General features: G+C 41.3%; 4 protein-coding genes across 9 annotated transcripts; 3 read left to right on the forward strand and 1 right to left on the reverse strand.

Moving 5' to 3' along the window:
• Window positions 1–1,668: 1,668 nt before the first annotated feature.
• On the reverse strand, window positions 1,669–35,366 carry phactr4a (phosphatase and actin regulator 4a). 6 transcript variants are annotated; one of them, XM_078290374.1, is made up of 15 exons: window positions 35,116–35,366; window positions 30,801–30,913; window positions 27,960–28,004; window positions 16,670–16,840; window positions 16,463–16,543; window positions 15,135–16,331; window positions 12,658–13,020; window positions 8,657–9,233; window positions 7,288–7,520; window positions 6,736–6,898; window positions 6,230–6,285; window positions 5,413–5,474; window positions 4,103–4,240; window positions 3,392–3,468; window positions 1,669–3,163 (listed from the first exon to the last, which is right to left on the reverse strand). In XM_078290374.1, exons 3-15 carry the CDS (start codon window positions 27,970–27,972, stop codon window positions 3,148–3,150), a joined length of 3,147 nt encoding a protein of 1,048 aa, XP_078146500.1. In that variant the 5' UTR covers window positions 27,973–28,004; window positions 30,801–30,913; window positions 35,116–35,366; the 3' UTR covers window positions 1,669–3,147. The 6 variants fall into 6 exon arrangements, with proteins under 6 accessions (XP_078146500.1, XP_078146502.1, XP_078146501.1 ...); XM_078290376.1 differs by lacking the exon at window positions 35,116–35,366 and adding an exon at window positions 34,197–34,213; XM_078290375.1 differs by lacking the exon at window positions 35,116–35,366 and adding an exon at window positions 31,651–31,759.
• Window positions 35,367–36,727: 1,361 nt separating this feature from the next.
• On the forward strand, window positions 36,728–38,337 carry LOC139915037 (nuclear factor 7, ovary-like). The gene has a single exon (XM_071903511.2). The coding sequence runs from the start codon at window positions 36,864–36,866 to the stop codon at window positions 38,301–38,303; it is 1,440 nt and encodes a 479-aa protein (XP_071759612.2). The 5' UTR covers window positions 36,728–36,863; the 3' UTR covers window positions 38,304–38,337.
• Window positions 38,338–50,322: 11,985 nt separating this feature from the next.
• On the forward strand, window positions 50,323–51,923 carry LOC139915038 (nuclear factor 7, ovary-like). The gene has a single exon (XM_071903512.2). The coding sequence runs from the start codon at window positions 50,420–50,422 to the stop codon at window positions 51,857–51,859; it is 1,440 nt and encodes a 479-aa protein (XP_071759613.1). The 5' UTR covers window positions 50,323–50,419; the 3' UTR covers window positions 51,860–51,923.
• A 6,021-nt stretch (window positions 51,924–57,944) lies between these two features.
• LOC139915039 (nuclear factor 7, ovary-like) lies at window positions 57,945–59,330 on the forward strand. Its single transcript, XM_071903514.2, has one exon. It carries the CDS (start codon window positions 57,945–57,947, stop codon window positions 59,328–59,330), a length of 1,386 nt encoding a protein of 461 aa, XP_071759615.2.
• The last annotated feature ends 12,759 nt before the right edge of the window (window positions 59,331–72,089 follow it).

Below are 72,089 nucleotides of genomic sequence, written 5' to 3' on the forward strand. Positions count from 1 at the left end.
CAGAATCTCAGAATTCTGACTTTAAACTCAGAATTCTTTAAACTCAAATAAATTCTTCATGTGGCCCTAATCCTCTTCCGTAGGTTTGTTTACCAGCGTGTCACTGATAAGATAAGTGAAAAGTGGTTAAAGAAGTGTACACACAGAGAGAAAGCACGAGTAAAGCTTTCCTCTCCTTGTCTGCGGCGGTGTTTAGGATGCCGGCCAAGATGTCAGCAGCTCTAATTAGTTCTATGCATGTTCCGTTGTGCTTAACAGGAGCTGCAGGTAACACAAGGGGTTTGACAGTGTGATAACTAGCTAACCAATTTAGAGATGAAATCCTCCTGACAGCCTGTTGATAAGGACACACGTGCTCGGTCTTATACAAAGGTAATTATGGGATTTGTCTTTACCTGGCGTCATCAGGATCAGAGACACTGTGTCAAACCCCACAAGTTGCCTTGTTTAGAAAAATATAAGTCCAGGGTCTGTAGTAGATAGAAATGACAGCAGATGACAGTAGCTACTGAGAAATAAATGAATCAAATGGGACTTGATGGCTTTGTACTGTGATCCTGACTCCAGTAATATTCAATACATGTTGCAGGATTGTATGATTTGTTATCATTGTCAATACTTCTAACCTTTGCATTCATTTTGGTATTTTGTAAAAGTCAAGGTGCCAACAGCATGTAAAATGTTTAAAAAGAAGTAGTGTATGATTCTACCATGTAAGGTCAGTATTCTTCCAAAATGAAACTGAAAATAAAAAATACTACTCTTTCATTAACATTATTGAAAATGCTTTCTATATTTTCTGAAATATAAGTAATCATTTAATTTTTTGACAATGCGTTTGTTTCTAACTGACCTTCCAGGATTAAGGTAAAAACAAATTAATTCATCCATTAACAGCATTGCATAGGCTATCAAATATTCATGCATGTATGCATGTATGTAATCACATAATAGTTGAATAGGATCTATAATGGCTCATTGCTCAAAATCTGTGGAAAACAAAACAGTCCAATGAGCAAGATGATAATTTATCAGATGAAAGGTCTAGCCTATAACCGATTCATTTCGATAATCATTTTAATGCGCCACGGCCAATTAGTTTCAAAAGACTAAATGGAGGAGAGGGGGTGTTGACTGAATCCATATCTATTATGTTTCCTCCTAATTAGCATTTCACAGGCTGTGAAAGGGGCAAACAGCACCAGTTTCTGCTTGGCTTTGAGGAAATTCAGCTGCACCCGTCTGAAGCAAATGATTCTTCTATTAGAGACAACAAAGCATATTTTTCCACTCATTCTGAGAGAGAGAAAAAACATTAGGATTCTTTCAAGGGTTTTGTCGGGTTAGACTGTATAGTGGGATTTAGACATTGGGATGGTGGTGATGACAGTGTTGTGAATCGATTTGCACAGTTAATATAACACTGCCCTCATCTGGTCATTTTAAAAGGCCATATATCATTCATGCCAAATCAATGCCAATTACTAAAATCCCTCCACCGACAGATGGGGAGAATACAAAATATAGAGAAGAGTGGGGAGAGAAATGATTCTGAACTGCTAGAGGCCGTCTGGCGGACTGGCTGAAAGGCAAGTAAATGAGTCTGAGCAGAATTGCTGTTAAATACAGACATGGTTAAAAACGATTAGAGGCAGAATAATCACATCATACTTTCACATGAAAATCGTCAGTTCTTTTAATTTGAGTGAATTGTTCATTTATACAGTGGGCTGCAAAAAAGTCAGTTTTAAAGATCTCTGTATTGTAAAAAAAAAAAAAAAAAAAAACTATACATCAAAATAGAGAAAACTTTTCTGTACCATTATCTGGTAGAACTACTTAGAAAATAGCATTGTGAAATACTTTAATTACAATTAAAACATTTTTGTCAGCATTAGAAGATGTACAATATAAAGTCAATCAAATCTACATAATTCATCTATACAGTTGCGGCCAAACGCTGGCCTGCATATACAAAGTACCTTAAAATAGTCAGCGAAATAAAAATATGTGCATTTTCCTGCCGCAATATTTCAATCAGAAACACAGAATTGCAGAGCGACTTTTCTGTTGCGCTTTAAAGTCAGTTTCAGAACTTTCATATATAATTTTCTATACTCCCAATTAAGGAACGTAAGGTGCCTTATTACAGATTCATCTACTGATATGTGCTGCGAGAAAATCATTTAAATAATAGACAAAATACAGTAAAATGCACATTGGGATAATGCAAATCAACGCTCTGATGTTCTATGCACAGAGCTCCACAGCTGATTCAAAAGAGGCTACAACTGAGTTTTAGATAAGGTCAGAAACACACTGCTGTGTAGCAACACTGTTTCACATTTTGTCTGTCCCTCTCGGATATTGAGGCTAAACCTTAAATTACATGAAAAAAGGAAGTTAAGGCTGGCGCCGGCTGGCACCCTTAGGTACGCATTTGCGGTACCGTACACTCACATATAAAACAGCAAGTGATACAAAACCAAAGGTCGAAATCAGACGTCGGACTAGTAAGTACCGCCGATGGTGCAAATATGAACTGAAGAGCTACCGGATCCATTTCTGTGCGTAGTCTTCCTGACGTGGAGAGGAAACGAGTAAAAAAAAAAAAGGATTCTACTGAGAGTAAAAGGCAGGTGAAGGCCTCGTCGGGAGTGGTTTTACCCTGAGGGAGACGACACGCAGAGAGAACATACTGTATATGTGATCTCCTCTCTCTGTACTGTGCGTCCCCCCCTTTTTATGTCACAGCGGGAGCGTGGGAGCGCGGCCGCGGGGATCCCTCGGCGTTGGCACCGGGCACCTCCGATACGGACGAGGTGAACTACAAATGTTAGAAACCTCTCTTTTTTCCCCCCTCCCGGCCCGCGGTCCGGTATCGCGCAAACCGGAGTACTTCTGAGAACCCGGCAGTCGGTGAACCGATCGGTCGTCAGCAGGAGTCGCTCTCAGCTGGAGTAGGCCAGCGGGCGGTCAGTAGTTAGTAGACCGATGGGTCTACATCTCCAATCCATAGTGAGGAGAGGAATTGTCATATTGCAGAGATGGAGGGAGGAGGGAGGGGGGGGGCATTCCTCCTTACTGCGGACAAACTGTACGCTCTCAGTCCCCTGGTCTAAGTGCTTTTCTGCTCGGCGTGGACAGCTAAGGCCGGTGGAAGCTGCATGAAAGGGAAGGAAAAGGTCACGGTGTTAGTCAAGATCTTCGGGGCAGAAAGCAGAGCAAATGTTGACTTCTTTTGAAAAAAAATAAAAAACACAAAACAAAATCACTGCTAAAATATTCATGAAAGCGCTTGAATGAACTTGAGTGGACGTCGGAGCGCCGTCGAGCACAGAGGAGTCGAAAGAACGGGTGAATTATTGATGGCGCCGTATAGGAGACTGACCGGGTATAGATCCTGCTGTCTTCGTGAACCTCCATCTCTGAACTCTTGAACTCGTTGAGCTCCTTGCGGATGGCAGCCTGAGAACAGACATGAAAGAAGTAGCAGTTCAGCAGAAATGGCTTTATCCTTTTACGGCATTGCAGAAAGGAAGAAAGGGATTGTATGATCAAAGCTCAATGTGAATATTATTATTATTTCAGATTGTTAATGCTCCAGACGAACCCAGCAAGCTACGTTTTTACCTTATAGTGCAAGTTACACGCTCACTTACAATTGCGTAACTTGCAACCCTAGACACTGATATTATTTCTTGAAATGCATGGAGAAATAAGACCGTATTAAACTCAGAAAACAACAATATTTCTTTCTTGAGGGTATTTCTTTCCTAGATACGAGAACATACATGTGATTTCTGTTCCTAAATATTCTCTGAGCTTCACTGGACCAGGTAATTCACTGGGTAAGACTCAACACAGCCATTAGGCAGCATTCGTATTGCATTCCTGGGATTCTTCCTTGACACTGAATCTGCTTGGAATGCAAATCCTCTCCGAGTTGACCATAGCAAAAGACGGTGCTGTTAAAAAAGCACAAGGCTTTAGGCTCTCCCTTGGTAAGAAGGTGTGAGCCTCAGGAGCCCTGTTAGCGAAAAGGCAGATGTCTGCGTTTACGTGTGTGTGTGTGGGGGGGGGGGCATGTGGTCACTCTCACCTTGTCAGCGGGAGTGAGCTTGGTCCAGGGTTTGTCTGCACGGCGGTCGTAGTCGTGGGCGTGGGTGCACTCGACGTTCTCGTGGAAACGCAGGATCTTCCTGTCCAGGAGCTCGGCCACTGTGGGTCTCTGGGACAGCTGACAGAAGGAGGAACATGAGCATAAGTCAGGTCTGTCTGAGGGGTCATGTCCTAATTAAGGTTTGACCAATATGGGCTTTTGAAGCCTGGTACCAATCATTTTGGATTGAAGATGCTGATAGCTGCCAATAATTCGTGCCAATATTTGTATCTTTAAAGGGGGGGTATCCTAGGATGTGGCAATTCTTAGTATTTATGGTGATTTTGGTACTTGGAGGTGTGAAGTAATCACAGTAAAAAAACAGAATCATGTTACTATGCCATTTCCCCACAGTCACCAACTATAAAACACGCCCCTTTGTACAAGCCAGTCAGATTTTGCTCCAGTTTCTATGTAGACCCTAGACTGTCTGAAATCGACCAATCAGTGCTAAGAGGAGGGCAGGCCTTCCAGAATGGCCAGCCAATCAGAGCAGTAGCTCATTAGCAAAAGAAGCTGCTCATGTAAAACCTATTTTCTTGTAGGTGGGAAACCAACATTGGGAAGTGAATAGCTAAAGCTATAACTAAACGATTTTTACTGAAAAAAAACTTAATAGATGTATTTTATAGACACCAGGTAATTATATAAAATTGCTGAAAAAGCAAAAGATACCCCTCCTTTAAATTTGACCATTTTGAGGATCTAAAACATCCCCAAAAATTCAGTATTTCCCCCAGAATGTTATTCTTGTCTAGTGGAAAAGCCTCTGAAACAGCATATTTTTTTTATTTTTGTATATTTTGTCAGGGACCATGTACAAAAACATTAATCTCAGTTAATGAGAAGAGACGCTATGCACTGTTAATATGAAATCATGGGACACTAAAACTCTCCATTGAAAACCAGGATAATACTGCTACTACTGCTACTACTATTATTATGAATACTACTACTACATACTCACTAATACTTGTTTCATTAGAACCAATTCAAGTTAAGGTCTTCCCATAGACAACCAGTGTAGTATTGATCAATTTTACAATAAATATGTCATCAGTCAAACTGTATCATCCATCATATCAGATGTGGACGACACTGATTGGACCACATAAGATTTTTAATCAATGGCCAATATTGTCCAGTTGGATTTTTGCGTTTGTGCTCGACATATTGCTATTGGGTTTAATGCTTTGTGTGTGTGTGTGTGTGTGTGTGTGTGTGTGTGTGTGTGTGTGTCGCATCCTGACCTTTCTGGTGAGCCTCCGTTTGATCTCGCACCTCTCCAGCCGTCGATCCGTTTCGTTCTTGGCTAGGGGAGGAAAAATACATTCCATGAGAAAGAAAAACACTGCAGCCAGTCAGGTACACTTCACTTGAGCTTCTGCCGGCACGCTGGGGTAACAGGAGTCTTTTTAATCACTGCCTTTCCCTGCACAAGGCACCGCATTGTTTTAGCGCGACTTGCAACCATCGTCTTCGCCGAGTCGTTCGAGGACAAGCGAGACACAGTAGGGCGGTATGCATCCTGGATAAAAAAGGTGTTGATGGATTCTAAGGAGTATTATGTTGATACTTGGTTCTGGGATCCAACTTGGCGTCCCAATGATTCTGGACTAAAGTTCAACCACACCAGGGTGACTTTCACTATATTTCAGCCTACTGTAGATTCTGTTCATATTGAGATCAGTGTGTTTACATTCTTCTCCAAACAGACCACAAGGGGGCATTTACTTGGTACACCTGGAGTTGAAACATTATTCTAATCAGATACAATATCCATAGTAATGGACCATAGTGGCCCAACCACAAACAGAGCCCAAAACTGTTTGGGGTCTCCTGTGTGTTTTGTACCTATTAGTGTGCCTGAGGCAAGAAAAAAAAAATTAGCCAATGGACAGAGAAGTAAAATGAATGATGCACGCTATTGATTTTAGCAGGGATGAAAAAGATTAAAAGTGGGGGTTCTGACCTTGCTGTGCAGAGGGATCGAAGCGCAAATAAACACACCTGAATGAAGAAGCTGAAAAATGAGTGAGGGATAGAGGGAAGGAGGAAGAGTGTTACCTTGAAGGATGTTCCTCTGCTCCAGCTCCTCTGCCGTCGGTCTTTGGCTCAGCCGCCTGAAGACACGGAACGCTGTTCACTACCACGAGCAACAAATGCCTGCACACTTTGTGCAATCATTAGGTTACATACATGTTGGGGCTCGACTGATATGGGTTGTTGAAGCGTCAGTTTTCCCCCCAGAATTTAGAACATGGGATATGAAAAACCCATAATAATAACTATAATATATCTACGCATACTTGTGTGGAATCTGATCAAAATATCAGATTAGGATTAATTCAGGTTAAAGTAATCCTATAGACAACCAGTGTTATACAATAAATAAGTAATAAATCAAACTGCATCACATCCATCATATCAGAGGTGGATGTCAATGACTAGCCGATATCTGATTTTTAATGAAAGGCATATATTGGTCCCATATATCACCTAACACATATATACGTCTAACCTTAATACATAGTGGACATAACACAAAGGAAGGAGGTCCAGGTGTTGTTTACCGTGTCAGCGCCGTGCCGATCTTCATCCTCACTGCCAACCACTGTTCCTTGCTCTGCCAGCTCATGCCGTCTTGGTTCTCGTGGGCTTCCCTCTCCTCTCTCTCCTGTCTCTCCAGCCTCAGGGCCAACGTGTCCTTCCTCTTCACACGGCTGGCCAGCCCACCTGTCACACACACGTGTAAGTACTGTAGCATCTAGCCTCTGGACATAACGTATGAAAAGTGGGATATTGACACATCCAGACCTCCTGCAGCATGGGGGGGGCATGCTGTCAAGTTTTAACGAGCGGGGGAAAGTTTTCTTCAATCGACCTCTGTTCGTGTTTACTTCTATTCTGATCCAAGATGTAATCTTATAAAAACATTTTTTTATTTTGTTTGTTTTATTTGAAATAAAGGAATCAGAAATCATGGTCCATCACCAAACTCTGAGATCTCAAGTAGTATTTACCTGCTGAAAGCTGAGGTGAAGAGCATTTTCAAGCAGGGAGCTGGTATCTACCGCCCCTTTCATATGATGTGAATGCAGCATTATAACATGAGAGCAACTTACTTGGGGGGCCTTCCTCCTCCTCGTCATCATCGTCGTCTCTGTATAGGATGGGGCCATCGGAGTCGGTCTCTTCTTCGCTGTCCCCTGGTCCTCCGCCCTCGGGGATGACGCTGACTCTGGGGTCTCCGATCAGGGCCCTCCGGCTGCGGGGCTCCAGCCCAGGCTGTCGAGGAAGCCTCTGGGGGTGAAGCTTCCTCAGCTCCTCCTCCATGTCAAAGTCATCATCTTCTGGCCTGCAGAGAGATACAGCCATTAGAAAACTGCTCTCAGAGGCTCACTCAAAATTAAGTCATTTGCTGCTATGTCCGAGTCTGGGGACACACTACTTTTCTGCTGATTGTAGCCACAATTTGGCCATCATGACTTGTCAAAAATTGGACAATTTTTACGAATCAAATCTGGACAAGTCTTGATGTCCTCCTGTAGTGTGAGTGCGCCAAAAATCTGAACAGAGAAGGGCAATAGCCAATCAGAACTGAGCGTGAGAGAAGAAAAAAAATTCCAGCAAGTGTGGGAAGAAAAATGCTCTGTGTTGTAGCAGAAAATTTGGGGGTTGCATGGTGTTACAATTCAGGTAGTGTGTGTTTCCAAAATCCATATGGTCAAGTGTGTGCTTCCCAAAGTCAGTCATTGAGTGTGTGATGTCTGCTCAGTCGTGTAGTGTGTCCACAGCCTGAGCTGACTGATTTAAAACTTCATTTGAGGGGAAAAGTCAATTGTGTGTTCATTTTTACATTAAGGTTGCGCTCACACCAAGCATGTTTGGAGCGGTTTGTTCAAAATCTGGAGTGTTTACTCCTTTACTTAGGTTCGTTTGGGCAGTTAAGAACAATACCATTCAAACTTGGGTGGCAGCAAATTACACCAAAACACCTGAAAATGCGGGTCTCTGTCATCTTCTAAGACAACTGTGGTGCGGTTTGGTGGCAGTGAGAACATAGTCTGAACCAACAATAGTAAACAACCCCAGGACACGCTCATATTAAGCGATTCCTTCAGGTGTTCTTCACTCGTATGAACACCAGAGAAGGTAAATTACTGAAAGAGTGCAGACAAGTCCATCCTGCTTAGCTAAAATTACAGGACATGGAATTTATTGTGACTTCTCCCCACTGCCCCAAATCTCTGTCCAATCAGTGAGCCACTTGGGAGTCCATGTGACTTTTGTTTGCAAGCCCTGGTTCGTCTGGGCAGTGTGAACCTAACCAAACCGAATACAAAAATGCAACAAAGTTAACTTTTCCACTACGGTTCAGACCAAAGAAAACAAACCGTAGGTGGGATCACACCCTAAAAGGAAGATTCACAGTGAGGTTTCAAAGCAACAGTGTTTTGTAATGTATGCAGGCAATGTATATGGGACACTTACAGCCTGAGAGGTTCGATGGTGGTGGGGAGAGAGTATCGTGACCCTCCTCCTGCCTCGATGAGGAACTCTGGAGGAGACTCAAACAGTAGCGAATGTGCCCGCTGGGAACCGTCTGGGTTGGGCTGAGCTGGGCCCGGGCTGGCGAGGGCTCTCTGGATGAGGATATGTAGGGGGATGGTTGGAGGCTGGCTGGGGGGCTCAGTGGTGGGGCTGGGGGGATCAGTCTGTACGGCGGGCGCAGGGCCAGAGGAGGCGCTGGGCGGAGGGAGCGACTGAACCCTGGGAGGGGACGGGGGTATGTGGGACGGAGGTGAAGGCAGAGGCTCGCTGGAGGGTTGGTGGGCTGCTGCAGCCTTGTTGTCCTCGGTGCTATCTCCTGTGGGGACAGCAGAGGGCACCGGTGCGGGGAGCGAGGCCGGGTCAGAAATGGGAGACTCCGGGGCTTGGCTGGTTGGTTGAGGTGACTCGACAGAATGGCGCTTGGTGACGGGGGTCATCCTCTTGGGCGGGGTTGGTGGAGAGCGCTTGGCAGGTGCTGGCACTACAATTATGCCACTGCCGGGCTGAGAGAGCTCCGCTGCAAGTCAACCACAAAGTAATCCAACACTTGTCATATAAACTGACACTCACTACATGCAGTAATTAATCAAGTGACATCCAACATCCAAGCTTAACCTGCAATCAACACATCAATACACAGCGTTATGACTTTTTTAACTTGGTGAGATGAACATTCAATCTATGCAGGGATGGAAGTTAGGGTTAGAAAATGAACAAAATCAAGCTGACAAGCAAATATAATGAGAATAACCGTTTTAGTCAGGGAGAATGACAAATGTCCCTATGCCTCAGTGCTGGTTGCTAAGTCAGTAGAGTGTGACAGACAAGGATAATTAGGGAACTGATGTTTTTTTCTATTAGCAACTGCAAGTGGCATGACATGACACTACATCAGTCTCTGCTCACTCTGAGCCGTGCAACATTGGGGAATTTATCATTTCAAAGTAACACAAGAAGCATTTCTATTAATTTAGAAACAATATTTCACTTGGATGTCTCAGCAGTCTTTGGTGTAACATCTATTGAGGTCAACAAACTGCGGCAAACTGGATGTTAATTTCCATGCGGTGTTTTCTTGGGTAGCATTTAGAGTTAGTTGGCTGAGCTGAAACTTATACCATTGGCTGCATTATAGTCTTATGTCATGCAATGCAGTAGTGGGGGTAAAAATGGAGGTGAGGTATTTCGCGTGTTATGAAGGTGGTAAATCTGTACCACCAGGATGCAGGCTCTGTGCGAGACGGATTGAGATACGGTGCCCCGCCTGGTACCTGAGGTCTGGCCAGCCCTGTGGCGGAGGTAGACGGGGAGAGAGAGGTAGAGGCCTAGCTCGCCCTGGTGTCGCCAGCTGGTCCAGTAACCAGGCTGCCTGACCTTAGAGCCCCTGTTCAATGTGGAAGCTGGCAAAAATGAGTGGAGATGTCAGGGATGGTGCTGGGTTTATCCGTATGGCTGTAACGTACCAGGCAGGGGGGGGGGGAAATACCAGAGGGTATTGGGTGGGTTAGTTTCACAATTACTCGCTACATGTTTTTTTGTCTCGGAGATGACCTGGAGAGCTCTGTGCAGAGCATGGTTTACACCAATCTTTTGGTGAAAAACAACATTTCTGGGGCAATAACTCTTGCTGAGAAAGAGATACATTTTGCTGTTGGCTCTTCTTCTGGCTTACATAGCTATATGGACTACTATTGCATTGCAGTTGCAGCATTTGACATATGGTTCAGCTATGATGCACTTCTGACATTCCCACTCTAGTTTCCCTAACCATAGGGAAACTCCACTTTTCAAGTCCAGGCTCAAAACTCATCTCTAAAATGTATCCTTTTATTAACCTTGACAACCGCATTTGTCCAGGTGCTACTATTTTACTGTCAATGTTGCCACCTGGTTTGTTTGACTCATGTGTTATCTGGTCTTCATTCCACTTAAACTCTTTGCTTTGTTGAGTGTACTATGTAATACTTCTGTTAAATACACTTTAAACTGAAACAGCCTAGTCTTAAAACTTGAAATTGAAAAAAAGACTTAAAAAAGTAATAAAAACGGAGCTCTCTGACACTATGAGCTGAGAGAAATGAAGGGAAAACAGAAGCAGCTGTATGCTACAGGGCTTGCCTGCACTAGAAGTGTGTGTGTGCATGTGTGTGTGTGTGTCTGCGCAGTCCCAGGAGACCAATACACTGGAAAAACACAACCCTTAACATCCCGTGGCCCTTTCCACTGACACGGCTCACCACCGATGCAGTCTCGGTGAGCCAATAAGCCAAGCGACGGTACACCCACAAGGGGCTGCAGACTGTATCTATACAAGTGTGAATTGAATTGGAGTAACATATGCATGGGAACCGCGCCTAACAAATGGCGCTGGAATGTGTGACTGCCATAGAAACTGTGTGTGTGTGTGTTTCAATGAGACAGTACTGGGATGGGCTGTAAACAAGGGCAGCTGGGGCATGCTGGGACAAAGGACAAGAAACACTACAACAGCCAATCAGGGTCTATCATCTCTGGAGAGGAGTGCTGGCATTGCATAAACGCTGCAAAGACAAGCCAGAGCGTGCCCTATCTCCAGAGAGCGATGGCAGTACACACTAAAACTGCAGACGAAGACTATATAGGGAAACACATAACGATGAGCTGAGACGTAAAGGTGATTGAGCTCACAGCTAGGTCAGGGAGAGGACTCCTGGAATTAAAGTCAATACATAGAATGACTTATTAAAGCTACTGTGTGTATGCTTCATGAAATATATTAAATGATGGCAAGTAGCAGCGCCAATGGTTACTGCAATACTGTATTAGAGGTATACCATGGTGTGTTGGCGTATAGCCTACCATGCTTTCAACTATGTACCCTACAGTGAGTGGTGCATTACATGAACTAAAATAACAGCTTAATAATTGCAGAAGGTGAACTCAAATGATTTCTGCAGAAGGAAAACTCCCACTCTGACAAGGAGCCACTTGCACTTGCCTGCACTTCTGTCTGGATCAGTGTTAATTCCATCAAACAACATCAAGATGAAATATAACTCTCACCCTCTCTGACTCAAAGATGAAAGGGAATAACGGGCATTTAATTAGCTGAAGCTGTTCAACTCATGGTGCATTTGGGTGCATTTTTTGGGTTGTTGTTTTTTTTAAGACATGTTCGAGCGTCCCCACCCTATCTTGCTCTACCTCCTTCCATCTTTCTCACCTCTCTCGTTCGCACACTGATAACCACACCACCAGCTCCTCTGTCACGCACACACCGATTTTTAAATCTGTCTGGAAACAGTACAGGCAAAGAACTTTTCAAAAAGCAATATCAGCATTCCTGAAAATAGGTGTGGATACAAGCCCTGCACACCCAACATGCCATATAAATCCTGAGCTTAAATGATGCCTCACAGCAATCTTTCTGTTTGAATGCAAAAGCCTGTGGTCTTTACTTTTGATGCTAGCAAGCCTTGCTAATTAGTCTGTTTTGGCAATATGGACCAGTGGAAGGTGTTGGCTGGTGTAATTCAACTGAGAGAAAGGAGAAAGTAGCTAAACTGCTGTGGCAAACCAAAAATATCCATAGATTTTGCTGACACAAACTAAGAAGGATGATGACATTGCTTCCCCCACTACTTCCACAATTTCCACAACTTCCACTCACAGCAATACACTGGTCCAAGGCGCCAGGTTTTCCAAATGGAGGTGAGGGTTGGAATCCAACTTCTGACAAGCAGTTTTGATAGTCAGTGTGCAGTTTCCCTATAGTTTTGGCCTTTTTGGACACCCTGGAGTAACGAGTAAATCTTCTATGTGGTACATCTGAGCCCTATTTACACATCCTTATGTCCTACAAAGAAATTTTTTTTTGAAGGCTGCTTGTTCACAGACAGAGAAGCAAATAATTTGTTGAAAAAGTGCAATAACACTTTGGCAGCAGAGCCAAGCAAACTCACCAAGCAGTGCGGGATTGCTGTTGCGGTTGCTGGGTTTGGGTGGAGGGACGGGGGGCTGCTTTGCGTGGGGAGGGATAGGGGGCGGCGAGTCGGCTGAGGAAGGAGGAGCAGCAGGGGAGGGGCGCGGCGGCTCGTCGCTTATTAGGGAGACCGTCCTCGGCGGTTTGGCCACTGCTATAGCAGAGGATGAAGAGGAGGAGGAGGAGGAAGAGGAAGAGGAGGAGGGGGTGGACGTCCTGCCAGACTCAGTGGAAGGAGCTGTGAGCCATTTAGGGGGTAGCAGAGCCTGTTTGGCTGGGGGAGGTTCCCTCAAAGAGTCTCGTGCTGCGACAAGGTCAGGGGTGAAGCGAACACCGGCGGACTCTATAGCAGGGGGACACACACAAACACACACAGGCACGGAAGGAGAGGTCACAGCAAGGTTTCTACTGTTCCCTTTGGAGCAAAAAAGTACAAACATAAACACAAAAACTGTTCATCACATAAAACACTGAAGGCAAAGCTTAGCAGTTAGTCAACCTTGTAAAATAAGCAGCTTTTTAAGAGCTTAACCAAAGGGGAAATTCTGATCAAGGTTGCGCAATTCATAAGGGATGAGAAGTAAGGTGGATCAGACGATTTAAAGTCCACACACAGCAGACATGGAGAAAGATTAAAATAGCATACAGGCTTCCCAAAGGTTTGTCTTTTCTCTTCCCTTCATTTTATGTTCGCCCGTCTCCATACATAAAAGCCTGCTGTTTACCATTCAGTTGATTTATTTGTCAGTGCTTCCAGATTGGGTTTGCTTGCCTCACAGCTCCCACTGACTGTAATACAGTTCAAAAGTTCATCCATAATGCATCTAACACACCATCAGACTTTAGTTTGTACGTGTGCTGATATTTAATCATGGCAAATCTTTCACCTCTGGCTGTGTTTTTACAAAGGATGTGGTTTGTATGGGGAGAGATGTGATATCTTCATTTTGTGAGCATTTCAAGAAGTTTTGGGTTATATTGGGCAGCAGTATAGCATCATGGTTAGACTGGCCCATAACCTGTCCTGTCAATGTGTCCTTGAGTGAACAGCAACACATACCTGCTCACTCAATGTAAGTTGCTCTGTTTAGGAGTAGCAACTAGGCTAAATGACAGCGCAATTAGAGTTTTTGCTCATTTTCTATTTCCATCCCTTTAATGCTAATTGTGACAGTTTTTACATACATGCGCCACAGTTTTTATATTATATATTTTTAAAGCAGTTTTGCCATTCCTCTCGCTGTTATTCACTCCCATTCAGTTCTAAACAGCATAAAAAGCAACTCCTGAAAATTCAAATTTGGTTGATAAAGGTAAATCCATCATTGTAAATGAGAGGCCGCCAATTGCGTTTTGCAAAGTTGCATCAGAACGCCAATATCAGGCTAGAAAGTTTGACATTTTGAAAGAAGTTCCGTTCACCATTTCATGTTAATGGGTGCATTCAGGAACACAGCGAGAGCCCAAAAAAGACAGGAAGGGGCATCTTACTTCTGTTTTCTGCTTCTGTGATTTCTGCGTTTACCTCTCAACGTTCTTCTGTCAATCACAACATATTCAAGCCAACAGACAAACCCAAGCAAGATGCTTCTGCAGCTATAGTCCGTAAAATTCAACAGAAAATAAAGCTTGATTTTACACAATTACAGCTTAAAATGTGTGCCCTCTTTACTGGGAGTAGGCTTTATTTAGAAAGCGTTCAAATGACAGCGTTTATTTCAAAATATTTACTCTAAAAAACAACTTAGATGAGGGAGAAACGGCAAATATCTTATAACCTGATAAGCACTGGAAAAGGGAATGCAGGAAATGAGGAAAAAGTCCAATCACACTGGAATTGTCCTTTAAAGTCATATTTTGTTGTCTGGAATAATTTTCAACTTATCAATGATTAACTTCAACTTTTTCCACGACTTCCACTCCATAACTAAGTCGTAGCGTTTCCGTGACCAAAGAATTTCTTCCTGGTTTGTTAATGTTGCTTTTCAGCTCAGAAAAGTTCTAAAAGGGTGAACAGTCTTGTTTCCACTACAGTTGGGCATGCTGTTGAGTGGTGTCCAATCATGTGCCATGGACAGTCACAAGTCTGCAGGTTTTCCTTCCAACTAAAGACTACATTATGTGATTTCACTGATTAACACAACTTCAACCAGAGAAAGGAAGGTGAAGTCACTTGATGAACTCTTCTGTTGAAGAAAAACCTGTACACTCTCGGCCCTCCATGACACATGATTGGACACCACTGATCTAATGCAATGACTGTGTGAAACAAGTTGGACAATACATTCTGGTATATTCATTGAAAAGTGACCCATTTGTAAAATTCCCTGACTTCCCCAAAGAAATGATCAAATTCCCTGACTTTTCCTGTCTGGAATACACCTCTCAAAAGTTCAATGACCAGTTGGAAGTGGGAACTGTATGATCAGAGAAACAAGTACCAATTTTCAATCTTACCTGCCCGTCCTCTGAACTCCTCAGATGGGGTGTACCGGGGCAGGGTGCTCCTTCGGTCGGCCTCCGAAGCCGGCCGGACCTTCTTGTTGTCCTCTGAGGAGCTCTTCTGTAGACTCGGCCGCAAGTCCATCTCTGAGACGGGCCTGACGGGTCGCGGGTCGTCCGTAGGCCGCAGGAACTCCGGCTTTTCTCTCTTTTCTCTCTCTTCCCTCCTTTCACGGTCGTCTCGTCGCTCTCTTTCATTTCGCCTGACCCAGTCGTCCCGTCTCTCCCGGTCCTCTCTCCTCTCTCTGTCCTCCCGCCTGTCTCGGTCATCTCGTCTATCTCTATCTTCTCTCTTGTCGTCTCTCTCTCCTCGCCCGTCTCTGTCTCGGTCGTCTTTTCTGTCGTCTCTCTCGCCTCGGTTCTCTCTCCTCTCCCTGTCTTGCCTCCGATCCCTATCTTCTCTCCTCTCTCTGTCCTCCTTCTCTCTATCCTCTCTTCTGTCATCTTTCTCTCCTCGAGCATCTCTCCTCTCCCTGTCGTCCCTCCTTTCCCTATCGTCACGATCCCTCCTTTCTCTATCATCGCGATCCCTCCTTTCTCTATCGTCACGGTCTCTCCTATCCCTATCGTCTCTCTCCGTCCTTTCATCTCTCCTCTCTCGGTCATCTCTCCGTTCTCGCCTTTCCTTGACGTCTCGGTCATCCCTCCGGTCAACAACTCCTTCCCTCTCCCTCTCTCTGTCTTCTCGCCGGTCCCTTCTGTCCATGTCCTCCCTGTCGTCCCTCCTCCCTCTGTCCTCCCTGTCGTCCCTCCTCCCTCTGTCCTCCCGGTCGTCTCTCCTCCCTCTGTCCTCTCTGTCGTCTTTGCCGTCTCTCCTCTCATCCCTACGGTGTCTATCGTCTTGGGCAGGGCCTCTGGGTAAAGAACCTCCTCTCCTGTCCATATCTGACGGTAGGCGGCTCCGCCTGTCCACGTCCACAGGGAGCCGGGCGTGAGAGTCCACATCCAGAGGCGCCCGGTTGCTTCGGGAGGCGTCGGACGGTATCCTGCCCCGGCGTTCATCTCCCTGGGACAGCCAGGTGGGATTCACCCTGATGTCGGACTCCCCCCGCGACACCCGCACCCCCGATTCCGACACCCTATCCACGTCCATGGCCACCGGGTGCCCATTCTTCACCGGCGGAGCTTTTGAGTGGTTCACATCATTGCTTTCTGTCGCATGAAGAAACAAGCAGTGAGTTAGAGGTCGTCAGAGATGGAGCCTAATTGTAGCATATTTTATCTAACTAAAACATAAGTGATGATTATAACAAATTCTTTTGATGCTACTAAAATCTACCCACCATTCTCTGGGATTTCCTTCAGCACCCCTCTTTCAATCAGCTCTTGACGAGTTTTCCTAACAGAAATCTTTCTTTCCAAGGCTGAAAAAAACAAAGAAAACAAAACATATACATCTGGCCCCAGCATTTGAAAAAACCCAGAATAAAAATACTGCATAAAAAATATTCAAGTGTAAATCATAACGTGACACATTATGCCCAGCGTACCTATAGATGTTTCAGCGAACTTCTCACTTGGCTTCTTCTTTCTCCATTTCCAGGGCTTGAAGATCTTACCCAGGCTGGAGAACTTGCCTTTGCGCTTGGCTGGAGGCGTTCCCTCCCCAGAGTTTCCCTCCTCGCTCCCTGTCGAGCTGCGCTGCAGGTCAACCTCATCATCTGCAACACACAGACACAGGAAAAAGACAAGACTCATAAGGGTTGCTAAAGGCCAATACAATATTTTTTCTGATATTTAATATCTTTAAATTTGACCTTTTTCGTGCCAAAAAATTACAAGTATTTAGTGCTTCTCCCAGAATTTTAGTCTCGGCGGTGGGAAGCCTCTGAAACAGCATTTAGACCACAGGAGACTATAAAATATTCATGTATACTTATGTAGAATCTGATTAGAATCAGTTCAGGTTAAGGTCTTCCCATAGACAAGCAGTATAGTATTAAGTTTTACAATAAATATGTAATCAAAGAAACATATCATGCATCATATCCATCACACCACATCTGGTTCAAATATAAAAAGGACAATATCAACCCAGTAGATCAGCAAACCAATACTATATATAGGCCTAACCCTAATTTTGACAATACATTATGTAGGCTAAAAAACAATAGTCCATCCTGCCTGGCTGGAACCCCATCCCAGAGATAGGCCTCCTTCAATTACGTGGTTAAGTGCTGTTCAAGTGTTTCCCATACACAGGCTCATCTGTGGCACACCACCACAATATCAGCACGGCCACCACAAAATATACAGTCGGCTTCCCCTTGTGAAAACAAAAGTGAAACTTAAAATTCTACAATTTGCTCCAAATTCAGTTGTCAGTAACAAGATTTGTAAACAGTAACTTGATACTTTTTAATCTGAGATTCATAACGCTGCTCAACACAAAGATAGAAAGTTAACATGAGTGCTGTGCAGAGACCACTGGGCACACTGGATCATAGAAGTTTCTCTGTAATTATTCATTTTAAGTTAACTGAGTTACAAGGTTTTCACCCAACAGCCACCATTTGTAGGGTAGGGCTTAGGCTTCACGTTGGTGCCACATTTCTCTGTCATACTAGAGCGCAGAGCCTGTGAGCGAGGGTGAGGGCTGGTCCAAATTCCACTCTTACTGCCTGCAGAGCTGTTCCAGCTGTCAGAGAGAGCCTGAAACGTGGGCAGAGCTTCTTCCGGGCCTTAACCTTCATTAAAAACTAAATGGACAGGTTTGTGTTTCCCCGTTATTGTTGCTTATTCACAGGGGGTGTGAATTGTTGTGATTTTCGTCATGACAGTGATGGAGCATGGGTGCTTGCAACATGTTTCACTGGCTAAGATCAACTCTGTATTTTGTCAGATTCATCATCAATATCAAAACACAACAACAACGCTGCTAAAATCAAGTCACAAGGAGAACAAAAAAGAACAAGCTGACAGAAAACCTAGGTAAAAGAAAAACAAAACAAACAAATTATGGAAAGGAGTAGGCTCCTGTGACAGAAACCATGACTCACAAGAGACAAGAGACTCACTCTGTTCAAAACCGGAAGAGAGCATAAACAGGGTGTGAAACTCCCATTATAATTCTTAGGTGATGAGTCGCAAGGCAGCAGTTACACAATACCGTGCTGCATGGCAGCAAGCACAGATCCATGCATGGGGCCTGTGGTTTAAGTGCAGGGATGAGGAAAGCAGACTTAACCACTCTGTTTCACAATTAAATGTACATGGGGACAGGAGAGCTCATTATCTCATTAGAGCTCTTACACTGAGCGTTATGCAACACAGTGTGAATGTTCCATGCTTGATGGGGAGTTTGGACATCCAATTAGAATTTAAAAAAGAAATGTGTACAAGAGAGATGGCATGATCAGCAATTAGCATGTGTTATGTAGATCTCACCCAGTCTCATTACAGAGACAAAGACAGTGTCTGATGAGCCAAGCATTTGATTTAAGATAGAGCTGACAGAGTCCTGGCATTAATGTGCCCACACTAATACAGATCAATTAAGACTGTGTCTTGACAGGGCTCCAAGCCCAACTTAAGGAATGTAAATGTATACAACAAAGACTGAAATATGACTCCCTGGGCTGCTCTGGTGGCTCAGCATGCTAAGACACATACCATGCACTTGCATAATATCTAATTAAAATGTTAGAATAATAGATGTGATATGATTTCCCCAAAACAACCACAAACAACAGGTAACTTGAGAAGAAGAATTTTTGGTGCCAGGTTTCTGTTAGTGTTTGCTAGCAATGCGAGTGCAAATCAATAGGGAATGAATCCATTTCTTTCAACTAGGGATGCCCCGAGCCAATATCAAAGATCAGAATCAGACCAGATCACAGTGTATTTTGATTGATCTGTATCAGCTGCATGACACCCAATCAAACCCCAATCCATTTATTTATTTTCTCCCCCTCTGCTCCATTTACCCCAATTGTCGTAAAAAATGTATGTGCCATAAACAGGTGTTATCCACGACCAACACTTACGCCAGTCGGGCATATGGTATTGGAGGAGGCGAGTTGCACTATCATGTCTGCAGTGTGGAATTATTTTAAATTGCAGACAGAAAGCAGCCCAATAGCTAGATGTAATGCTTGAAATGCAAGTATTTTGAGCGGTGGTAGCAACAGGGCTGCTTTCAATGTTAGTGTAATGGAAAGGTACATATATTTATACTTTTGTTTTTGAACAATGACAAAGACTATTAAAGATAAAAGAAATGTAACCATGCTGTAGGCTATTTGTTCTTAATGACTCGGATTGGAGACAAAAAACATTGACTGGGACATCCCTACACTCAGCATTGCATATAAGTTCTTTCAAACTGTTCCATTTCTTGTGTTTATTACTCTAACCATAGAGATATATCTCTATGACTCTAACTTATAAAAAGGAATGCCTGGCATGTAATAAGGAATGACGATTATGACAAATATGAAATCATTTAAATAACTGTCATCTGAAAGTTCAAAATACACCAAAACAGTTATAGCTGGCTGTGGTTTCTTTCCAAATGAAGCCTCCCTGCTTACAACTGTTGTGGTAATAAGTACAAGAAATGGAAGAGTTTGAAAGAACTTGTAGACGCTGTTGAGAAATGGTCACTCTCCACTGACTTGGAGAGTATTGCTGACAAATGCTAACAGGAGGCTGGCGCCAATTTCTCAGGAACACAAACACCGTTTTGAAACCTTTCTCAAATATTCTCAGTGGGTGCTTGATTGCTTAATAGCACAGACGTATAAAAATTATGACCCTTTCCTTTAAAGCCTGCTATAAATTAGGTCTTAAAAGCGCATTAAATTCAACCATAGCTTGATACAAAATACCACGCAGATGTTATAGTCACAGAGAATGACAGAGCCAATTAGCAGCTAAGGATGTTTAATATTATCCATGTTCATTGTATTGGCATCTTCCATATAACATATATGCTATCCCATTCCCCAATAACTTATTTCAGCAGCAGCCTTTAAAGCAGTGTGACAGAGCAATGCACTCCTCAGCCTATATGCTGAAAAGACAAACTAAACCTCACACTCAAATTATAGATGAGACCTCATCAACACGCACACATAAAAATACAGCCTCGGGGTGCATCTACCCTCAGGATAGGCACGAGTATCCTCCTGTTCTCAGTCCAACTGTAAGCATTGTCATGAATTGTCACTACACTTTATAGTAGCCTACTGGGCTACTTACAGCACCAAATTGTGGCTTTTTGTGGATGAGATGGCCCTACTTATGCCTGAATATTATGGAATGCCAATTTCTCTGCTGATTATCTTTTAAACCCCATTTGGGTTCTCAGTGTAATTCTCTGATTCATAGTTAATGACATACTTAGCTTGCATCTTGCATAACGTGAATAGGCAGAATCCCCACTTAACACTACAAAGGCCAATGGATTTTAAGTGGGCTAAGAGAAGGCTAACAAGCCTTCAACTGAAGGGATAAATATAATTATAACTATTTTTTTTTTTTTTACACAATTTTGAAAATCTAAAAACTGGTTTGTACACAAAGTGGGCCAAGGAAAAGTCATGGAGGGACATTTTGAAAGCTGAGATATTTCAATGCTATATTCAAATTGGCAGTCAATTGAAAGCAACTTCATAAAATTAATGAAATAAATGAAATTATTAGAAATGTAAACAGATCAAAATAAGATACATAACTCATGTCTCATCTTCAAGCGGTCTGATGGCTCAATAAATCTCAGCTCAATATATCCAACTCTCTCCTGTGGACTACATCTCTGTAGTTATTCTGCTTTTTAAAGCTTGGCCCTAGCCTAATTTATCAAGGAAAATGATGGTTATTTACCCGGTAATACTTTCTAAAGATTTTGGTAGCCCAGATCACTTTTTTGTTGGAACACAAAAAGACGAGGAAGGAACATGCTGTGTGATCACGGAGCATTTGTGATCTGTAATGACTAGGCCTAGTTCAAAGAATAATCAATAAATAAATCCTGAGCGTAATGGGAGTGTTGACAGGTATTGTAGCCAGGATGGCACCTTTGTAGTTACGGCAGCACTGCCCTGGCTGAGAATGGAAGGGAAAACCCTCTAACATACTATGTAGTTGAAAGCCATATTTCAGCTTTGCTGGCCATGGTGCAATTGTTCATTGCTTTGGTGAAGCTGTTGCAGAGAAAATGTCAGCAGTATGGACTTTTTAAAAAGGCGCCACTAGATGATTTATTTTAAAATAAAAAGTAAAAAATAGAATAAAATGTTTAATATCAGCAATCAGCATTGGAGCAGACATCAGTCGAGACACCATATGACCGCATTACTGTTTGAATTGTCATCCTCCTCCTCCCACATTTTCACTCATTAATCACAGTGAGAAATCTAAGTTATGGTTAATGTTAGCCACTAGCTATGATTGTGATAGTTCCATTAGAAATGAATTCTCACATGGGCAACTTGACAGCTACGAGCATGTGTAAGAAAAAGGAACATAGTGTCTTTAAGCAAGGAACCTCCTCTTTGTCCTTTTGTCACACTTATCGGTACAAGTGCACAAAAGGATCCAAAGAAGGTGTACAAGTTATAAGCATGTACTTCACAGTGGCAAAGGGTGGCGAGCAAATCAATGATTTAATAAAAGTAAGGTTAAAACCAAAAGAGGCAGTGGAAGCAGAACAGGTTGGGAGACGCAAGAAATGGCGAATGGTGCGAGACGAGGCCAGGATTGTTGATATCCCCTTTGGCAAGCACCATGACTGCCTCATTTCTACTGAACACTATCTAACAGAAGAGGGACTAACCTGCCTCTGCAAAACACCAGATAGTCGACTCCCTAAAATCACATCAGATCCACAGTTTATTAAGCCAGGTTTAGCATTACGAAATATACAAAAGACTTGGAAGGATCAAGTTGTTGTAGTGTGCCAATTCTTTTAACACGATCTGACTGTTATTGTATCCTACAAGTTCGTTCGACAAACAGGCTACATTTGAGGGTTAAAGCGGACACATATTGCAACCTGCTACAATCACTGTAAGATGCATGTCTTGGGGACAATCCTTTCAAGGTCAGGGATAAATGTAGCCAGTGTTACGACTCAGAAAGCAAATCTCACACTCCATGGGGGAACAATCCAAGAGTTCTGTCTTGTATACGGAATAAAAGTCCATCATAGCACAATATTCGGAACAAAATTAACATAAGCAATATCCAAACTATGTTTCTACGGCTACACTTTGCCTCCTTTTTCAGTGGCCCTTGCTCTACACACATTCTTCCATTCATCTCTACGTGGTAAACAAGGCTGTTGGGCCTGTGTGTGAGATCCCATAGTGAAATGCAGCCATGCAGGGGGCAGTGAACTCTGTGTGAAGTGCACTGGCCCTCACGGCTATTCCTGACACTTGGCCCAGACACCAAAGGGTGTTAAACTGGGAGGAGTGGGCGGCAGTGAACAGGGGGAAAATGAATGCGACGGTGTGCTTGGCTGCAACAGCGGCACAGCGTGGCATGGTGACCTTGTGTTACAATAGAGCATGACAATCTGAGATGGCTAGTTTCACAGAACAGCCAGAGAATAAAAGGCACCGACCCCTGAAAGATGAAGTGAGAGATGGTAGAGACGCACAGGCTACAGCTCCACATTTAAACACTGACTCTTCGCAGGACAGCTTGCTTCAACAAAACCGAAGACAATATTATCAAGGTGGCCATTGCTTTCATTAAAGGGTACTGTACATTTTCAGCCATTTAAAATCAAAAGGACTAGTAAAAGCCTGAAAGCTGGTGTAACTAATGGCATTATGCAATACCCAGCAGTTCTATGGTCGTGCTGTCCATATGGCTCATGCCAATCGCATGACAGGCTGCCACCAACTACATGGAGTAGCACACCACAGGCAAAAATACATTTTGCATACAGAGCAAGCATGTAATGTAGAGGAACTCATATCACATGTTTAGAGCAGGCAATAGTGCTCACACTGTAACTGAAAATCTCCAGAGAAATATAAAGCAAATATTGGTCCATCAAATTTAACTTCACCAGCTATTATGTCTGTTAAACCAGCAGCAGGACAGCAGTCCAAGTCCATAACAAAACAATCCCAACAACTCAAAGTCCATGACATTATGCAGCAAACAGTGACAGTGTCATGTGACTTAGGATTTTTGTGGGGCAAATAAATCAACAGGGGACTGGGCTGAGTTGGATTGCAATAGCCAGACTGTGTTGCTTCCTAACCACAAAAGTGGAATTCTAGCTGTGTAAATACAACGTGTGAGAGGTTCCTCCTTTTGACAGCGAAAACAGGTTTTGAAAGTTTGTTCTGTCTATTAGTCTAACCAGAGAGACAGACAGGGGCTTCAGGGTGAACTGTACAGCTGAGGCCTACAATATGACTTCAGAAGTCAAGTCGTGCAAGTCAAGAAACAGATCCAGAGAGAGAGAAACGGTGTCAGTTGGTGCCTTGTACCCCCAAATCCGGTTCTCCATAAAAGCTTTCATAAGATGGAGGAGAGTCGAGTGCAGACAGGGGGAAGAGTTAGTGTGGTGTGTGTATATTTCACAATCACTACATTCCACCTGCATGCATTCTTCTACACCTGCCTGTGCCTGCCTCCTTCCACCAGTCTCTCACCTATTTAAAAACGCCTGCTCATATATCCACGTCCGCTTGCCGCCACTACACTAAACGCGAGCATGCCTGATATTTTCCCGTCAAAAGCAAGGTGTTCTCTCAAAACTAGTTCACTGCAGCCACCTGGTGCTAAGCCTCTGGCTTTGGACTCACCAGTGTAGTGTTGGGCTGGTTGCTGGGCCACTGTCTCAGTGCTGGCACTGTGTCCCATGCTACAGCTCCTGTCCCCGCTGGCCTGCCGGGCCCTGCCTCTCCTGAGGCCCACGGCGGGGAGGGAAAACTAAAGCCACCTCACTCCTCTCCAACCAGACTTCGAGCTCCTGTAACCCAAGACTGTCTTGCCTGCTCACTTGCGTCGTTTAGTCTCTCTCGTCTCTATAGTCTCGCCCTCCCCCTCCCTTCAGCCTGTGTGATTTGGTCTCTCCCTCTTTCTCTCTCTCTAAAACACAAACACACTCACACTCACTCAGTCGTTAGGTCCCTCCCTTCGTGGAGCTCTGACTTCATAAATAAGGTACGCCAATAAGGCAGTCCGGCAGTCTTAGATGCCTGTCATTCCTAAGAGCAGATTTTTCAGGGGCAAAGTTCACAGCGGGCAAGCTTTGAGGGTTGGCCGGCCCGGTCGTCAAGCCTTGAGGGATTTGCAACGCAGAGGGCCCCCCTCTTGCACCATTCCACAGGCTGATACAACACTACTCCCCGAAGGGCGAGGGGAGGGCCCTGCAGGGCAAGGTAACTGGAGATGTGGAAGGTGAGCCGGGCCGAGGTGGAGCTCACTGCCAGAGAAGAGGAAGTGACATCGCAGAGGTGTCCAATAACTCTCCAGGGATCGTCCATATAAACTATGTACATGCATGAGTAAACTGATAAGACTGATGATATTAGCATGGAGCTTGTTGTTAAACTCATTCGTACAGGTATAAAGCAACAACCAGTAGTTACGCTAGCATTCCTTGAGCCTATCTCTGACATAATGGAAGCATGTACTTTTTTGCAGTTTAATTTGCACTGCTTTTTAGAGTACAAATTAAGAATACATTTAATCATGTTAAAAAAAAACTTAGGCAAGCTCAGCAAAGAATTCTAAAAACTTTCAATAACAACGCAAAACACAAGCAGACAATATTTCAGAACACAGTTCTGCCTTCCCCATAACACCTGAGCATACATAAAGCCCGTGTTCCTCGAGAAGCCTACTGTATGCGCTTTCTGTCTTTATTTCATCTTGGAATTAACAGTCAGCAAGCAAACTGACGAAGAACAGAACATTTCATTGAATGTTTAATCTCACATAAATCCCAGAGACGGGGCAGCCAGGCAGCCTGTGTCTGAACATTTCCATCAGAGTGCTGTGTGGTTGTGTTATATGTAATCAGTGCGTGGGAGTTAAGGGGGGGCTCTTCCTGGTGTGGAAGAGATAAAGTGGGGAGAACGGAAAAGGATGTGGGCCATATTTTCTACTGCCAATCAGACAGAGGCTGGTTTATAGAGAGAGATCTAAGCCTGCTCAGAGGATTAGATAGTCCAGTGTAATAGATCAATATGAACAAGGCAGGGTGGAGTGAGAAGGATTCAACCCATCCTGCAAAAAATGGAAGATGATACACAAACCCATCAGGACACACGGTCCAAGTAGCGAGCCATACCTCTTACTTTAATCTTAGTATAGATTTGACAATCTCCAGAAAGGCTTTACCGCCTGATTATAGCTTGAACCTTTTTGGACAAGACTAGTTAGGCCTTATCTTCTGCTACATTTGTTTCTTCAGAGAACAGGAAAGTGTAATGTATGCATCTTCTTGGCCAGGTTTAACTGATTTGTTTAAGGTAGACCTAAACAGTAGAAAAGCCAAAAGGGCCACACATTGCCAAAACTACTCAGACACCTCTCTTATGTGTCCCCTCTTTGTTATCTATAGTAGATAGAATAGCAGAATGAGTCAGCATGCATGTTATCTGGCAGGAAATAAACTTTAGATAGCAAAGTACCAAACATACAGAGTTTAGTGAGCAGAGAAAAAAACAGTTGTGTGTTTTCAGGACATTAAAGACATCATAAAAAGACTAAAAACTGTTTATATTTGATGAGGAAGGCTGTAAGCTACTACACAACACTGTTGCTCCCTCTAGAGTCCAATTAGGGCTATGGCATGGGAGCACAACCCTAAAATGACAAGCAGGAATGTGTGGAATTCAAGGCTTGAGGTCAATCTTTTGGTATAGGGAAGATAATTAGGACTGCTATCCTGGGAAGCATTGATGAATTGACAGGGATAACAATTATCAATGATATCTGCTTCATTGTGAATCATTATGACACTGCCATATCAACAACATGAATGCCCATCTGAATAAAAATAGCCTTCTTGATGACTCATAAATACCATCTCACTGTGTGCTCATGACAATCCCAAGACATACAAGTACAAATATAATAAAATCCAACATGTTTGGATGGCCCAGTCAGACCAAAACGCAAGTAGACCCTAAAGCATTCCAGTGACTCAACAACCATGCCTTGGTGTCAGAAACACATCACTTTAAAGAATAAAGCCAAGGAGGAAGTCCAGTTTATTTTTACTGAGCTTGACCACAGGGCCAGGCAGGGATGAGAAGATCAAGCTTCCCTAATCTGTTCTAGCCATGGCCCTATTCCCTAGATTGTGTTCATGGAGCAGTGTTGTTCTGCCGTGGCCTGTCCTATCCTGGCATGTCACTAGACCAAGGCTATGAATTCAAGTCACTTTCAACACTGCCTCGATCACAATCTGACACAATTATTTCAGTCTGAGCATCAACAATGGATATTTTACCAGTCAAAGAAATGGACTGTATTTAAAAGCAATTACGATATCTTCAAAAGCTTCAGCATTAACATCCGACAACAGAGAGAAAGTAGGCATACTCACACCTATATTCAGATTGTACAGCCATTCCAGATATTTTTCCACGGATGTCACCAAACGACAAATTCACTAATCCACTTCCAAATAGCTCAAGAAGGAAGATCCACTGGGCCACGTGAGCGTATAACTGATACGTCCACTGTCTTCAGTGATCCGAGGTTTGTAGTGAAATGAGACAGAGGGCCACACATGGCAGTGGGAGAAACCAGCAGCTCTGCTAACCTACAGGTGTGTCCTCTGGGTGAAGGCCAATTAGATAGCTGCTGTGTCAACACCACAATGCGTCACAAGGCCAACCCCTCAATGGCCAGCTCCATAACTTAGCACTATGTTGACTCACCACTTTCTGTCTTCCTGATACTATGACTGATGTAAAGTCAGTCTCACTACAGCAACCATAAATACTCTGAAATAGGACCTGTATATCAGATGGTAAACAGAGTTTCAGACCTGGGTTAACCTGCTTGAAGAGACAAACAAGTGGTTTTAACTGCATCAGGGCAATTCAGGTATACCAAAATGTAAACTTGTTTTTGTTTTATTCTGTCTCCCTCTTTGGTGTTGAGCTCTCATTGCTGTGGTGTTTCTGCATTGTTCTTCCCACAGATCACCTGTCAATCAAGCAGTGTGTCCAGAACTGTGACATCTTTTCCCTTGGATTTTCTGTTGATGGGTTTCTGTAGGTGGCGCTCTTTTCTTTGTCTGTTCAGCCATGGTGGCTATCACTGCTCAACTACCCAGTTCTTCTTCTATTTATTACAAGCAAACCGGAAACGTAAAACACATCACTTCCTGTGTGCCAAAAGATTTTTCCCAGGAAAGACCAACCAGACACCGGGTGTTTAGAACAGCAAATGTAAAAGCTTTCATGAAATGGATATAGGTTGAATCACTATTGTGTTATAGAAATCAGCGATAGAGTAGCAAAACTAACATTTATATGAAAATGTCATAGATTATTATCTAAACTATATTGTCCTATGTGGCAAGCAGGGTAAATCAAATGCTAAGAATTATTTTTAAGTGCTATTTGACCAAGGTCTGCTGAGGTTTAACACAATGAGAGTTTTAAGTGAGGCAATTCTGCCTGAGAAATGACTGTAATGGCATGATTACAATGCTAGTAGGTTAAAAGTATACCAAATTGGCTTAATGTGTTCACAGTGTGAAGAGTGAAATCTAAAAAGTATGACAAAAGTATTACAAATGTTAAATCTTAAGTATTAATCTAAAAACAAATGGGGCATTTTTCTTACCAGGATTTTCCATCACAGTGTCCGAAGCACAGCAGTCAGCAGCTCCTGAATTAAATGAACAAATGGGATGATGAAATATACAAACAAATAATTGGCTTTCAATGAAAACAAAAAATGCAAGGCAATTATTTTCTTATAATGTGTGGGTTTGTCTAATTACAAGAGTCCATCAATATGAGAAACTACAAACACAGAATTTATTATTTCATTAATGGCGCTCACTTTCATTTTGAAAACCATGTAATTCCTAGCCTATTCATAGTATTCCCATGATGTCACATGCATTTCCTATCACTATGGTGCCTTACAATATAGACAGTTCATTGGCTGTGGCTGTCGTTTGGTCATAATCACCTGTTATTTTCCTAAGATGGCCATGTGATGATGTAACAGAATACTATGAATACAAACTAATTCAATGAGATCCTGTTGATATTTTTCTTTTCCCATTACCACAGTTTCCATGAGGAACACTATTTACAATCATCAATAATGAGAGTTGGGGTGGGTGGTGGGGGGTAATGACTATGGATTCCCAGAGCAGCTGATGTTGGAAGTTGAGAGCTCATTACATCCTATGAAAGCACAGGAGCTTAGAAAACGAAAAAGTTATACCAATGGGAAATATCACTTAGGACTCGAGTTTCACATTGTTATTTAGTTACTCAATGACTTTCTGGGCCACTCAATAGATTGGATCTACTCAGTAACTAATAGGGAGCAGATTGGAGCAGGAGAAAGACTTGCTTGTTTCAGCTACAACATAATGGTGCATTAATTAGCCTGCAAACCAACTGCAAAACAACTCTGGGTCCCACCTAGGGCAAAAAAGCTAGTCCAATTCAGAATTTATTTCAAGGAGCCAAGAAAACAATTGTCACAATTAAGAGGCTATCAACCAATTAGGCGATGCAGAGGAAGATTTCACAAGGCCGATATATAACAGACACAGGTAATACACCAGTGAGAACTATCTGCATGTTTAATGCCTCTTAGAGTAGTCAATGGCATTGCTAAGGGACAAAATGTATTGCTCTCCTTTATTCTGGACAACAGGACAGCAGTTGAAGAGCAACCCACTTTCTAGATTAAAGCTACACTAGGCAAGATACAGACTGAAACAGACTAGTGTGTCCCTCCCCCCTAGTTGAGACCCTGTAGATTTGCCCTTTTTGCCTAAGTGTAATACTAGTGTCGACACTTCTCAGTTACAGGAAGTGAAAAATCAAAAATACAAACTGTCCTGAACAGCAGTGAGCGAGCGCTCCATCCAGAGAAAGCTGGATCTTTTGCCTCTCTCGTCCCTTTGCGATTGCTGGTTGGAATTTTTATTTGCACCCACTGGTACACGATGACGTAACCACTAAAAATATACTGTTTTCCAGGAAGTAAAAGTAATGGGATTTTGATATAAAAATACATGAAAATAAAATGTTTGTCATTTTTTTGGGCATTTATTGTTAAATAGCTGTATATTATGGTATGGAAAATATGCAAACGGTGAAAAAGTCATATTTCATTGTGACTTAAAGCCAATGTGGCGGTTAGTTACTGGTTGGAACAAAAGTCCTATGGTTTTGGGTATGCTCATAGGTCTCCAGCAGCAATACAGCTATCAAGTGCTCATGTAATTGTGCAGGTTAAGATACAGTAGCTCTGTTAATTAACGGTTAGGGATGTTCTAGGGATGGGCAGTGGGAGTGATCGTGGAGTACTGACACTGATAAGCATAGACAATCCTGTGTGGCCGCTACAAGTGAGCTTAAATTCAAAAGATAGCTTTGCTTGTAATTGGTCATGTTCAGTAGGTGCGGTCAGATTGTGACGCTAAAAGGGGAGGGTCCTAACACCAGTATCAGGCTGTACTTTGGAATGTCAAAAGTCCCTTTATAAAAATAAACTGGCTAAACCCTGCCTGGGTGACTGAATAGCCTGTACAATGTGTACACTGCAGAATAAAAGGTAGAGTGCAACCTGGCAGTCAAGTATCAGACCACCACAGCATGGTATACACAAAATGTGATAGAACAAGGCATATTCTCTGTGAATGAGGCTTTCAAACCTAGTCATGATAAAAGGAGAGTATTGGTATTATGGCAATAGTAATTACTTAATTAATCCAGAAAATGCTGTCTCTTTATGCCTACTTACTAGGGCTGCACGATATATCGTTTCAGCATCGTCATCGCGATGTGCGCATGCTCAATAGTCAAATCGCAGGACGTGCGATGTCAAGTAAGGCAAATTAACTCAAACACGTCATGCTACAACTTTTTTGCTGCTTGATACAAAAGGAAAACTCGCGCGGTTCTCATTTTCCATGACTAATCTACAAGAGAAGTCTGTCTGATATAACATAATTTACTCCGATTTAAGGGTTTGTTATAAGAGTAGTGTATGTTACCTTCCAGCTTTCGGAAGCCTCTGGTGTTGTGCTAGCCTACTTTAGCTTAGCCTGGCTCGTAGCTGGTAACAAGCTTTTTACTAAGAGTCCGGACCAACTCTGCAGTGGAGAACTGGCACTTTATTTCAGTACAGCAGCGAACATAATGCACGGCCTCTCGGTGACATTCTAAGCTCTTTTCCTGCTAACTATGGTAACTTACCTCACTTCGCATCCTGCAACTCACTCTGGCTGCGGCTAAAAACACACTCACTTCCTACTACGTCACCCGTGCAGGTTACCCACAAGGCCACCTTCTTAAAGGGGCAAGGCTTGATAGAGCTATTCAAGTCATTTGGTGAAAATTCCTGTATTTTTTCATATCGCAATATATATTGCAGAAAAAAAAAATATTGCAATGTCAGTTTTTTCCAATATCGTGCAGCCCTACTACTTACATCTACTGAAGACCATTGAGCTTCAGTAAATCGTCTCCCCCAGCACTGCTGTCCTTACAGTGTAATTCCTGGTTCCGGCTGGACACCTCTAAAGCAAAGTGATTACAGCCCTCCTGTAAAACATACAGACAGACAAGTACACAAAACAGGATTAAACAAAGTCAACTTCCTTCTAAGTGCTGTGTACAATGCTGGCCATCTGAAAAACCGTTCCTGACGGCCTTCTGAAAAGCAGCCAACAGGTTAATTAAGCCATGGCTAAGTCATCAATAAAGTTTTAAGTTGCAGCAGTTCTCTTGGGTCGGAACACAGATCCTTTTCATTGACACAAGAGACAGGAAACAGTCAAGAACATTGACAAGAATACCACCAAGTTGTCAGACCCTTAAAATTAGGCCATAACCTAATATCCATAATAGTGAAATTACCTCTAACTGCCTTCACCTTTGGATCAGCTAGTTTTAGGTTGCTGTGCAAGAGCAGTACAGACCTATTGCTTGGTCAGCTTTGGCTCTGTCCAACTGGTTTGGCAAGTCCCAGGCTATAATATACACACACCACATGCTCAACAGCTGCAGGCAGCACTATAGGTCTGTACACCACTTAAACCAATCCACTTAAGCCACCCTAACAGGGCAGGCATACAAATCTGATGGAACTACAGATATAGTGCATGCCAAACATGCACTTACTGCAATCACTGTGTGATTGTGTGTGTTGATGATGATCAATGATCAATGTATTTGAATACACAGGAGATGTGTTAAATTTCAGCTAATCAAAAATGCTTTTTTGTGATTTCCAATTCATTTACTTTAAACAATTAAAAAGGTTGGATTCGATTACATACCTCTGTTTAATATTTTCAACCTGTCCATAAACAGAGAGAAGTTGATACGCAGCTGAGCTCACAAATAATTCACTAGACAAAGTTCAGCACCACTGCAACTCTATTCGGTTCTCAAATGTCCAGACACTGCATCGAGTCCAGGCTGCCTCCACTCTCAGCTCTGAAGGGCAACAACCCGCCGCTGTGGGCCGGCTGGAAAGCAAACAGAGAGGTGAGTTAATGTGCACCGCTTTGTGTGCATACATACAAGTGAGTAAACTAGAGCAGCTGAACCATGAGACCAAGTCCCCACAATGCAATGCTGAAGCCCTGAGGGCACCACGTGAACAAGCAAATTATGCACACACACGGGAACACACACCTAGTCCTGTCATCGTTTTACTGAAAATTCAAAGGGTTGAGGAGGTGACAGCCTTGTCCTCTGAGTTAGCTTTAGACCATGGTTTCACGTCAGTGCTTTCATGTTGGTCTTTGTGTATCCACCGCACATGGTCTCTCTAAACATAAGAAAACCAGAGCACAGCTTAAAGAATCCTAGGCTAAATGGCAGCCGGATTTTCAGGTTAGGTAAGAGGATCCAACAGCGGTATTTCAGTGATCTGAGTTCAAGTGCACACCTTTTTTTTGTAGTTTTCTATGTAGGTGAATTAGCCTAGGGCCTTCAGGCATTTTTAGACAGTAGGGTTGCAACTATCAGTAATTTTCATTTTGGAATAATCTATCAAAACTTACACTGAATATTCGATTCATCTATAATCATGGACATACTTTTTAAACAATTCAGTGCAACAATATTTAATAAACAATAAAATTTCACATTTTTGACCAATGCCCAAACGTTCCATACGTAACATGTCAAATAAATATGATCGCCCCAACAAACCAAAAGTATTACGCTTTTCAAAATGTAAAATAATAGTAATAACTGTATTAGGCCAAGTATTCCCAACTGCATTAATGTGCTATTGTGTTTAAGAAACTTTCTTTTCTAACCAGTACGGGACCTTTGTATTAAAATGAAGGCATGTGAGCATATTGACGTGATATGGACTTGGACTACAGATGCAGTGTCACCGGTGTTTGAGCTTTAAATGCTCCTTCATGCAAAAAAAAAAAATCCATTCTCTTTGGGCAAAGCTTTCTAAAATAAAGTGTAGGCTATTTCTACATTAGCACTCAAGAGCCATAGTATGACATCAAACAAAAGCAGTGGTAGCAGTCTCTCTGAGTGTCACTCAGAGAAATCAAAGCACACTCTGGCCACAGGGAGGTTTGCAAAACACCGTTGTCAAAAGGTATCAAGCTAATTGGCTAAGCTTGCTGCCATGCTTGCTGCTAGTCATCACAATGAAAATATACACTCTCTCAGACTGCACCAGCTCACCACAGGCTTTGAATTTACATGCGAGTCACAGTGATTATTCACGTCAATCTGTAACCGACACATTTGACACTTTTTAAATGTTTCCTTTGTAATAATATTTGCTATCCAAACGGTTTTACAGATCCCTCTAATGTACATATTGCTCTGTTCTAATGGAACTGAAGTGCTGTTTTGTGAAAACAGATTACATTTACCTCTTCAAAGCTATAATAAGACTTTCCCAGCATTGCTACATGATGAATGTTACACTGTGCGAAAGGTCATAAGCACTTCACTATGTAACTGACATGCTTAATGAACATGGTTCATTTGATAAAACAAGGTTTACAATCAACTGTACTATATTTGCATTGCACTGGTAGTTAATAAATTTTAGACAACCAATCCTGCTTATTCACCCCCCAAACAGCTCATTAAGAGCTCCCAACACATGAGATAGAGGGACAGAGTACAGCAGGGTTGAGAGGAGCACAATCAGCCATTGTGCCGAGTTCATTCTGCAGGCTTGGCAATCTCTAAACAAAGAACCAAGTTGGAGTTTGTTTGGGAATGAGCAGCGTGGATCTCAATGAGCCGCTGTCAACAGCCAGCCGATAATGGCACACTGACAGAAGCCTCTTCTGATTAAAAATCCCACACAGTCTGACAACATCTAACTGCTCACTATACAACTTCATCTGGATGCAGTAAAAAACTATTATGGAATTTAAACAAAAAGTACTGGAGCATCTCCATTTTCTACCTATTAAAATGTGTGTATCCATCTCTTCTCCACCAGTCACAGTGACTTATTTTACCAAAATTCACCAGCCACTTTCACTGTTAGACCCGCTGATTCCATTTTATAAATTGAAAATTACATCCAGACCATGGCTGGTTATCTGCCAAAGAAGCTACTAGAGTGAACAATCTTACAGTTAGGATTAGGGTCCAGCTATGGTTGGTGTGTATTTCCCACCATTAGTATCCATTTAATAAACTGTCAATCTGTCACCACATTCCCCATTAATCATTCCAAACTGTTGCCCACAGTAGCACAGTTCAATTGGGATCATATTTGCCTCATCAACACATATTCTGCTTGTTAAGAGATGTGTAATCTGTGTCAACGGCTGCAAGGATCCAAGACTATTTGTATACAAAGCACAATAAAATGACTGACCTGATTACAATGTTGCCTATATCTAGAACAAATACAGTAAAGCAGCAGCTCCTTTTGTCTTTCCTCTTCTGGTCGACACACACATCTGAGAGTCTGTGTTGTCCTACAGGGCGTATTACAACTTTCAGTCAGCACTAAATGCAATAAGTACTTGTTGGAACAAGTAGAAGGGCCTGCAACTGGAATGCACTGGAATGCTGGGGAGAGAGGCTATTTGCTTCCCTGACTGGGACACAAAAAGTAGTTTAAATCGTAGGCCTCCCTCTAGTCCCTACATTGTAATGCTACAGCTGCAATGCTAAACTTCTTTAAACGAGTTATAAACAGTACTGATGGTGACGTCTCATGCTTAAGTACTGGGGAAAAACAATCTGGGAAAAAAGAGCTGAAAGATTCTAGCGGTGGTCTAGTGTGCTGGGAACAACAAATGACCACCTAGTACCATAACCAAACAGCAAAAAGGTTATCCATTCCTTGAACAAATCCGTTTACAGGGCAAACCATCTACTACTTTTGATCTCCCTGCATTGGCCTAGCTACATGCAGTAACAAGCTAGGCAGGTAGCTACAGGTAGTGCTTAAAAGAGACTGAACGGGAGAGTGATATCGAATAGTTTACCGAGTTGAACATGATACACACTGGCCTTGATGTTGTCTCTGCGTCTCTGTGTCTCTGTCTCTACGTTTCTACTTTTCTAATTTGAACAACCGACAAGAGCTATTTGAGCTAAAGATAGTAAGCTTTACAAACGGTACTGTCACAATGCTAATCCTTGCTAATGTAGTTAATGCAGAGCCAGCAACAGGTGGCTATTCCTGTCCATGTAACGTTAGCGTTAGCTAACTTATAGTAGCTCATTTAGCTCATAGTTATACTTCAGAATGGTGTAACTATAAAGTGTGCACAAAGGGTACTCACCTTTATGTTAGCTGTTAGCTTTATTTAGAACGGTATCCACAAGGCTAGAGATGCGTTTGGCTTTATCTCGTTGACTCCGGGTTACTTTTGACACTTCACTTGTCGCCGCTGTCCATCACACAGAAAGCAAGGCGGAACTAGCTTTGCTAACCACCTTTTTGCCCCTGTCAGAAAAATAACTTTTAGAAGTGAGCGAGAATCCTTTGTGTACGAATGTCGCCTTAATTTTGCAACAAACCTCTAACAAAATGCTAAATATCGTAATTAAAACTTGTTTGTTAACATTTTGCTATCAAAAGGTGTAACATTAACTCGGCGTTAGGAAGATTAAACGCTGTTGCGCATGCGCACTTGTAAGCAAGCAGAACGTCTTCCTCACCTGAGCATTTTCACGATAACGCTGCAGTTTCAGACTTTACCACTAGAAATGCTAGAGAGCAGGGCGTACTGCCACTACAGCGTTACACACTATATTTATTCTAACCCCTTCTCCAGCAATTCACATTGCAACAGGGAAAAAAAAAAAAAAGGTTCCTCGAAGTGTACAAAGTCAGTATTTTTGGACTAGCACACACTATGTGCCTGTCTTACATAGCCTAACCAACACATACACACACACACACACACACACACACACACACACACACACACACACACACGCACTCACTCTCTCTTACATTCACACTTTACACTGCATTTCACTTCCTCCTTTGTTCAAGCAGATTCCACAGTAACTCATGATGTCATACTGTGAAAAAAGATTAATTAATTAAAGGGATGCAATAACTAACTTGTACAACGACCTGCATGAGAAACTCAAGCAGGATGCATCTCTTTAAATCTCTAATGAAGACTAATTTCTATAGACTTGCTATTATGTAATATCTCTCTATCTCTATCTATCTTTTATTCTTTTTATTCATTCTTATCTCTATATTTCTTGTGGTCATGGGCTTTTATTTCAACATCAACTCTATTTTTAGATCAGTTCTATATGACTAAAATAATAAATTACCGATATGTATTGGCTGTGGCAAAAAAAACTTTCAAGCAGCTCCAAATGAAAATGAAAGACTTTTTTGTTCATTTTGTGTTTTAGGATATATATTTATTGTTCCACTCATTAGTTTTTTATGTATTTATTTTTTTCATTGAACATTTTTGTGTATCATGAAGGTGTAAAGATTCAGTGTTGTATTTTATTCTTAGTCTTTCTTTATTTGTTTGCTTGCTTCTTTGTTTCTTTTGAAGATAAATCTTTTCTTAAGTGTTTTGGAGGTTTTATTGTCATTTCACCTACACAACCTGGATTTTTTCTCTTTCTGTGGTTTATCATTTTTATATGCACAAATAAACTTCATGTTTATTTTCTCTGTCATTGGGAGAATGCATTGAATGCATTTCAAACACTTGAGATGTAAAACACATAAACAAATAGATGACATTTCCCTAGTTAGAGTAAAATGTTAAACTCTGTAAGGAACCACAGAAACAGCACCATCCACTGGTCACAAAATCAGATTTACACTGATTCACAAAAGCAGCATTATTCACCATTAATAGTTAACTCATAACAGAGCTAAGTGAAATTGAAAGTAGATTTTGACATTGTTGAACAGAGTGGAGACGCCATTACAGGGTGTGAGATCTCTGCTGAAAAACACATTTGGAGGATTGTAAGCAGCAAGTTGGAGTGAATGTGATCTGGTGAGTCTTGCCATTGAAAGATCATTCAGATACCGAAGCAAATGGCTGAGAAAACTGCTGTTTTTGAAAGTTACTTGAATTGCCATGTGTGTTCAGAGACTTTCAGAGATCCTGTGTCTCTGAGCTGCCACCACAGCTTCTGTTCCAGCTGCCTGCAAAAATTCTGGGAACAAGCTAAAAACAAGAACTGTCCCATTTGTAAAAGAAAATCCTCAAAGGCTGAACTAGATGTGAACTTTGCACTGAAGGAACTACCTGACTCCTATGTTGGGAGACAGAAAGCTGGGTCATCTGAGATGGATAAAGGAGAGGACGAAGTGCAGGTGGTGTGTAGTAAACATCCAGAAGTGCCTAAATGGTTCTGTAAGGAGGAACAGAAAGCTGTGTGTCCTGTCTGTGAGTTCCCTGACCATCACGGTCACAAAGTGGTTCCTCTAGAAGAAGCAGTCAGTGACCTGAAGGAGCAGCTGAAATCTGACCTAAAGTCTCTACAGGACAAGAGGAACAAATACGAGGAGGTTGAAAGGAAATACAACGAAGTGAATCAACACTCCAAGAAGCAGCTGGTGGCCACAGAGAGGCAGATCACAGCAGAGTTCCACAAGCTCCACCAGTTCCTGAAAGAGGAAGAGGAGGCCAGACTGGCGGCTCTGAGGGAGGAAGAGGAGCAGAGGGGGAAGACTGTCGCCAGAGAGATGAAGATCATTCAGGAGAAGATGTCCTCTCTCTCAGACAGTATCTCTGCTGCTGAAGAAGACCTGCAGAAACACAATGTTCCGTTCCTCACCAGTTATAAACCCACTCAGACCAGCGCCAGAGCCCAGTGCTCACTGCCGGATCCACAACTGGATCCACAACTTGTGTCAGGAGCGCTGGTAGATGTGGCCAAACACCTTGGCAACCTGTCCTTCAGAGTCTGGGAGAAGATGAAGGGGAAGGTCAAGTTCAGTCCAGTCATTCTGGACCCAAACACTGCAAGCCCCTGGCTCTCTCTGTCTGATGACCTGACCAGTGTGAGACGTGGAGACACAGAGCAGCAGCTCCCTGACAACCCAGAGAGAAACACTAAGCATCCTATTGTTGTGGGATCTGAAGGCTTCAGCTCAGGGAAACACAGCTGGGAGGTGGAGGTGGGAGATCATCCTAGCTGGACTGTGGGTTTGGCTAAAGAGGCAGTTGACAGGAAGGGGGAGAGAAATGCCTCACCAGAATATGGATTATGGTGTTTAAAGCATCGCAGTGGAAAATACACTAATGGACTTGGTGAGACCTTCACAGTGAAGCAGAGTCTCCAGAGGATCAGAGTCCAGCTGGACTATGACAGGGGGAAGCTGTCCTTCTACGACTCTGATGACAAGACTCGCATCTACACTCACAGAGACACTTTCACTGAGAAACTCTACCCATATTTCAATGTTGGAAAGGCTGGTGATGCCAAGACCACTGATATCAAAGTCTGTCAAGCTGAGGCTTCTCTGTGATGTTAAGGGATGTTAGCGAGGTGTGTGTGTGTGTGTGTGTAAGATGCCCCCCCCCCCTTGTATATAGGCAACCACACACAAAACTAATCATGTGATCACAGATTTGGAAATAATGATTTGTTTTCATCTCATTTTGTTTTGTCATATGAAGTGATCACATATTGGTAAACCTGCCTTGATTCTTGTATCTAAATGGAACTAAATACATTTGAGGCTTTACAAGGTAGGAGGTCATAAACTTAAAACTTTGGGCCTGATTAGCTATGTGAAGCAGTTTTGCCACAATCATGGTTGTGGGGCAAAATGTGTCACTAGCCCTGGGGTGAGTTGATCCAAAAGACCAACTTTTTGTGTCACCCTTCTAAAGCTGTATTAGCTACAGAACCTTAAATATATGTTGCAATTATTGTTACACATTTATTTTAAACCATAATAGCACAAAAAGTTGCTCATTTTACCCTGTTCTCCCTCATTGTAGAACATTTGCTCAGCTGAAATTTTAATTATTCAAGTCTTAAAAATCATAGGTTAAAGTTGAACTTCCTGAAAACGTGTGTTTATATTAAGTGCACTGAGTTTTTAATTTAGATATTTTGTAAGTAACATGCCATGTTTTACTATGCAGGATGTAGCAGACATGGCATGTTGGTGTCATGATTGATCACCTATCTGCGTACCACTATGAGGTTTATCACTGACTGTAAATCTCTTACTCATCAGTGTGTGACTGCTGCCTTTGAGTGCTCATACAGTGAATTTTGACATTGCACAATTCATTCAGTGCAAGTGTATATTTTCTCATGCACTTACCTATGTCATTTTTTTATTTTGTCATTTTTTTTGTAACTTATGACTGCCATGATGCTGATTTCTTTCTCTTGAAAGATCAATTTTGATTCTTGATGGGACTACATGGTGCAATAAAGGTGAAATGATGATGATGCTAAATGATGAAACATCATTAAATCATCAGGTGATAGACTGTTCTTTAGATTATAGCCTGGAAAGCAACATTTTGTTTTCTAATTAGACAACAATATAGTATACATTAACTGTACAGAAAAAATTACTTGTTTTCATATTTGTACGTTTTTTTTTTTTTCTTCCATCATCAGTCATCAGTTTTAGTGTGTAATATTCCTGGATCTTCTGGTGAGGTTTTTCAGTTTGTGGGTCTGTTGTTTTACGCTGTGGAACCAAGTGATCTGATATGTTTTCTGATTCAGTCGTTCATTGTGCAACAACAAACAACCACCAATAAAGTCAGAAATCAGTTGTGTTTTTTTTCTCTTAATAGACTTCATTTTCATACAATTTACATCAGATTGATGCTACTTACTATGATGTACGGTTAAAATACTAGGGATTTATATCATAGATTGTCTGCCTAAAAAGATAAAACATCTATTCCAGAAATAAAAAGGTGAGTAAACTGAGTTTAGGTGGTTTTACCCCGACTACTGTACATTCCTGCCTTTATGACTATGAATATATATTGTGAAAATGACATTTCATTTACTGCAGAATCCGCCTTATATACTTACATACAGTATATCCTTTTATTTAATGTTGGTACTTTTTAATCAAAAAAACATTACAAAAAATTTGTCAATAAGGCTTTTATTTTGAAAGTTGTGACCAAAAGTATTGCGTTTTTATTTTACCTTTCAAGGTTTTACTTTGAAAGCCAAACCCGGAAGTCACACTTTTTAGTAATTCTGGCTGATTTCACACTAACATAGTTTTTTCAACAATAAATCTATATTCACAATGACACTCATATATTATAAGACTGAAAAAATCCAATACAACATTTAAGTGCAGTGATAAAAATTTTATCACAAGAGAGACATACAGAACATAGAACATATAGAACATACAGAAAAATAAAATTGCATCATGACAAATGACACTAGCATAGTAGGAAGACGGTGTATTTTGTAACAGCGTGAAGCTAAAGATGTTCTACTTTATTATCATGCATGTTTGTTGTCACTTGACACAAAGGCGAATAAAAAATGATTCACCTCATCAGCAGTGAAATCTTTTATGGACAGTCTCATTGAAGAAGGGGAAATGGAGACAATGATAAGAACAAGTGCGATACAGAGCAAAGCCCGCTGCTTCCAGTGATGTCCAAAAGTAATGTGTTAATATTTTGCATTATCCACTGTTTTTTTAAATACTGTAAAAACTCAATGCATTACTACAGTTTACCCAGAGTGAGTTATAATGAATGCAACAACTGAAGTGAAAACTCAAACAAAAATAAAAACCACGCTGATAACTAAAACAAAAGCAACAACTACAATAAAACCTAAAAAAAAATCTCAACTGAGGTAAAATTTAAATATCGTTAAGAAAATCTGCCAGTATTAGCAGGTATCTAAAACATTTCCAGAAATAAAGGCTCAGGCCTACTTTATATTCAATTTTCAATTGAACAAATTATTATTATCATCATCCTGGTCTCAGTGGAGAGTCCAATGATGATCTAAATGTTTCAGAGGCTTTTCCACTCTGACAAGAAGAATTCTGTAGGAAACACTGAATATTTACATGTTTTTTTGATTTTTTGACATGAGAATGGTCAAATTTAAAGAACAGTGGGACAAAATATCTGCTTCTGTTTGGAGGACGTCAGGGTGTGTGTGTGTGTGTGTGTGTGTGTGTGTGTGTGCTGCCGTGGTATCGGCTTCGTCCGAGACACCAAGTCACCACATATCAAACATTATGAATGAGGATTTTTAACCATTCATGTACCAATGAAGCAGAAATGGCTGAGAGGCAGTGAGGTGTTGTCCAGTTGGTGAGATGAGATGAAACTTTATTGATCTCTGAGGAGCAAAATGGTCATTAAAGCTGCAAAGAATAGAGACTTTTATCACCAATCTGCTGCCGACCAGGTGAGGCTCCATATTTGCAGCCTGCTGGCAGTCAGTGTATTTTCACAAAGATGCTGCAGTTTCAGACTTTACCACTAGAGGTGGTAGAGAGCAAGGCGTACTGCCACTACAGAGATGACACGTCTTTATCGAACCATGATAAAACGCCTTTTACACACTCCTTGTTTCGTCTGTTTTTTTTAAATTCTAGTTTTCGAGGTTTTACTTTGAAAGCCAAACCCAGAAGTCATTTTAGAAGACTTAAGTAAAGTAAGTAACTGTCTGACTTCACACAAGCATAATTTTTTTTTTTCAACAATAAATCTTTATTCACAATGACACTCATACATTAACATTGAAAAATTCCAATACAGTGCAGTGATAAAGACAAAGTCACAAGTGGACATATAGAAAAATAAAATGGCATTATGACAAATGGCACTAGCATAGTAGGAAGACGGTGTGTTTTGTAACAGCGTGAAGCTAAAGATGTGCTACTTTTTTATCATGGATGTTTGTTGTCACTTGGTGTAAAGGCGAATAAAAAATGATTCACCTCATCAGCAGTGAAATCTTTTATGGACAGTCTCATGGAATAAGGGGAAATGGAGACGTTGATAAGAACAGTGTGATATTGAGCAAAGCCCGCTGCTTCCAGTGATGTCCAAAAGTAACGTGTCTAATATTTTGCATTATCCACTGTTTTTTTTAAATACTGTAAAGACTCAATGCATTACTACAGTTTACCCCGAGTGAGTTATAATGAATGCAACAACCTAAGTGAAAACTCAAATAAAAATAAAATGATGTCTTTATCAAACCATGATAAAACGTGGTGTGCCTAACATAACCAACACACACACACACACAAACACACAGACACACACACACACACACACACACACACACAAACACACACACACACACACACGTCTTTAATTGTTTGCTTGATTGTGTCTTTGTTTCTTTGAGGAGAAATCTTTATTAAGCGTCTTGGAGGTTTTTTTTTTATCTCACCTAAAAAACATGGAATTTTTTCTGTTTCTGTGGTTTATAATTTTTATATGCACAAATAAAGTTCATGTTCATTTTCACTGTCTTTGGAGAATGCAATGAATGCATTTCAAACACTTGAGATGTAAAACAAACAAACAAACAAATAGATGACTTTCTCCTGTTAAAACATCCCAAGAAACTTATGGCAGTCTTGTCTTAGGCCTAGGTATTTCCTAGGTATTTCTGTGCGAGGTGGAAAAGGTGGTAAGGCATGCAAGGGCTTCATCAGCCCCAGGGCCTAATGGTGTCCCTTACCGAGTATGCAAAAGTGCACCAGATGTATTGAGATATCTATGGAAATTAATGAAGCTAGCATGGAAAAAGCAGTGTATTCCTAGATCATGGCGTAGAGCAGGAGGGATTCTAATTCCCAAAGTGAAAAACTCTACAGATATAAGTCAGTTGCGGCCTATTTGCCTCCTTAATGTAGAAGGGGAAATTTTCTTTAGTGTAATGGCACAGAGGCTGGCAGTTTACTTGGAAAGGAATAGGTTAATTGACACAAGCATGCAAAAAGCCGCAATACCAGGTTTTTCCGGGTGCTTAGAGCACACAAGCATGATTTGGCACCAAATTCAGTCAGCTAAGCAAGAGAAGAGAGATCTTCACGCAGTATTTTTGGACCTTGCTAATGCATTTGGATCTGTACCACATAACCTATTGTGGGAGGCGTTTGATTTCTTTAGGGTCCCAGATAGCATTAAGAATCTAGTGAAAGCAAACTTTCAAGATATTCAGATGTGCTTCACAACAACAGAGTTTACTGCAGCCTGGCAGCATCTTCAGACAGAAATCATGGCAGGGTGCACCATTTCCCCCTTAGCTTTCACCATGGCAATGGAGGTAAGTTTTAGGGCATCTCCCACCCATTACGCCATATATGGATGATATGACTACAGTAACGATTACAGCTCCTTGTACAAAAAGGTTGCTGAATAAATTGAATGATAACCTGAATTGGGCTAGGATGAAGGTTAAACCGAGTAAGTCAAGGAGCATATCCATTGTTAAGGGGAAGCTAGCAGGCAAAAGGTTTTACATAGATGAGGAAGTTATAGTTCTAGAGAAGCCTGTCAAAAGCCTAGGAAGGTGGTATGATACAAATCTGAGTGTTAGGGAGCAGGCTCAGGAGATACAGCAGCTGGAGGTATTCAGGACATAGAGAGATCAAGGTTACCAGGCAAGCTAAAGTTGTGGTGTTTGCAGTTTGGCCTATTGCCTCGGCTAATGTGGCTGCTGACAGTATATGAGATACCACTGTCAAGGGTAGAGAAGTTGGAGAGGCTGGTCAGTTCATACGTCAGGAAATGGCTAGGAGTTCCACGCTGTCTTAGTAGTGTATCTTTGTATGGAAAAGGAATTCTGGAACTACCTATATCTAGCCTAGCAGAGGAGTTTAAATGTGCAAAGGTAAGATTGCAGTTGACAGAATCTAAGGATTTAATAGTCAGGAGTGCAGCACCTCCCGTGTTAGCAGGGCGGAAATGGAACCCAAGAGAGGCAGTGCAACAGGCACGGTCAGCTCTAAGACATAGGGATATTGTAGGGCAGGTGTAACAAGGGCGAGGGGGCTTAGGCCTGGGAATAGGGCAACCGTTATGGAGTAAGGCAACTTCATCAGACAAGAGAAAGATGGTTGTAGATCAAATACATCAACAGGAGTCATCAAGGTGTGCAAAGGCAGTGTCTCAGGCAAACTGCATCAAATTAATCATAGGTGCTACTTATGATGTGTTACCCTCTCCCCAAAATCTCAGCCAATGGGTAGGTGAGGATCCTGCCCGCCCACTATGTTCAGGCAGAGCTACACTTAGGCATACTATCAGGTTGTAAAACAAGTTTGCCTCAGGGAAAATACACCCGGAGACATAATCAAGTGCTTAGATGCCTACCAGCAGCAATTGCGAGTAAGCAATCAGCAGGGAAGCGGCAGGCAGGTCACAGGGCAGCTAGGGGCGGGGCTAGAGGCAGGGAGAGATTGGCAAATGGCAGTGGATTTAGGGAAACAGCTTGTGATGCTCAGAGAGATAGGCTGCGGTCGAATAGTCAAAAAAATACGTCCTAACTCCTATTCCTAACCACTTTTCCTTGACCTCGTTGGAAAACGTCATGAGGTCAAGGAAAGATGTGAAGGAGAATTCATAAGGACTTAGGAAAAGACAACCGCGGTGCTAAGAGAATCCGACTGCACTTACACTAGGCTACGTAATTATGCGACGGCGGATGTTAATGACGTGGGTCTGCCGTGTGAAACTACAATGTTCCGGAGATGGACTACTAAAAGCGCATCTTAGATACTTCGCCCCGTGCGTTCTTACCGTGTTGTTTCATGCAGGCTATATAAACGTGGACAACCCGGTGAAAAATATTGCTTCATCACCAAGGTTGTAATTGAAATAAAAAAGGAATATAGGCTACCAGTCACAAAAGTGAAACGAAATGGTTGTCACATTGAGAATGGTTGCTCACCCTCCTGTCCACTCATATTTATCGACATGAATCCCAATTAGTATGATTGTATGAAAATTATTGTTAAATTCATGCAAGATAGGCATAACTTGTTTACTTGTTTGGCCTACAAATCTACTACTGTGCATATCATCATTCTTAAGTTTCAAACATGTTGAATTAAAAACATCATCTGGCTAAAAACGTCTCATATCCCTTTTTCTTGAAAGACAGACTTCTGTGTTATGGTTAATATGCTGATTATGATCTGATTATAAGCCTATGCATATAATAGCTTAAGAACCACCACACAACTCAGTAAACACCTTGAAATGTTAACTTGATTGTGCTTTGAAGTTGTTATGGCTGATACAGGCCTTTATTAAGGCAAGGGTTTCAGCATCTGTGACTAGAGTAAAATTAATTAATGATATTGCTAAAGGCCGGCAATACAACAACGCTCAGAATGAAGAAATAACTCATGCAAACCGAGCATAGGTTACGCTACAACGTTAACTTCACTTTGATCATTTTACGACAGCAGCGTAACGTTCATAGTTCGCCTCTATGGGTTTAACATATTGTTGAAAGTTCAAAACATATAAGCATATTAGCAAGTTATGGCATAAGATGGAAAATGCTTAATAAGCAACGGTAACTTGCTTGATGATCTGCGTCCCTTGTCGGTCATGATCGTTTGTTTTCGTGAACGGCCGAATGGTGCGTCGTTGCTGCCGCAAAGAATTGTGGGATGGCATTATCTCCTTTCCTTTCGTAAAGGATGGTCCGGTGTATCCTATGCTAAAGGAGCTAAGTAAGGAAGCATTGAAGCACCTTTCCTTAGCATGTAGAGAATTCGAACAGCTCTTATCATGGCTGCCACTTAGGTACTTCCGGGTCATTTCACTCAGTTAGGAACCTTCCTAAGCAAAAAAGACAATTCGACCGCAGCCATAGTCAGCTCAAACTTAAGACCTGACTTGGTGTTGTGGTCAGAGTCGCATCGGATTGTGTATTTTGTGGAACAGTGCCATGGGAAGATGCAGTAGATGAAGCTTATGAAAGGAAGATGCTCAGGTGCAGCGAGTTTGGAATGTACGATTGAAGCCTGTTGAGGTGGGTTGCAGAGGATTTGTAGGCAGATCAATGTTAGCACTTCTTGGTGAATTAGGCATCCATGGACAGAGTTTAAAGCAGGCAGTTGAGACTATGTCAGAAGCAGCCATGGGTTCCAGTGAGTGGCCGTGTATGAGGAGGAAACATGCTAACTGGGGCACAAGTAGCCTAGGTAGATAGCTTACCTGAGCTAGCCCTGTGCTAGTATTAGCTTGATAGCATGCTTGAGATAGTCTTGTGTTAGCAATAGCTCGGTAGCATGCTTGTGTGGGCCTTGTGTTAGCATTGGCTTGGTAGCATGTTTGGGTTAGCCTTGTGTTAGCAATAGCTTGGTGGCATGCTTGTGTAGGCCTATGTGTTAGCATTAGCTTGGTACAATGCTTGTGTCAGTCTTGTGTTACCACTAGCTTGGTAGCATTCTTGCATTAGCCAGGTGCTAGCGTCAGATTGCTAGAATGTTTGGGTCAGCCTTGTGTTAGCATTAGCTTGGCAGCATGACTAAACATAATGAGTCAGAAGTCAGACAAGCCAGCAGGGCCAGTCAGACTTTGCTTAAGACTTCAGCTTTGCCTAAGCAGATACAGTGTGGATATGCGGACTGCTGAGTTGGTCGGGTATCTGCTCTCTGCTTGGGCAAGTGTAGGATGTAAACACAGTATGTGTGACTTGGTTTAGATGTAGCGTGTAACTTAATGTGCTGAATAGAAAGAGATATTGATGGTAGTGTGTGATGTAAACTAGTGTTGCTGATAACTAGGTTCAGGTGACAGCGACAGTAGTGTTGTGGACTTGGGTCTGCTGAGTCTGGGCAAAGAGGGGGGTGTTTCTGGGACGCTGGAATACACTGGTGACCCTTCTTGAGGCGTTGTGGGCCTAATCCAACAAAACATCGGTGAAGGAGGGTGCCCACTTGATAACCCCAATGATTTGCCTACACTCACCCTGAAACTAGAGTAGGTAGCTGGTGAATGTTGCTGTTAACATGTATTTCCCCTCTACTCTGTTCTTTACGGTAAAATATGGTTTCCCTTGATCGTGGAGACGCATGCGTGTGGGAGGCACTTTTGTGCAGGTGCAGTGATGGCGGTTACTTGAGTGTTATGACTGTGAACCAAATAAAGTCTGTGAAGTAAATAAACGTTGTGTTTATTAGGACTAACATTGGTAGCAGAGGATGGTTGCTAGTTATAAAGTTCTGCCGAAGTTTGATGAAGCCAGGCCATACAAATGTTGGAAAAATGAAGTCAATATCTGGACACAGGTTACAGAACTCGACAAAAAGAAACAGGCCCTTGCTGTTGCTTTGGGGCTTGAAGGAAAAGCCAGGGAAACAGCCATGGAAATACCTGCAGAAGAATTGGACAGTGATAACAGTATGGCAACATTGTTAGCGAAATTGGACGGCGTGTTCCTGAAGGAGGAAAAAGATTGCGCATACGAAGCGTATTCTCATTTTGATGGCATTACAAAAGACAGTTCTGTTTCTATGGCGGACTATATTATCGACTTTGAACAGCGATACAACCGGATGAAAAAGTATAACATGACACTTCCTGATGCTGTGTTAGCCTTTAAGCTGTTAGACACGGCTTGTCTAGATGAAAAAAACAGGCAACTAGCATTGACAGCGTGCACGGAATTAACGTTCTCCTCTATGAAATCAGCACTGAAAAGAATTTTCGGAGGAAAAACGCCAGGCTCATCAAACGGAATACAAGTGAACCAAGACGTAGCGTTCTTCACAGAACAAAGTCCGCAAGGAAGAGGTAAACGGAATGTAACGTTACAGAGTGGACAACAAAGGCAACCATTACCGGGTACTAATCCATTAGATAAATTCGGTAAGAGGTCAAGATGCGCCATTTGTCAGAGCACATTTCATTGGGCCATTTCACACGTTTCAGCGCAGGAAACATTGTGAAAACAAAGAAGTCCTCTGAAATAGTCAACTCCTTCATTCACACATGGATAAGTGTCCATGGTCCTCCCCAGAGACTATATAGTGACAATGGTGGTGAATTTAATAATGAAGAGATCAGAGACATGGCAGAAAACTTTAACATAGAGACAAGAACAACAGCGGGATACAGTCCCTGGAGCAACGGGCTACTGGAAAGACACAATCAAACACCCACCGAGATCATCCAGAAGGTGAAACGAGAAAATGGATGTGACTGGCACACTGCTCTAGACTGGGCCCTTATGGCTAAGAACAGTATGCTCAATGTTCATGGCTACAGTCCACATCAACTAGTATTCGGACAGAATCCTAACCTCCCCTCTGTATTAGTTGATAAGCTATCTGCTCTAGAGGGTACTACTGTAAGTACTAGGGTAGGAGAAGGGTTCCTGCTTCTAGGAAAGCATTCACTCAAGCCGAATGTTCAGAGAGGATAAGGAGGGCACTGCATAAGCAGCTCAGAAATATGAGACAGGAGACAAAATATATTACAAACGAGCAGACTGTACAGAGTGGAAGGGACCAGGGGTAGTTATTGGTCAGGATGGAGCTGTTGTATTTGTAAGACATGGTGGAATTCTTGTTAGAGTGCATCACTCTAGGCTTTGTAAGGTGAACACACAGGATCAGGATAAGCAAACTGTACAAGATGATGCAAACAGAGAGACAGAAAGTGAGAAAGGCATCGTAAACAATGCAGCAGATAGCCTAACTCAGATAGTGAACAGAATACAGACAATGAACAGGTACATCAGCACAGTTACATTGAAAATCTACAACCTCTTCACATGCAAGCAGCACGTGCTATACAGAGGGATGCCCCCCTTAATGAAACTGAAAAAGAGAAGCTTAGGTCAAAAATAGGACAGATCCTATGGGTTGCAAAGCAGACCAGACCTGATGTTATGTTTGATTCTTGTAGTTTGGCATCCAATACAGAAAATGCTACAGTGCAGTCTATTCATGAAGCAAATAAAGTCATCCATAAGCTCAAGTCTGAAAAAGTGACCCTTAGGTTTCAGCATTTGGGAAACAATGATGCTCTGAACTTGATTGTTTTCAGTGACGCTTCTCTTGGAAATCTTCCAGATGGAGGTACACAGGGGGGAACTTTGATTGTTCTCATGGGAGAAAGAGGGAAGTTTTCTCCCCTCTGTTGGCAATCAAAGAGAATTAGACATGTGGTGCGGAGCACTCTTGCAGGGGAAACCCTTGCTATGTCAGATGGAATAGACAATGCCATTTTTCTAGCCATTCTCTTTTCTGAGCTCACTACTAGGAATGCTGAACTGAATGCTCCTTCGTTGGTCTGTGTGACTGACAATCACTCTCTGTTCGATGCCCTTAAGTCGACAACACAGGTCACAGAGAAAAGACTGTGGTTGAAAATAAGCAGCATTAAGGAGCTCATACAAAGCAAGAAAATCAAGAAGGTGCTCTGGTCAGACACAAAAGCCCAACTCGCTGACTGTCTAACCAAAAAGGGAGCATCGGCTCTGGTGCTTTTGAAAGCACTCCATGAAGGACTATTGAAAGCACTGAAAACTTTGTTTGCATAGTTAATATGTTCAGCTTTTGTCAAACTCATTCTGAATACTCACGGGATGTAACTCAAGAACGGTTTTGTTTACGGTCACTGTATGCCTTTGTTTTGGAAGATTTTAAAATGTTAAAAGGTAAGAATTTTTATTATTTTTACTAAAAAAGTATAGGGAGATTGTTAACATGTATTTCCCACACCGAGTAGAGCGCGTACCATATAAGGCTCAGACCTTCCCGCAGCGACCCGAGTTCGAATCCAGCGGCCATTTGCTGCATGTCCTCCCCTCTCTCTCTCCTATACCTTCCTGTCTCTCTCTCACACTATCTCTGTCAATAAAGCCTAAAATAAATCTGCAAAAAAAACATGTATTTCCCCTCTACTCTGTTCTTTACGGTAAAATATGGTTTCCCTTGATCGTGGAGATGCATGCGTGTGGGAGGCGCTTTTGTGCAGGTGCAGTGATGGCAGTTACTTGAGTGTTATGGCTGTGAACCAAATAAAGTCTGTGAAGTAAATAAATGTCATGTTTATTAGGACTAACAGTTGCTGCCTGTCTTATGGTGCTGTAGATTTATGACGGTGTAGCCTGATGTGTTCTATGGTACTCATTGGTATGGTAGTATATCATTCTGTTGAACTCTGAATTGGGCCTCTATATGAATGCTCACCTTGGATTATGGCACAAGGGATATTAACATCATATCCTGTGTATTGATAAAATAGCATTGTCTAATAATGGAATTCTATTTGTGTCTTTTATTATTCTGTTTTTGTCTTCAAAGAAAGGGGTGAAACTGTTCATATACATAAACAAGGTAAATGGATAGAACATAGAGTAAAATGTTAAACTCTGTAAGGAACCACAGAAACAGCACTATCCACTGGTCACAATGTCAGATGGCAGCATTTCCCACCATTAATAGTTAACTCATGACAGAGGTAAGTTAAATTGAAAGTAGATTTTGACATTGTTGAACAGAGCGGAGACGCCATTACAGGGTGTGAGATCTCTGCTGAAAAACACATTTGGAGTATTGTAAGTAGCAAGTTGGAGTGAATGTGATCTGGTGAGTCTTGCTATTGAAAGATCATTCAGATACCAAAGCAAATGGCTGAGAAAACTGCTGTTGTTGAAATCTTCCTGAATTGCCATGTGTGTACAGAGACTTTCAGAGATCCTGTGTCTCTGAGCTGCCTCCACAGCTTCTGTTCCAGCTGCCTGCAAAAATTCTGGGAACAAGCTAAAAACAAGAACTGTCCCATTTGTAAAAGAAAATCATCGAAGAATCAGCTAGCAGTGAACTTTGCACTGAAGGAACTAGCTGACTCCTATGTTGGGAGACAGAAAGCTGGGTCATCTGAGACGGATAAAGGAGGGGAGGAAGTGGAAGTGGTGTGTAGTAAACATCCAGAAGTGCCTAAATGGTTCTGTAAGGAGGAACAGAAAGCTGTGTGTCCTGTCTGTGAGTTCGCTCTCCACCACGGTCACAAGGTGGTTCCTCTAGAAGAAGCAGTCAGTGACCTGAAGGAGCAGCTGAAATCTGACCTAAAGTCTCTACAGGACAAGAGGAACAAATACAAAGAGTTTGAGAAGAAATACAACGAAGTGAATCAACACTCCAAGAAGCAGCTGGTGGCCACAGAGAGGCAGATCACAGCAGAGTTCCACAAGCTCCACCAGTTCCTGAAAGAGGAAGAGGAGGCCAGACTGGCGGCTCTGAGGGAGGAAGAGGAGCAGAGGGGGAAGACTGTCGCCAGAGAGATGAAGATCATTCAGGAGAAGATGTCCTCTCTCTCAGACAGTATCTCTGCTGCTGAAGAAGACCTGCAGAAACACAATGTTCCGTTCCTCACCAGTTATAAACCCACTCAGACCAGCGCCAGAGCCCAGTGCTCACTGCCGGATCCACAACTGGATCCACAACTTGTGTCAGGAGCGCTGGTAGATGTGGCCAAACACCTGGGCAACCTGTCCTTCAGAGTCTGGGAGAAGATGAAGGGGAAGGTCAAGTTCAGTCCAGTCATTCTGGACCCAAACACTGCAAGCCCCTGGCTCTCTCTGTCTGATGACCTGACCAGTGTGAGACATGGAGACACAGAGCAGCAGCTCCCTGACAACCCAGAGAGAAACACTAAGCATCCTATTGTTCTGGGATCTGAAGGCTTCAGCTCAGGGAAACACAGCTGGGAGGTGGAGGTGGGAGATCATCCTAACTGGATTGTGGGTTTGGCTAAAGAGACAGTTGACAGGAAGGGGGAGAGGTATATTTCACCAGAATATGGAATCTGGTGTTTATGGCATCGCAGTGGAAAATACACTAATGTACTTTGTGAGACCATCACAGTGAAGCAGAGTCTCCAGAGGATCAGAGTCCAGCTGGACTATGACAGGGGGAAGCTGTCCTTCTACGACTCTGAGGACAAGACTCACATCTACACTCATAGAGACATTTTCACTGAGAAACTCTACCCATATTTTTCTATTGGAAAGGCTGGTGATGCCAAGACCACTGATATCAAAGTCTGTCAAGGGGAGCCTTCTTTGTGATGTTAAGGGATGTTAGTGAGGTGTGTGTGTGTGTGTGTGTGTGTGTGTGTGTGTGTGCGTGTGTGTGCGTGTGTGCGCGTGACTGTGTTATTAGGGGGGTTGTTTTGAGTTAAGAGTGACATTATGGTTAGTTGTGTGTGGGGGAGAGTGGGGTAAGTTCAGCCTGTGGGTAAGATGAGCATATTTATTTTAAACCATAATAGCACAAAAAGTGGCTCATCTTTCTCTGTTCTCCCTTGCTCTAGAACATTTGCTCAGTTGAAATTTTAATTGTTAAGAGTCTTAAAAATCATCGGAAAAAAAAAATCAAAAATCAAAATGTGGGTTTACATTTAATGCACTGAGCTTTTAAGTTTTACTGATATTTTTTCAGTAACATGACATGTTTTACTATGCAGGATGGACCAGACATAGCTTGTCAGTGTAATGATTTACTGAATGAGTTTCTGTGTACCACTGTCATGAAGCATTGAGGTTTATCACTGACTGTAAATCTCTAAAACTCATCATTGTACCTTGTATGATTGGTTTTCATTGGCCTGCCCTTTATACTCAAGGTCTTACTGGTACACTGTAACCAACAAGGCCATTCTGGGTCTGCTTCCTTATTATTTGTGCTTTTATATCTTCAGAAAGCCTGGTGGAAATTACCGTTTAGGGTCACAGAAATTATTTTTGCTAACTGTCCATAAGGTCCGAATTATATTCGGCAAAATGGCTTTCATGTACTTTTCTTCCTTTTCTTGGAATTCATTGTAAAAATATTCAAAACTAAATAACTGTTTTCACTTGATCAGTTTTAAGAGATTTTTGAAGGATTGTCATGCTTTGTTTAGCTAAGATTTATTAGAAGTGGTGACTACTGCCTTTGATCATACAGTGAATCTTGACATTGGACTTGCCAATTAATTGAGTGCAATTTCTCATGCACTTTGTTGTTTCTCATGTCATTTTGTTGAAATTTTGAAATTTGATGAAATTTTCCTTGAAAAAATTCTCAATGGGACTACGTGGTGAAAACATCATTAAATCATTAGGTGATAGACTGTTCTTTAGATTATAGCTTATTAGCCTGCCCAGCAACATTTTGGTTTCTAATTAAACAACAATAAAGTACACATCAAACATACAGAAAAAATTGCTTGTTTTCATATTTGGGATTTTTTGTTTTTCTTCCATCATCAGTCATCAGTTTTAGTGTGTAATATTCCTGGATCTTCTGGTGAGGTTTTTCAGTTTGTGGGTCTGTTGTTTTACCCTGTGGAACCAAGTGATCTGATATGTTTTCTGATTCAGTCGTTCATTGTGTAACAACAAACAACCACCAATAAAGTCAGAAATCAATTGTGCTTTTTTTCTCTTAATAGACTTCATTTTCATACAATATACAAAATACTAGGGATTTATATCATAGATTGTCGGGCTAAAAAGATAAAACATCTATTCCACAAATAAAAAGGTGAGTAAACTGAGGTTAGGTGATTTTACCCCGACTAGCCTATACTGTACATTCCTGCCTTTATGACTATGAATATATATTGTGAAAATGACATTTGGGGAAAAAAACAATTGCATTTTAATTTAGTTCAGAATCCACCTTACATACAGTATATCTTTCAATTTCATATTGGTATTTTTTTAATCAAAAAAAGTTGCAACACTTTCATTATTAAGGCTTTTATTTTGAAAGTTGTGACCAAAGTCTTGCTTTTTTAATTCCAGCTTTCAAGGTTTTACTTTGAAAGCCAAACCCGGAAGTCACACTTTTTAGTAATTCTGGCTGACTTCACACTAACATAGTTTTTTTTTTCAACAATAAATCTTTATCACAATGACGCTTATACATTATAAGACTGAAAAATTTCAATAAAATGTTTAAGTGCAGTGATGAAGACGAAATCACCAGAGAGACATATAGAACATGGAAAAATAAAATGGCACTACTGACACTGACAAATGACACTAGCATAGTAGGAAGACAAGCAAAAGATGTGCTACTTTATTATCATGGAAGTTTGTTGTTACTTGGTGTAAAGGTGAATAAAAAATGATTCACCTCATCAGCAGTGAAATCTTTTATGGACAGTCTCATGCAGTGTTGGGCAGTAACGTATTACTGAGTAACACGTTACTGTGATTACTTTTTTCAGTAACGAGTAGTGTAAGGGATTACAATTTCAAATTACTAATCCCAGTAACGCTCCGTTACTGCGTTACTTAAACCTGAACCCCCGTCAACCTTTTCTTTTCTCTCCTTTCATTATTTTAGAAGGTTTTTTTTTTTTTCAAATACCTGTTTGTGTTTTTTTCCTCACATGTATCTTAAGGACATTCGCGGGCCGGTTTACGTCAGCTACTAGCTAAAAAAGCAAAACAAAAGATGAAGGGTGAGGGAGAGACGCAGACTTTTAGCAGCTGGAAGTTTTCCCATTACTTTGAATTGATCTCAGTCAAGGATGCAAAGAACATTATCGTCCTTTGTAAACTTTGCGTGGCAGCAAAACGCTTTCCACAGCGAAAAACACAACATCCAATTTATCAAAGCATCTAATATGACAACACAGCAATGCAAAACTCAGGGAAAAACAACCCGACAAGGAGGCATCTACTGCCAACGACTAACGCACTTCAACTAAACAGAAGCTGGATTTCAGAGCAGGACACGCTGGTGGACAGCTACTCGGCAGAAATAGAAGTGATGGATTATTTGAGGTCAGGAGGATATGGGATTGAGACCCTCAACCAGTTCTCGAACATCAAATACATTTACATGAAGTACAATACCCCAACCCCATCTAGCACCTGTGGAGTGGCTATTCAGTTTAGGAAGTTTGCTGCTCACCTTCAGAAGGAACAGACTGTCTGACAAGTTAGAGAAGCTTCTCCTTCTGAGATACAATCGTTTCACTTCTGAACAGCAGGCCTAGCTGTGGTCTGGAGCTCTCAGTGTTCCAATAAAGGGGATCCGTTTTAAAAAGATTTTAGATTTTCTATTGGGAGGAGGGGAGGGGGGGGGGGGGGGTAATGGAAAGTAATGGAAAGTAACTAATTACTGTTTCTGTAGAGTAATACGTAAAGTAATGTGATTACCTTTTAAAGATGTAATAAGTAAAGAGTAATACATTACATTTTCCAAGTAACTTGCTTAACACTGGTCTCATGGAAGAAGGGGAAATGGAGACGATGATAAGATTTTGACCTAATAATCTGATGTCGTTGTGAGGTTCCAGTTCCATGGTTCCGGTTGCAAGCCACAGAAAAAATATACCTCCATCTTCTCTTCCTCTAACAAATCAAAGACCGCAGCCTAGCAAACCCCAACTCATGTCACCGTACTCCTCCCACAGCCCTTATGAAGCAATATCCCCCCTTTTCAGCCCAATACACACACCAGAGTATGTCGAATGGACTTCAGTCACCATATCAACAAGATCTGCCCATTATCCCACCATCAACTGGACAATGTGTAAACCAGGGGCCACAGAGCAAACCTCAACCTACTTTTGGGAGTGTGAATGTGGAGTCTCCTCCTCTGGCTGGTGGTGCTGGATACACACCTAGCCACGTCTCCCCCTCCTCTCCTGTCCAACAGCAACCTCAGTGGACACTTCCACCACACTATAGGGTGAAGCTTTACCTGTAACACCTGTATGGCTCGCTGTCATGTTGCAGAGACACACATGGGAGGCTGAGTAGCGTATTCACTGCGATTAAGACACATGAACAAAATCATTTATGAATACACAGGATCTGGTGAACTAAGCTAGGCTGAACAGTACTGCTCAGTAGTTCAGAAATCATTAATACCAACAGTTAGAGGGTAATGACACAGCTGACAACCAGGACTATCAGAGAAACCACAGCACCTTATCATCCACAAACAATACCCATTCTAATGCTCTATACGAAGCATCTCATGTTAGCCACGCCAACCACAGTGTATGCCCACACTGCTGATCAGAATACACCTCTCATTCTGTCAAACAAGTGGTGTAACCTGACTGAAAACAGACCTCTCAGCAGTTCAGACCACTCTGTAATAAGCTGACCTAGGATTTTGCCTCCATCTTCCCCTCCGTTGTCTAAGTTCCCCGTCTTTTCCTCAGGAGCGATGTGAGTCTGTCCCTGATGCAGCTGCCCATCCTTACAAAGAGCCATCACAGGACGGGAGCATCATGCCGCTGGTGGGGAAAATAACAGCACCAAGACTCATTAAAGGCATTAGCCACTGTTTTAAGATGCTGTAAAGACTCAAGGCATTACTATAGAGTGAGTTGTAATGAATGGAGTCTGTCCCTCTAACCACTGGACCATCTGTCCTCCTCTGACACCAGGCTTCACCTGATGATCTCTCGTTGAATGAACTCCCTCTTTGTCAGCTGGTCGAAATAATAAAGGTACATAAAGGCTGGCTAGAAGCTATGAATCCTCTGGACAGTACTATACTTAACAATCAGGGCGTTTAGCTGACACTCTTATTTAAAGCGACTTTAAAAGACTGAGGAGGCTGCTGTCATACTGAAGGAAACATGCTCTGATACTGAGCCTGAAGCCTCAGGACATCTCTACACTCTGTCTGACTCAGAGTGACTTAAAAACACTGAGGTGAAGCTGCATGACTTGAACCTGGGAGCTTCTGATTACAAGATAGTCTCTCTAACCACTGGTCCAATGTGGCTCTCTAGGTTTCAATACCTGATAACCTCAATTGAAAAGAGTAACACCATGTCAGCTGGGTTCAATACCAAGACTCACAGAAGAGTCACAGACCTCAGATCAGTTCAGACCTGCAGCCTCCAGCAGGCCGGTGGTGTCCAGAGATTGTGCAGAGGTTAAGACTCTCTACTCTGGAGTCACATGTGGGCCGAGAGCCTGGGATCAAATCCCACCAGAGAGCAGTAGCAAGGTGAGTCAAGACACAAGGTGAGTCTTGAACATGGTGAGTCCTGAAAAAATCAGAAAAAAATACTGATATTCTACACTACCTGATGCTTAAAACCTTCAAAATAAAAGCATCAACCAAAATTACATCCAAAGTCACAAAACGCATCTATCAAAATGACAAAACACAAACTGGCAACTAAAACAAGTTCTCACTCTCTTGCATCTCTTGATCTGTCTTTTTTCTTTGATTCTTTTTATAAATTCCTATACTTTTTATTTATTGTGGTCATGGGCTTTATTTATTTTTATTCCATATGAAGCACTTTGTCAACTCTGTTTTTGGAAGCTGAATCTGACACATTTGAAGCAGCTCCAAATGAAAATGAAGTAAGTAAATGAAACTTTTTTGTTCATTTTGTGTTATAAATATTTTAGGATATGTATTTATCGTTCTACGTTTTTATTTTTTTCATTGAACATTTTTGTGTATCATGAAGGTGTAAAGATTCAGTGTTGTATTTTATTCTTAGTCTTTCTTTATTTGTTTGCTGGCTTCTTTGTTTCTTTTGAAGAGAAATCTTTTCTTAAGCATTTTGGAGGTTTTATTGTCATTTCACCTACACAACCTAGATTTTTTCTCCTTCTGTGGTTTATCATTTTTATATGCACAAATAAAGTTCATGTTCATTCTCACTGTAGTTGGAGAATGCATTGATTTTTAATGAACTGTTTCAAACAGTTGAGTTGTAAAACACTGAATGAATATGATGACTTTCTGTTAAAATATTCCAAGAAACCTATAGTCTTGTCTTAGGCCTAGGTATTTCTGTGGTGCAGCGAAAAAGACTGGAATCCTATTTGTATCTTTTAATTTTCTGTTTTTGTCTTCAAAGAAAGGGGCCTGACCAGTGAAATTGTTCATATACATAAACAAGGTAAATGGATAGAACACAGAGTTAAATGTTAAACTCTGTAAGGAACTACAGAAACAGCACCATCCACTGGTCACAAAATCAGATTTACACTCATGACAGAGCTAAGTGAAATCGAAAGTAGATTTTGACATGAACAGAGCGGAGACGCCATTACAGGGTGTGAGATCTCTGCTGAAAAACACATTTGGAGGATTGTAAGCAGCAAGTTGGAGTGAATGTGATTTGGTGAATTCTGCTATTTAAAGAGAATTTTGACACCAAAGCCAATGGCTGAGAAAATTGCTGTTGTTGAAAGTTTCCTGAGCTGCCACTTGTGTTCAGAGACTTTCAGAGATCCTGTGTCTCTGAGCTGCCTCCACAGCTTCTGTTCCAGCTGCCTGAAACAATTCTGGCAACAAGCTAAAAACAAGAACTGTCCCATTTGTAAAAGAAAATCATCGAGGGATCATCTAAGAGTGAACTTTACACTGAAGGAACTAGCTGACTCCTATGCTGGGAGACCCGTGGAGAAAGTGCAGGTGGTGTGTAGTAAACATCCAGAAGAGCCTAAATGGTTCTGTAAGGAGGAACAGAAAGCTGTGCGGCCTGTCTGTGAGGTCGGTCACAAGGTGGTTCCTCTAGAAGAAGCAGTTAGTGACCTGAAGGAGCAGCTGAAATCTGACTTAAAGTCTCTACAGGACAAGAGGAACAAATACAAAGAGGTTGAGAGGAAATACAATGAAGTGATTAAACACTCCAAGAAGCAGCTGGTGGCCACAGAGAGGCAGATCAGAGCAGAGTTCCACAAGCTCCACCAGTTCCTGAAAGAGGAAGAGGAGGCCAGAGTGGCAGCTCTGAGGGAGGAAGAGGAGCAGAGGGGGAAGACTGTCACCAGAGAGATGAAGATCATTCAGGAGAAGATGTCCTCTCTCTCAGACAGTATCTCTGCTGTTGAAGAAGACCTGCAGAAACACAATGTTCCGTTCCTCACCAGTTATAAACCCACTCAGACCAGCGCCAGAGCCCAGTGCTCACTGTTGGATCCACAGCTGGTCTCAGGAGCGCTGGTAGATGTGGCCAAACACCTGGGCAACCCGTCCTTCACAGTCTGGGAGAAGATGAAGGGGAAGATCAAGTTCAGTCCAGTCATTCTGGACCCAAACACTGCAAACTCATCGCTCTATCTGTCTGATGACCTGACCAGTGTGAGACATGGAGACACAGTGCAGCAGCTCCCTGAAAACCCAGAGAGACACACTATGTATGCTGCTGTTCTGGGATCTGAAGGCTTCAGCTCAGGGAAACACAGCTGGGAGGTGGAGGTGGGAGATCATCCTGCCTGGACTGTGGGTTTGGCTAAAGAGTCAGTTGACAGGAAGGGGAAGAGATATGCCTCACCAGAATATGGATTATGGTGTTTACTGCATGACAGTGGAAAATATATTGATGTACTTGGTGAGACGGTCCCAGTGAAGCAGAGTCTCCAGAGGATCAGAGTCCAGCTGGACTATGACAGGGGGGAGCTGTCCTTTTACAACTCTGAGGACAAGACTCACATCTACACTCACAGAGACACTTTCACTGAGAAACTCTACCCATATTTTTCTATTGGACACGCTGGTGATGCCAAGACCACTGATATCAAAGTCTGTCAAGGGGAGCCTTCTTTGTGATGTTATGGGATGTTAGTGAGGTGTGTGTGTGTGTGTGTGTGTGTGTGTTATAGGGGGGTTGTTTTGAGTTACGTAAGAGTAGCATTAGGGTTAGTTGTGTGTGTGGGAGAGTGGGGTAAGTTGAGCCTGTGGATAAGATGAGCACATTATTTTAAATAATAGCACAAAATATAAAAAGTGGCTCATCTTTTTTGTTCTCCCTTGCTGGAGACATTTGCTCAGTTGAAATTTTAATTATTAAATATCATCGGTTAAAGATTTACTGAATGACTTTCTGCGTACCACTATATCATGAAGCATTGAGGTTTATCACTGACTGTGATGCTCTAACTCATCATTGTACCTTGTATGATTGGTTTTCATTGGCCTGCCCTTTACACTCAGTGTCATTGGTTCATTGTAATCAACAAGGCCATTCTGCCTCCTCATTATTTGTGCTTTTATATCTACTTCTTATATCAAGGGTCACAGAAATAATTTTCACTAACTGTCCATAAGGTCCGAAGTGAATTAATCATCAGATGTTAGACTGTTATTTGCCTGTTCTTTAGATTACAGTTTATTAGCCCAGTCAACTTCATTTTCATACAATTTACATCAGATTGATGCTACTTACTATGATGTATGGTTAAAATACTAGGGATTTATATCAAAGATTGTCAGGCTAAAAAGATAAAACATCTATTCCACCAATAAAAAAGGTGAGTAAACTGAGTTTAGGTGGTTTTACCCCGACTACTGTACATTCCTGCCTTTGTGAGTATGAATATATATTGAGAAAATTATATTTGGGGAAAGAAACACTTGCATTTCAATTTAATGTTGGTACTTTTTTAATCAAACAACTTTGCAACAAGTTTGTCAATAAGGCTTTTACTTTGAAAGTTGTAACTGAAAGTCTTATTGTTTTATTCTAGCTTTCGAGGTTTTACTTTGAAAGCCACCAAAGCCAACACTTAAGTGCAGTGATAAAGACGAAATCACAAGTAGACATATAGAAAAATAAGTGGAATTATGACAAATAACACTAGCATAGTAGGAAGACGGTGTATTTTGTAACAGCGTGAAGCTAAAGATGTGCTACTTTATTATCATGCATGTTTGTTGTCACTTGACACAAAGGTGAATATTGAATGATTCACCTCATCAGCAGTGAAATCTTTTATGGACAGTCTCACTGAAGAAGGGGAAATGGAGACGTTGATAAGAACAAGTGCGATACAGAGCAAAGCCCGCTGCTTCCAGTGATGTCCAAAGGTAATGTGTTAATATTTTGCATTATCCACTGTTTTTTTAAATACTGTAAAGACTCAATGCATTACTACAGTTTACCCAGAGTGAGTTATAATGAATGCAACAACTGAAGTGAAAACTCAAACAAAAATAAAAACCACGCTGAAAACTAACGCAAAAGCAACAACTACAATAAAACCTAAAAAAAAATCTCAACTGAGGTAAAATTTAAATATCGTTAAGCAAATCTGCCAGTATTAGCAGGTATCTAAAACATTTCCAGAAATAAAGGCTCATACAGGCCTACTTTATATTCAATTTTCAGTTAAACAAATTATTATCATTATCATCCTGGTCTCAGTGGAGAGTTTTAGTTTCCCATGATGATCTAAATATTTCCAGATGCTTTTCCACTCTGACAAGAAGAATTCTGTAGGAAACACTGAATATTTTTGGGGATTTTTTGACATGAAAATGGTAAAATTTAAAGAACAGTGGGACAAAATATCAGCTGTGAGCTGCTTCTGCAGAGAATAAACCAGTGTGTGTGTGTGGTGTGTGTGTGTGCGTGTGTGTGTGTGTGCGTGTGTGTGTGTGTGTGTGTGTGTGTGTGTGTGTGTGTGTGTGTGTGGTGTGTGTGTGGTATGACTTAAGTCACTTTCAGGGACACACACCAGACTTAAGATCAGTTGATTGGGGACGGCTTGTGCAATTGGGGACAAAAGCCGTGTCCCCAGTTGGTAAAAAGCTGATTTTTGGGTCAGTGGTTAAGGTTAGGGTTAGGTTGAGGTTAGGGTTAGGTTAAAGTTAGGGTTAGGTTGAGGTTAGGGTTAGGTTGAGGTTAGGGTTAGGGTTAGGTTTAGGCAAGTAGTGGTTATGGTTAGGGTTAGGGTAGGTCTCCAGGAAATGAATGTAAGTCTATGTAAATACCCCAAAAGTGACTTAAGTATAACTGTGTGTGTGTGTGTGTGTGTGTGTGTGTGTGTGTGTGTGTGTGTGTGTAGGGGGGGTGTCGTCATCTGGGGTTTGGATTCCTCACTCTAAAAAGTAATGAATTACACCTTACTCATTACTTTATCCAAAGACACGCAAATCTGAGTGTATGTATGTATTATGGCATATGATGTTGTATATATGTAGTATGTATATGTATGATGCAGTATACTATATGATATATAGTATATAGCGATGTAGTATATACTGTATATATACAGTATACTGTATATATGATATGGTATGGTGTGGTAAAGCCCTTCGAGATATCCTTGACTTGACCTATTTCAAAGGTAATGTCAATACTTTATTATGTATGAATTTATTCAAACAATTTGTTATTATTAGTCATTATTGCGGTCGTTGCTGTTGTTGTTATACAAATAATCATCTTTTTGTATAGCATTTTATATTTCAGAAAAGTGCCTTAACAATCAAATAAATGCAAACATCATGCCCATAAAATATATAAAATCTAGTAAAAAAAAAAAAAAGTAGGTAAAAAAAAGATAAACCACAAGATAAAATGAGGGTAAAACAACATAATACTAGGATAAAAAAAAATACAAAATCACATAAAACAAATTAATGTTCTGCCATCTGCTGGATTAGTAAAGGCTCTACCACCTGAATTTAGGCATAAAGCTGCTGTATGACACTGTGGAAACAAACTCAATCCAAAATCATGTGAACAAAGCCAGTCACTGGAAACCTAGAAAGCGATTATGTAAAAAAATACATGAATTTCCAGCCGTTGAATCTAACATTTCTTAACTCAAATGAACATTCGGCTAATAAAAAAACAAGAAACACTCGATCATTTCTTTCTTTTGCTTTGTTTTTTCCCTTTGGCATCCTTTTCCCTTCGCTGGTATTTACAGTAATCCAAGAACTGGGCATTGATGCCAGACCTGATAGTGAAGCTGCTCCATTCATCGAACTGTGATAAAATGTATGTGTCCTTTGTTTGCCCGGCATTAGGAAGTAAACACACCGTGCAACATGGCCCGCTGTGAGAATAACAGCCGCAGCCATTCCCAGTCTGAAATTGTTTTCCTGCTGAATACTCTGCTGAGCAGCTTTCTATGCAAGTAATTGTTGGGTACCAAGGGGAAAGTCTTACAAAAGCAAGTGACCTTTAGGCGGACCCAGTCTAGTCTTACTGCCCCAGACAGGGTTTTCCCACCCTGTTATCTAAATATAGCAACCTTTCATGTCTTGATCCCAAAGTGGTTTCTGTGCTTATAATTGGGACTTGCCTCCTGTTGATAAAATGCTGGGATATTAAGGTTCCAGAGGAGGAGGAGATGGTTTCATTTCAGCTGTGATTAGCTGACACCAGAACACTCAAAACCATACTTTGGTCTATTTTGTAGGGTTTGTGTATTTCTCCATCAAATCAGATTAAGTCATTCTAACTTACATGAAGTATTATCATTAGGGATGGGACGATATATCGAAATCAATATACTGCGATACAAATATGTGATAATACATATCGTGGGGCAGGAAAATGTATGGTGATATTAGCTCCATGTTATTCTGCTATAGTAATCACAAATGAGACGCTTGACCATCACAGTTTCACAAGCTCTCCATCCAAATTATATTATTGTCACTTTGTAATGACATTTTTCAATTGTTGTTTACATTCTAGCAAGCCAGTACTATTGCTAGAAAGATTTGTGTCTCAGAAATAAACATAATTCTGCACAGTCAGACTTTGTTGTCATTGAACTTTTATTTATTACATCGTATTGTGGTTGTATTGAATCGTGAACCTCATATCGCGTATCGAATCGTATCGTGAGATAAGCATATCATCTCATCCCTTATTATCATTGATGAAATTGACTCAAATAAAACTTCAAATTAATTGAATGAATGAATTTAAAAGTGCATCCATAATGCCAGTGCATTTCAAATATTTTATTGGCATCTAAATAACAAATTCTCATCAAACTGAAATAATTTAGCAATACTTTATCTGCTTGCATAGATCCAATTACAGTCAGACACGTTTCAGTCTAGTTGACATTAAACCAAACATTTTGGTGTTCGTTCTAAAATTACTTTCCTTGTGTTTATTAGGATAAAATTATTTTTCCTAATACCTAAGAGGGTCAACGGACCACAGCTGGTTTGAAATGTCTCTCTGCTTTACATTTAATCAAGCTGGAGGAGTTATTCATTCATTCAACAAACTGAGCCATGAAAGGAGGAAACGTCTGTCTCTTTCCAACCAAGAGGAAACAGAAAGTCTCTCAAAGGAGATAACTAGGCATAAACATTCAAAAGATGCTTATACCTATGATTAATTCTAATTTAAGGATTACAGCCATAAGGCATTATGTGTGCATTATAATTCCTTATATGTGTCCTTATAATGCACTATAAGAAATGCTAGTCATAGGAACGTGTTGCTTGGCTGTGTCCTAAAATTTTCCCCTCTTTCTAGTGTTTTTCCACAAGGCAGAGTCAATTTTATAATCCCATGTACGTTTCCTCTTAAAAGAATCATTTTCCAATCAGCATTGCGATCTCATATGGAACTCCCTCATCTTAAACTTAGAAACCGTGAACAAACAGAGGAAACCTGTGCCTCCGAACCCTAAAAAGACGAACTAAAAATATGCTTGATAGTCCAACCTTGTCACGGTGTATAGAATATACACAATACATGTACTGTTTGATTTGCTACACCCACGTTCTTCAACTCTATAAATAGTCAGTGGGATTATATTACAGCTGTTGGTGTGTCTCTTTTGGGCATTTGTTTCCTGTGACTAATTCGGAAGCGATGATGACCATAAATGCCATAGATGAAGAAGAGGTGAAATGTGTCAGTGCGTAACTGTCCGCGTCACCCCAATACCTTGCAGAGTCCATAGATAGATAGATAGATAGATAGAGAGAGAGAGGGGGGGGGGGAGGGGGGGGGAGAGAGAGAGAGAGGGAGAGAGAGACGGTTAAATTCACAACTTCCAGGTGGTAATTAAACCTGTGTACATTCGGTTCAGCTTGGATAAACCAGGGCAGAAACATGGCCGCCCACAAAATGTTCTTCTCCTAACAAAAAACACTATTCCACATGCAAAAGCTAATGTTATATCAATGATATGACAACCTTAGCTAGCTAATTATCATATGTTACCAGCTGTAGGCATGCAACTTAACATTTCAAATTTATATAAATTTAGCCTACCATGCAGGTGTTGGTGTATTGGTGAAAACTCAAAATACAGTTAAGTGTATTTACACTAAAATATAAATTGAAAACATAAAAGGCAATGACTTTTCATTTGTTTGTAATTATGGCATTCATGAGCAGGCTAGCTAACTAGTTTTAGTTAACTTAGTAAACTAGCTTAGTTTGAACTTGGAAGGTCAGCCAGGCTAATTAGCTAACATAGATAATATGGCTTGATTATTGTATTTTTTTTTAGTTAGCAGCAGAGCACTAGGCTTCATAATATTAGCTTGCTCCTCTCTTACCTCTTGTCTTTTTCACTGGGCTAAAAGTCTAACGTTACTTAGCCAGAAAAACTGTGGTTCTTTGTTTGTATAACTAAAACTCCATCTGCTATATTATGTTAGCTTCTCAAGTCAGACCAAAATGTGCTCAGTTTAGTCCATTAGTCAGCTAACAGTAGATTCAACAATTTGACTTTCAGCTCTTGGTTGGTCATGGCAGCATCTCCATCCATCCTCCATAGTGGTAACTAATGTTGCATAATGTTACTTTACCGCAGTAGGAGTAATGTCAGCATGTAAACACTATTTTTGAGTTCTTTTTTAACAGATTTAATTCTACATTTTGGCCCCAGCTTCAGGTTTCATACACACTATAACATAAACTCTTGTAATTTACAGTATTCTGTAAATTACTGCACACTGTAATATATTAGGGTGGGGTAAATTGGGGAAAAAGAGCCAAAACTTTCTCATTGCTGTCACATTGCAGAACAACATACTATATATATATATATATATATATATATATATATAGTATATAATACAGTATTAAAAATAGAATTGTGTGATGTGTAATTTACATTCTTCTATGAGAAAGTAGGCTGCACACAGCTGGACCCCTTACATCCCTTACATGGGACTGTTTTCAGACCAGAGTTTCTCTCCTAGGTGAGGGATGATACTCTATCTGAGAATACGCATTCTTTCCCAATCTTTGCAAGAACAATGGCAAGTGGGCACGGGCAGGTTATATTTAGTACGGGTGAAGGCATTGTCCTGATGATAGGGCAGCCTACGCTTTCCTCTTGTCAGACAGGAAACAGACAATAACACAATAAGCTCATCGTTGTGGACACAGAGACTGATTATATATGAGCATATCACCGTTCCACTGAAACCTTAGATAAGCCATGCACTCCTAAAAAAAACAGATTGTGCATGACGCATGATTGTGACAATTAAGTGCCCTTCAGAAACCATGACAATATCCTTCCATGGTAAAGGTTAGAGTGATGCTCCACACCTCTTCCCATTCAAAAACCTTACAGGTTCATAGTATTATCCAATAGAGCAGACTTGCCTGACAAATCTGTTGACTGTTTCAGTGCAAAAAATGGCACAATACACTGCTAATGTTAGCTCCTAAATGGGATATTCAAATATCTATATTGTCATAAGATTAGCAGCTGTAGTGGCAAGTGACGCGGAACCTGATAAGACTAGATGAAACTAATTGCTCCCCAGGAGGATCGTGGGCCGTTGCAGCGGCCAAATAATAAGATACAACAAAGAAAATATAATATAAATATTAATATAGCAAATCAGGGTTTTAACGCAATCGACAATTCCACTGTTTCAATAGTGGAAATGTATGAATGGTTATGAGGGTGTGCAAGACAACAGCAGTCGAACATGCGGAGATAAAGAAAATGAATGAAAATATGTGCGATGAGAAAATGTACTAAAAGAGATATATACAGTAATAAGTGAGAAATATTAACATGTATGCAATATATGTAAAAGGGATATGTGAAAACATATATAGATGATGTGCAAAATGTGGGTCACAGAGGCTATTCAGTGAGATTATGAACCTAATCTTTTAGCGTCAGTTCAACAAAAATTTACAGTAAACAAGGTATTACTGTCTGGTTTCACCACATCACTTGGAAAAACAAACTCATGCTGACTTTCCCTTCTTGGAAGAATAAGCAAGTGCATATTACCTCATTGCAGATTGGAAGATGTGTGTGTGTGTGTGTGTGTGTGTGCGTGTGTGTGTGTGTGCGTGTGTGTTTGTCTGCTGTCCAGAGAGGGGATAAACCACAATGTTTTATCTCCACTGTAGTAGGAGACAATGTGTAGATAGAGGATGCAGATATGCTGCAAAGTATGGTATTCTTAGCAACATCGGAAGTATGTGTGATGGCCTCTCTTTCCAATCGATTCCTCACTTGCACTCAGCTCTTCTCCTTCTGCACCTTTATCTTTGCCTTCTCTTGTAAGGCATTCAAAAAGAGATGGGAACCAGACCCTCTAGTGGGCATTTTGTGCTCGACCGCCACTATTCAGCTAGACTCTGCCTCTGGCAAGTGGGAAATTGGCTGTTTACCGTTCCTTCATCTGAGATGTGGCTCAGAGAGTGAGGAGATGTCCTTCATGCTGAAAAACTGAAATTTCAAATGGCAGGAAGATTGAAAAAGCTTGATAGAGCGTAGAGGCCGTTGTTACAAGGAATGACAAACCAATGACACATAATGTGGTCTGTCTTCTCACCCGTTTTTCTTTCGATTTTATCTATAGATTGTTTTTTGCTGTTGGAAAATTGGCTTACTCATTTGTGTTTGTAACGTCCCATCTAAATGAAAATGAAAATAAAACCTGTTAATGCAATGAATTGCCGGATAATGTAATATCATCACATTATTACATTAACCAGTGATAAAAGGTTACAGTAATCAAGTCATGAAGTCATGAAGTCATGTAATTATAGCCTATTATCTGGAAATTTGTTAACATTAACCGGTTTTATTAGGCTTAGTCATTTGTGTTTGTAACTCTGCTATTGTCTGATCTTTGGTAGCAGGTGATGTCACCTTCTAAGGTGACAGACAAGATCAGACAATAGCAGATGACAATTTTAGTAACATGCTTTTTACCATTGGATGTCAGGCTTTACACAGATTTGGGTTTGGGGTTTAGGATTTGTTTATTAAAAAACAGAAGTCACGTCAACCCATTTCACATTTCAGTGCAGGCTTGCTTAAATAAAAATACTTGAAGAAGAAAAAAAAATGTCTGGTGGAGCAGTCAGATAGAGGCCTGGGTAGGACGGACATCAATATCAGAGCTGCAAATGTAGCAGAAATGCACGATTTGTGTAACACCAGTCACACAATGACCATGTCAAACCATTAAACCAGCCTGTGCAGGTTTATTACCTGGCAGCTCAAAGGAACGTTTCAGGGTGGATAGTCATTTTTTACAAATTTTTCCAAAACTTGTTAAAAAGGTTTAGGAAATTTAACATAAAGGTCACTTCAATCACACAAGGTTTGGCTCAGCACAGTTCGTCTGTCAGTTACCAGTAATTATGACGCATCGTCTGTTCATGGACTTACAGACACAAGACACAAGAGGCTGGAATGTGACTGTGCAGAACAAACAGTCTTATTATTGATGGCGAGACAGACGGGCCAAATATTTACACACCTATACGATTGTTATTGACCTTATGACAGTGGTAGCATTACAGTAGCAGCGTCTGGGAGTAATAGCATTACAGTAATAGTGTCTATTCACATTCAGTACATTCAGTTCTGGAAAGGTTCACATCTTAGTGGTAAATAAGGAGCAGAGGAAACTTTGATCTCCAGTTGAAGATCATTATAACGCAAATATCTACCCATATGTGTAAAAAAACGTTCATTTATGCTTTTTTCACCTTCCCAGACCCAATGTTCACACAACTTATATCAGTTTGATACTACTGATTACAATGTTCATTCATTCATTCATTCATTCATTATTTTCTTTAACTGCTTATTCTCTTTCTAGGTCATGGGGGGCCGGTTGCGTTTTAGCGTTCAAATACAAGTCACATATCCATGTGGTCGAGATCAGAATTTTAAAAATGCGACTCCATGCAGCTTTCTGCTGTTCACACTGATTAGAAAATATCAGATCTGTGTCACATGTGAGGGAAAAACAAATCAGAATTGGGACACTTTAAGCTGCAGCGTGAACATAGCCTATAAGTAGCTGAATGACATTCACATTCACCAGGAGAAACACCATTTTGTCCTAATTTTCATAGGCCATGGCTGACACAGTCTTGCAGCACCCAGTTTGTGTTACAGTCCCTTGCTGAGGACATTTGAGGACATTTTGCATCCTACAAGCATCACACGTACTGAATTTTCTCCACCAACAACCTGGTAAAGCAAGATAGTTTTCCTCATTTGTGATAATGGAATGCAGTAGACCGCCTCTGCAGATAAGACCCAGTCAGCTCTGGATCGCTCACCTTATGAACAGAATACGGATCAACCAATATTGGTTTTTAAAAGCTGATACCGACATTTTGGATTGATGATACTGATAGCTGATATTTTGTGTCGATCTTCAGTATCTTTAAATTTCACCAAATGTCCAAAAATTCTTGTCAGGGTGGAAACGTCTCTGACACTCTCAGAGTCATGGGACACTAAAACTCTCCACTGAAACACAGGATGATACTAATAATAATATATGATGATAATAATAATAAAACATGCATACTTGTATGGAATCTGATCAAAATGTGGCATTCGAATCAATTTGGTTAAGGTCTTCTCATAGATAACCAGTGTAGCAACAGTGTAACAGTGCATTGATGAATTCTACAATAAACATGTAATCAATCAAACTGCATCATATCCATCGCATCAGAGGTGGACCACACTGACTGTCTGATACCTGATTTTTAATAAAAGGCCAATATCGGCCCCATATATCAGTCTAACCCTAGACCCCCTCTCATCCTGGGCTTCCCTCCTCAATAAAGCTGAAGACGGAGATGGAAACACATATGCAGAGGAGCCTGGAGCATCATGGAAACTTGATAAAGGGCTTATTCTTTGTGTTAAGGGGAGATTCCTGAGACTATAATTGGTCACCCAAAGATCTGCTGAGTGACAGAAAATCCAAACAATGGTGTCTAAAGCTGTGGTATTTGTTGCCAGGGTGTGGATTGATAAGAACTGGCCAGTGTCTAACCAGGTCCTGGAATGTTTATATGAGGATAAACGTTCTCAACAGGGCATCAGATGAGAATTCCCCTCAGGTACAATGAGGGGAAACTACTATCTAGGTGTGAGGTGGAATTTACCCATTGATCAAGATCATTGGAATGGTTTACCACCCATGTTTTTTGGAACAGTGACATGTTAAAACTGAATCAGAATCAGAAGGGAAGGACTTAATCGGTGTGGTCATTCTGCAACTCGGAAAAAGAAGCAGAGCCAAGGGGGAATCCTGATCAATCCCGACCAACCTACCTGGAGGCAGTGTTGATGTTCGAAGATTAGCTGCATAATTAGGGCATAACACACTAGCTCCAAGACATGCTGAAGGCCTGAGGGTGAGACTGAGGTAATGATTGTGGTTAGATGAGTTGAGATGTGGGTCAGGGTGTCTGCGCTGTGCCAAAACATAGGCGTGGCGCACACTGACGTCTCCAGAACAGGAAGAAATACTGCATATCCAGGTTCTAGATGAAAGATTTGGTGAGAGGAGGAATTGATTTTTATTTTGTTTTTACCTTTATTTATCCAGTCGTCTGAGCTCCCTGCTTTTTTTCCAGCTCCACCCTGCTTCACATTCATAACAGTTACACTTTCACACTGGGAGCTGCCCAGGACAACAGCCTTCTACTGTTGGTCATTTGATGGGAATCCACAAATTTGATATATGACTGGAATTTTATGGAAAACCCCCCATAGGAAGGCTTGTATCTTCCTCCTTCATTCCTCCTCATTGGTGAAGGCTGTTGCTGGGAGGCAGTGGACTTCCATATATGAGGAGTTTTATCTCCTGCTTATCCTTAAAGACTTTGACTTTATTAATTCATGCTTGCAGTTCTACACTGAATCTCAGCAGAATTTTACAGGCAATTCAAGGGCAAGACAAAGCAAAAACATAATATCATATATCAAAAACCCTATAAAATCACTGTAAGAATACTGTAACCAAGCCATGAAATGACCCTCTAAGTCAGTGATTCTCAACCTTTTTCACATTAGGGCCACAGACCCCCATTTGATGAGATTTTGTCTCTTGGACCCAAATCTGAGAATATTTTTATAGTTAGATATGATTTTGTCCAGAATCCATGACTATCTGTATTGTAGGTAGAGAGATATCAGTGAAACTATTATGAAATGATGATGCCGAATATAAGCTCTGTGTTTAATGCAAGCTTGTGATATTGAGATAATTTTGACAAATCAAGTGCTTTCGCTGCTTTCATGAATTTTAAAGCATAATTTTAACCCATATTAGTACAAAGCTAATGCTAGCCTAACCTGACTAACCTTCTAATACAGTTAGCCATTTGTTAGCATAAGCAACCCACTTTAGTAGGGCGCAAACCTTCTAAATTCACAAATGGCATCTTTAATGGTTTATTTTATCTCACAGAACGAAACATTGTTTTGTTTTTTTTTCACCTTTATTTATTCAGGGGAGTTTCACTGAGAGCAATGCTCTCTTTTTCAGGAACGCCCTGATCACATTCACACCTGGAAGCTGACCAGTACAACCACAGTCTGATCTGCTGGCCACTGAGCAGCTCCACTGGAGCAGTTGGAGTTAAGGGCCTTGCTCAAGGGCACCTCAGTGGTGGTAATGAGGGAGGGGCAAGCGCTGCTTTTTTCACTTTCCCCACCCAGATTTATCCTGCCGGTCCGGGGGATTGAACCGACGACCTTCCGGTCACAAGCTCGCTTCTCTAACCTTTAGGCCACCACTGCCCAAACATGAAAACTTCCATAAGCTTGTCTTAACAGATCTTATTTTCAGGATTTTAAACAAAACCCCATTCAAATCGTAATCAGGGAACCCATGGCTTAAAAATGCTAACTCACTTCAAGGTTGTAGGACTCTGACTGCAGTGTGCAGTATAGATTTTTTTTTTTTTTTTTTAATAAATTTGGCACTCAGTTCAAGAGTAAGCCAGTGATTAATTAACAAAGCTTATTTGTCTCCATCCAGTTCTCTCCATCATGCGACACTCTCATAAACCATCACAACAGAACTATCCTTTAGTTTTCTGTGAGGGATGATGTCACCCTGGCACCCGGGTTTATCACCCTCGAAATAGCATTCCTTATTTCTATATTCATATATACTTGTATTTCTTTAAAATGTATTTCCAATGTACTTATATGTTTATCTGTTATAAAAGAGCATTATATCATTATATATGGATTTCTGTTAAATTGCTGAAACAAAAACAATTGAAAGAGAAAGCAGTCGTGACTTGTCACACCTCAGTTAACTACAAGTATGACAAGCAGG

This window comes from Centroberyx gerrardi, chromosome 19 (assembly GCF_048128805.1).
Source record: "Centroberyx gerrardi isolate f3 chromosome 19, fCenGer3.hap1.cur.20231027, whole genome shotgun sequence".
Classification (NCBI taxonomy): domain Eukaryota; kingdom Metazoa; phylum Chordata; class Actinopteri; order Beryciformes; family Berycidae; genus Centroberyx; species Centroberyx gerrardi.

What these genes read in the sequence shown, in the direction of transcription:
- phactr4a (XM_078290372.1), bottom strand. Translation starts at nt 24,008, where the DNA reads ATGGGACACAGTGCCAGCACTGAGACAGTGGCCCAGCAACCAGCCCAA. An exon ending in ACCATCGAACCTCTCAGGCT is followed by an intron (nt 7,521 to 8,656) that starts GTAAGTGTCCCA and finishes ATCTCTCTGCAG; the next exon opens with GCCAGAAGATGATGACTTTG. An exon ending in AGCTCACTCCCGCTGACAAG is followed by an intron (nt 3,469 to 4,102) that starts GTGAGAGTGACC and finishes GTCTGTTCTCAG; the next exon opens with GCTGCCATCCGCAAGGAGCT.
- LOC139915037 (XM_071903511.2), top strand. Translation starts at nt 36,864, where the DNA reads ATGGCTGAGAAAACTGCTGTTTTTGAAAGTTACTTGAATTGCCATGTG.
- LOC139915038 (XM_071903512.2), top strand. Translation starts at nt 50,420, where the DNA reads ATGGCTGAGAAAACTGCTGTTGTTGAAATCTTCCTGAATTGCCATGTG.
- LOC139915039 (XM_071903514.2), top strand. Translation starts at nt 57,945, where the DNA reads ATGGCTGAGAAAATTGCTGTTGTTGAAAGTTTCCTGAGCTGCCACTTG.